The sequence below is a fragment of the Populus alba genome, chromosome 15, assembly GCF_005239225.2.
Source record: "Populus alba chromosome 15, ASM523922v2, whole genome shotgun sequence".
NCBI lineage: Eukaryota > Viridiplantae > Streptophyta > Magnoliopsida > Malpighiales > Salicaceae > Populus > Populus alba.
Genome location: NC_133298.1, coordinates 15,741,908 through 15,798,587, shown reverse-complemented (window position 1 = coordinate 15,798,587; position 56,680 = coordinate 15,741,908). Strand labels below are relative to the sequence as shown.

Here is a 56,680-nt window from a genome sequence, read left to right as displayed (position 1 = left end):
AAGTGTTAAGCTTTGTACTAAATTTTGGATTTTATGAATGTGTGGAATTTGAATTTTAAGTGTTGTTTGGTTGATTTTTTTCTGGATTTGATTACAAGGTTCTACTCCGGCTGTACTGGAGAAGCCAAGGAGTTCGTTTTCCACTTGGAGTTTATATCATAAGCAAAATTCAGGTTTCGAAACGCCTTGGTGTAAGCTGCTGTCACAGTCTGCTCAGGTAGTTCGATTTGCGATTATTTTTGACTAAATTGTATCAATCGTGTGTGTGTTTAACGTTGAAATTGAGAATTTATGAGCAAAACGTTTGATTTTGAACTTTGACTGGAAATGTTGATTGTGTTTGGATTGCAGAATCAGAACATAAAAATCTGCAAGTCGAGCTATTTGATTGGTTCAACCAAACAATGCGATTCTCTGTTGAAGGATCATGCAATGGGCACGATTCAATGCAAGATTAAACACACACAGGTATTGGTTACGTGTTGAGGTATTTTGTAGGATGTTTTGGCAAATGCAGTGTGCATGTTTGTTATCTGGAGGGTTTTGGATCAGTACATTAAAGTGGTGTTTTATTTATTTAATAGTTCTTGTGGAGGTGAACTCCTGAATATGTATATGCAGTTTGAGTACTCATTGTTTGTGGACATGACCAGCGCGAGGGAGGTGCTGTTGCTGTGCTAGAAACCTCAGGGAGCAAGGGTACAGTGCAAGTAAATGGGACAGCTGTCAAAAGGATCTGTGTGCTTAATTCAGGAGATGAGGTTGCCTTTGGTGTGCTGGGGAACCATGCCTTTGTATCCTTTACTTCATTTTAGTTGTTCAATCTTTCTTGCTTGTGGATTCTCTTAGCCCACTTACCTTCCGTCTTATCTCGTTCTTTTGTTTGCAATCGTTAGACAATAGACTTTGTTGTTTCATTGTCACCAGATAATTTCCTTAATATCTGTCGAAAATAGATTTTTCAGCAACTTTTGACTGAGGTTGCAGTTAAGAGCGCTGAGGTTCATAGTAGTATGGGAAAACTTTTGCAACTCGAAAGGAGGTCAGGAGACCCATCCGCTGTTGCTGGGGCATCAATATTAGCATCCCTTTCAAGCTTGAGGCCAGATTTATCACGCCAGAAGTCTCCAGGACAGACTACCAGTAAAATACACCATGGTATTGATGTGCCCGCTCAGTCTGTCATTCATGATGGTTCAGAGGTCGAGCTTGATGGCATGGAAGGCAATTCAACTCCAAATTTGGGGAGTGATAAAGCTGCTGAAGTTGGAGCAATCGACCATAATCTTCCTCATGATTGCGGCCAGGACTCTGGCACAGAGGCAGGCAATGTAAAAATCTCTGGGATGAATGATTTGATAGGGCCTTTCTTCAGGATGTTAGCTCGAACATCTAGTTATAAACACAAATTGAGCAAAAATATCTGTAAACAGGTATTGGAAGAAAGGAACGAGTGGACGAAGGATTCACAACTGGCATCGACCTCAGGGATGTCATTGCGATGTGCAGCATTCAAAGAAGACCTTCATGCTGGAATTCTTGATGGCAAAAACATAGAAGTTTCATTCGATAATTTCCCTTACTATTTAAGGTATAATTTTCTCTTGCTATCTTTAGTGTACAATTTCATGTTATTTCTGGCAGTATTCCAGCTGGCAATTTTTTCTCTCCATTTCTTAGATTCCTGTTATGACTTAATGTTAAAACTTCTATTGTCATACTTTCTACTTGCATAGCACAACATGTGAATAGGGTTGTTGTTGCTAGCTGCCAGAGAGAAATGATTGCATGGTATCTGGCTGTTTTATGTGCATTTAGACTGTCTATTCTCCCGATGTTAGAATGTGATTCTGATTTGAGTGTTGAAAACTGGAAAGCTGCGGTTTTAGCTCAGCTTGGTGCTGCATTTGTTTTAGGCATGACTCTTAATGCTCATATGCCATCGGCTTTTATTGATCACTATTGACTCTATTGCAAAAGTCTGCTAATGGAGTATTCCTTATTCATGTCCTTCTATTGGTTAATATAATTCCATACCAATGATTGTTTATTATGGAAATTCATGGTAGAACTGAAAGGGTGAAAAAACCAATTCCCGTATTGTTAGATGGCTTAGAAACCCAAGGTCTCACAAGTAAATTGCCAAGAAAATGATGGATCTATCCATGGAGCTGCGTAATTTGGGGGATAGATCATATAGGAAATCAGTATATATGTTAAGACTAGAATTTGAGATCTGGAATGTCTCATAGTGAAAGGAAGGGATGGTAGTCATGGGAAGGAGAAGAACCAAGTAAACATGAATAGATGCATGGGCTTTTTACAATTAGGATGTCTGGAACTGAGAGAAGCTAAGTATAATGTTAAACAGGGATGTTATTCCTTTTTGAGTGGGGACCCTACTTTTGAGCTTGATAAACCTGACGAAATAAAGTAACAAAGTAATGAAATAAACAAACATACCCTTCACTTGTATCCAGCTTGAATATGCATCCCTGTAAACCTGGGTATTGGGTTTGAAAAAGTTGAATATTTGAACAAGTACCTTGTTCAGACACTGTACTAAGGATACCTTGCACAAACAATCCCTTGGAGGAAAGGCCAATCGAAAGGGATGGTCTGATCGGACATGTACACCAATATGGTGGAATTATGTGAGAGTTGTGGAGGTGAATTTTGTTCCTGTTATACCACAAGGTGGGCATCCTTTGTGAAAGGAGCATTTGTTTGACTTACCATGCACAATTTGTTTTTTAGGGCTATATTATACAGCAACTTATTGCATGCATTGCACAGATCTCCCTGCCTGTGGTCATGGGTTATGTGATATGGATGGTTTAAATTGCACAAAGCAAAAGTTCCACATTTTCTCGTTATCCAGCGCTGTATGACCTTTATGATGGTGTGACTGATATGGCTGTATTTATCCTTCATTTCCTTCATTTCTGTTTTCTGCAAAATGTTTTGCTATGCGTTGTATAAAAATAAACAATGCAATACATGTGTTCATGCCATTCTGATTCAATGGCGATTACCTCCTTGCATTTAATTTTGATTCGATGGTTATTTTACCTTAGATATACCTGGTTCTGCTAATAAATTTTGTAATCTTAATCAAGTGGGAAGACACATTGTTCATTTGAGCACACAAATCTTTTAGCAGGAATTAGAAATGGTATATTTGTTTATTTATTTTCACATTGATGATCTTGCATTTGTCATCTTTCTTCTGCAGTGAGAATACAAAAAATGTGCTAATTGCAGCTTCATTTATACACCTGAAGCACAGAAAACATGCAAAATATACCTCAGAACTAACTACAATCAATCCACGGATTTTGCTTTCTGGTCCCGCAGGTGTGTGGCTATTTTACTTCCATTGTTATGTTTTAGAGTTTGTAAAGGTTAACTTTTGTAAGAGATGAAATGCTAACTTGATTTCTCTCTCTCTTGAATGCTATTTGTAGGTTCTGAGATATATCAAGAGATGTTGGCAAAAGCACTTGCCAATTACTTTGGTGCTAAATTGCTCGTATTTGATAGTCATTCATTTTTGGGTGTAAGCTAAAATTCATCTGCTTGACTATTATAGCTCTCTACCTGTAGTTTATGTAGACTAATCAGTGATTGAATCTTCAATTGTGAATATGTAGGGTTTGTCTTCTAAGGAAGCTAAGCTTATGAAGGATGGATTTAATGCAGAAAAATCCTGCACTTGTTCTAAACAAAGTCCTGTGACCACAGATGCATCGAAGAGTGTGATTTTATCAGCCAGTGAAGCAGACACACCTTGCTCTTTAAATGCACCTACTAATCTAGAATCTCAAACAAAGATGGAAGACACCCTGCCTTCTTCTTCAGGTGTAGGAGCGTCAAGGAATCTCTTGTTTAAAAAAGGTATTTAAGCTATCGCAAGAGAGGCCTTCGAGCTGGCCCTCCACCTTTCTTTCACATTCTAGATCTTTTGATTTTTGTTGAACTCTGATGTAGCAAGATGCTCCAAATATTAACATGTAGGTGATAGAGTGAAATTCACAAGCACATCTTCTAGTGGCTTAAATCAAACAGCATCATCATCAAGGTACAGTCAGTGTGAACAGTTCCTTCGTCCTTTTCTTCTCTGTTATTGCTTTGATCAATTGCTATGTGGTATCTTGAATGTGAACTGCCCTGATATTCAAACAGAACGTACTTCTCCTGATCAATTATAATGCTTCCCTAACCATTTATTTCTCGTATACCAAATTTGCAATTATTGGTCCTTGATGGCCATCTTCTCATTCAAATACTATTGAAACTGACATTTGGTCAAATGATAGAATTCATAGATAAAGAAAGGGGAGGGTTTGGGGATAAACATTTGTTATTTGTAGCGCCATTGATATTTTCGTGTTGGGTGGAGGTTTGTTATCGTGCACTTGATGTGGATGGAGATAAATTTTAGTGTTCCCAAGAATGGCTTTATATTTAAGCTGCTAATATGGCGTTGAATAGTTATTTGGTGTCCTGGCTTTGGAATTTTCAGATCTTTTCTTAGCTGTGATATTCTTCAGGGTTGGCAAACTCTTTATTTCAATTTTCTGCATTTTGCAGCAGACATTATTCTTTTTCTTTCTTTTTTTCTCTTTTCTTGTGATGTCTTCCATTTTGCAGTAGGTAGTATTCCTTTTCTTGTGGTTTGTGTTCTTTCTTGATAAAATTTTTGTCTTCCTAGAAGAAAGGACAATTTACCTTTGCATAACTATATAAACAGCCCCACGTACTTGTTGGATAAATGGAGCAGCCCCAGTAGCCGGCCTAATTAGGAGCTGTGTTTGAGATAAAATGGACAGATTAAGAAGCTTCGAGGATGGTTCTGTTCAGTTGTTTGAAGTTTATAATCCACTTAACAAGTTACTCTTACTTCATGGATGCCCAAAACACATGCATTGACAAAATTGATAAGAAATTGATCTTGAATTGAATTAACTTTTGACTGAGACTGGAGATGATATTGGATTTGGTTACAACATTAACATGAACCCTAATTGACTTGGAGTTGAATTGTTAAGAACTAAAAGAGAGTATATTTGAAGAACAAAAGAAGTGCATATTTGACAGAGCTTTAATACTTTTTTTGGAGTTGTATTATGTTAAGGCTCGGATTGGTTGTAAATATTCATGATCAAGAATGGCTATAGCAAGCTGTTATAAAAGCAAGGGTCATGTAAATGCAAACATGGCTAAGCGTATCCAGTTTTGGTAAATTGGAGCTATATTATATCTAGTATTTCAGATCAGCATTCCCTTTGGAATACAGGAACCAGCATGTAGAAAAAAGAAAAGAAAAGGAAAGAAAAGAAGAAAACTAAAAGAGAAAAGATGGAAAAGGGAGACACAACATTATCGTTTATGGGTGAGAGAGGCAAAAGGAAAGGTATAACCTGATCAACATGTTGGCAGTTTAACCCTCACTCACCCTTTGTGTGGTGTTGTCTCCTTGGTGATTGATCTTCACTTGTTTTGCTGAGATAGGAAACTCATCATATCCTTTTGTATTTATTATCTTTCCTGGTCATAGTTTTCCTCTGTCATCCTTGTATTTTCAACTTTTTTGTTGTTGATGCAGCATGATGTTTAACAATTGATCTCCTGTTAACTCTTGATATAGGGGCCCACCTTATGGGACTCGTGGAAAAGTTGTGTTACTTTTTGAGGACAATCCTTTGTCAAAAATTGGTGTGAGGTTTGACAAACCAATACATGATGGTGTTGATCTTGGAGATGTTTGTGAGGGAGGTCATGGATATTTCTGCAATGGTATGTTTAACTGGGTCATAAACATTGTCATGTGCATAGACTTGATAAATGGTTCTATCTTTTCTTCCCTTTTCAACTCTTAAGTAATTGAAAATGTCCTTTGCTTTCTCTCCAGTTACTGATCTTCGTTTGGAGAACACTGCTGTGGAAGATTTGGACAAGTTACTCATTAACACATTGTTTGAGGTAGCAATAATTTAGTTATTAAGTAATTGAACTCATTTTGTTCTGGCATGTTATATCCCATTTCATTGTCTTATAAACCTTATCGACTCTTTCTTCAGGCTGTTCACAGCGAGAGCAGAAATTCTCCTTTCATTTTGTTTATGAAAGATGCAGAGAAATCTATTGTAGGGAATTCTGATTCATATTCTACATTCAAAAGCAGACTTGAAAAGCTACCTGATAGTGTTGTAGTAATCGGTTCACACACGCAAAATGACAACCGGAAAGAAAAGGTAATGTTAATGCAAATATTTATTTACTTGTTTTATTTTTTGCATGCATGAAATTTCATCTGTATAAAGATTAAAGGTGCTGAGTCGAAATTCCTGTTTGAATTACTGGTGTTGTTTGTTGAAGTGCAAAGATGAAGTTGAGGCATCTCAGTCTTATGTTCCTCTGTTATTAAATAAAGTCAATAAACATGAGGTTGCTATAGAAATTAGAAAGTTTATACCACAGTATTTGTTTATATGCATGTTTTTTTTGTATTTTTGTATCATGTATGAGCTGAGGGCTTCCTTCTGATGTCATAACTTTTATGGGTTGACCACTGTTACCTGCAACATGGAGTGGTATGCAGTTTGCTAATCCCCATCCCCCTCCTGCCCCGTCGCATGGTGCAAGGGGGATAGGATTAGTAGGTCATGGTTCATTTCTATGTGGTCGTACATAGAAGTATTTATTAATATTCTTTTAATTATTAAACATTAGACTGTTTTATTAAGATAATCACGCCATGTGTTACTTTCAAATTCAATCAAAAGATAGAAGTATTGTATGGGTGCCTGTAGATTACAACTTCCAAACAAGATATTATCCACCCTTGGCTCCTTAAAATAGCATACAGATTATCTCCTCCACAAAAGCTTCTCCAGGCACAAGACCATTTTTTTTAGGGCAACAAATTGAAAAGTCCAAACTAAATATTCATCTTTTCAGATTCCCATCAATAATAGATTTTTTCAAATATGAATATTTCCTTTCTTGTATATGTTTTACACCTTTACTGCTATATTTAGACTCAAATACTTGTAAATCTACCATAAAGTCTAAAGAAAAAGCAGGTTGCCAGTTTTCGCAATCGGGGTTGGGGTTGACAACAACTTAGATAAAAACAAATTTCACTGTGTGAATAAAGTTTGTAAACATGGATCACTTGTTCATTTTAAAAGTCATGGATTCAAATGGGAATGATAGTGCTTTGATGGGTGCCCTTTTTAACTAAAATTGAGTCTGATACTAGCTTTTATGGGTGATGAAAGGCCTGTCATCAATAACAATGATGAGCCAATACTGGTTAATGGAGATTCATATGTTTGGCAAGTACATTGAGGGCATTATGCATCTCTAAAATATGTTTGGAAATTGTTAGTTGAGTCAATTCAACTCTACAAAGCCTTAGACCCACTTAGCTACACAGACTATTCGTCCAATTTAAGGTGCTATCTAGGCAATGCCTGTAATTCTATGAGCTTAGCTCCATATCATAACAGGTGGAGGAAGTGGCATGTTGCATCTGACATAGATTGACAAGTCTAGGTCCTAGGAGCTATAGGTATCACAGTCTAATCCTTAGCCAGGATCCCTTTATTTTTTAAAAAAGAACAAATAATTGGTAGCTCACTATATGTTTAGTCAATTTCGTGGTGTTAGTTATGGACTTTAGGGGAGCCTTGTAAAAGTTGAGCTTATATGTTGCACGGGAAAGGATTTTTCTTCCAATCTTGCATTGTATTATTTATGGTCCTGCTATACAAATCTTGTCATTTATTTATGCTACAGTGTTTTCTTCCCTTGCAGTCACATCCTGGTGGTCTTCTTTTCACAAAATTTGGCAGCAATCAGACCGCTCTGCTTGACTTGGCTTTTCCAGTGAGACTATCTTTCCCTCTCTCCCCCACTCTGTTTTTGATTTTTGTTTAAAGTCTCAACAAGTATTCCTTTTCTCTCTCAACTTTTCATTCTTTAATTGTATTCACAGTATGTGCGGTTCTTTTACTTATGTGGGAAAAGGGAAATTTTCATCTTCTATGCAAAGTAAATTAGTAATGCCTCTTGAAAGTTATTTTGGTGCTTTTCTATGCTCCCGAGTGGTATGCTGAAAAAAAAAGGTGCTTGCAGGTTTATTTTTTTCTGTGGATGATTGGCATTATCGTAAATTCATTCTTGTTGGCTTTGGTGTAGGTTTGTTCGAAATAGCAGTCTTAAGCATCATCAATATATTCCATTTATATCAAGCGAAAATAATTTTCATGTTTGCTAAAAAGAGGTTTAATGTCCAGCACATGCTCTAGTACTTCACTGATTTTTTTAATATGAAATATTTGTTGGTAAAAAAGGAAAATACAATTGGAGTGAATTTTTTATGCTTCTATAAGCCTTCCTGGGACATTTTTATATCGGGGAGAGGGCATTGAGTCAGTTTAGAGTCCTTTTCATTTTAGTACTGGTTTCCAGATGTCTAGTGGAAAGGGATGGAAATGTTAGACTTATTTTTCTAGGAAGTAAATGTATCATTTGCATAACATTTCCTGTATGAAGTTCTCTCTTTTCTTCCCCTTGTCTCTCTCTATATCTCTCACACAGACAAGCATATATGTGGCCAATTGATGGCAAGTAATTATATTATGACTGATGTATACTGTTGATTTTCTGATGATTGATTTAGGCGCCTTTGATATTTTCAGGATAGTTTTGGAAGACTTGGTGACAGGGGGAAAGAAGTGCCGAAGGCAACAAAACTTCTGACTAAGCTCTTTCCAAACAAAGTAGCTATTCATATGCCACAGGTCTGTGTGATGGTTGCATTTTTTCTTTATTTTATTAGATTAAAATTTTATGTGCAGTTTCTTAAGGAAGATTGTTAATTGATGCAGGATGAAGCGCTTCTAGCATCTTGGAAGCATCAGTTGGGTCAAGATTCTGAAACTCTTAAAATGAAGGGGAATCTAAATAACCTGTGCACTGTGAGATATCCATCCCCATACCATTGTTTGTAGCTGCTTTGTTTTGTTTATTGATCAACATTTTTATCTTCAGTTTCTGTGGCTGATTTTTACTTGACTCTGCCTTATTTGACAAGATAACTCAGGTGTTTGTATATAATAGACCAGTCAGTGATTCATGCATGCGAAAGTGTTATCCATCTGTGTTATTATATAATTCACTGTTGCATGAGATGCTTGCTTGAACCTTGTGGTGCACTAGTCCCTAAAATAACCACCAGCCTTCAGTAGATATATCAATCCTGTCTTTTGGGGAAAAAAGCTAGAGTGATAGTCTTGTCGTGCTTTCCATGTTGATTTTCAGGTCAAACAGTTGAACACTGAGTTTGTGAAGAGTGTTTTCAACTGTTCATTGTCTTCTAGTTTTCAAGTTCATATGTCTGAACACTATATCCTAGCTTTGGCTTTAAAGAATGTATGGGAGGGTGGAAAGTGGGATGGAAGAAATCAGGGGGCAGGAAATGAGGGATTGAAGTTACTTTAAGATCTTTTTGAGAAGAAGAGAAGGTTAAGGTGAAGAAAAGTTAACCTATAGCCTACCAAAAACCAAAATCTTGAAAGTGGAGAGCATGTGTGAGGGAAAATGAGTAAACATTTCCCTGCGCAATAAATTTTCCTTAACACAAAAGGAAGGATAACAAATTTATGTTTCTTTTCATTTCAATTTCCTTCAAACTCTGTTCCTCCAAACATAATTTTTCTCTCTCCACAACTTCCCTCCTCTTCTATCCTTGTCCTGAGAAGGTGGTATGATGTTTTGCCTGTCCCGTGAGAGATGTCTAGGTGGAATGAAGGCAAATTATTGATGCCAGGGTAGTAGTCAATAAACTTGGATATTTGTATAGGTGGGTGGTGGATTGTGTGATGAGGTTGATATGGAGAATTCTTAGGAGAATGGAGTTTGATGATAGTTGGAGGAAATGGATTATGAGGTTTTATTGTATACTACTCAAAGGTCAGACAAAGCGACGTGGTATTCTATATTAGTCACTGTAGATGGGTAATAATATCCTACTGGAGGCTACATTACATGTAGAACATTTTTCAAGGAAAATTATTAGGCAGCTAAATGCTTTGCTTGTTTCACTTGATTTCATTTATGATTTCTCTCCTCATTTCTAGTCTTTTTTTTCCTGTTCTTTATTCCATTGCTATCTAGAAAGGCAACACGTAGTATTTCTCTAAGAAAGTTCTTATGCATCCAATGCATGGCCTGAAGTCCTCTAGTTTTTGTGTTCTAAAAAGTTGTGATTTTAAAAGTTTTTTGTTTGTATGGGAAGTTTCTGCTTTCTCATATATTGAGAAAGGAGGACATGGAGCTGCCTTTTTTTTATTGTGATAAATGTTAACTCATATATGCTATTTTGCTCCCTTTCTTGTTTGTAATGTTCTATTTTTGTGTTCTTGAATGATATTTTTGAAGGGTAAACTAGTGCGTTCAATCTGGATGAGGATTAAACAGTAAATGTTCGATGAAATTAAACCTTTTCTTTCACAACCATTTAATTTCTGTGCTTGTTAAGCACTATGATGGATGTTGAAATGGCGGTGCATAGTTAAGAAGTAAGGCTTTTGGAGATGGAATCTCTCTAATTGCGTGCCATTTCATATATAGGTTTTGGGCCGGTGTGGAATGGAATGTGAAGGACTGGAGACATTATGCATCAAGGATCAAACACTCACAAATGAAAGTAAGTTTTATATTTACCACATTGCAATGTTAACAATTTCCAGTGATCTTCCAAAAACTCATGTTTTGGTGTGCATTGCAGGTGCAGAGAAGGTAGTTGGGTGGGGACTGAGTCATCATCTAATGCAGAATTCTGAAGCTAATGCTGATGCTGATGCGGATGCAAAGCTTGTTTTGTCTAGCGAGAGGTAATAGATAGTTTTCTTGTATCATTTGACTCCAAGTATTGGTTACTGTGTTGATTACATGTTTGTAATACTGTTTTGCAATTCTGGCAGCATACAGCATGGGATTGGAATCTTGCATGCTATCCAAAATGAATCTAAAAGCTTGAAGAAGTCACTGAAGGTGATATGTAGATTCACTTGCAGATACTACACCAAACAAGTTTATTCACATGCACCAATTTTTTGATGCCAGGGGCTACAAATAGCTACCTAATTTCCTATTTGGGAAGGTTTCATGAGCTGATCTCCATAGTGATTTTTTTTTGTCTCAATCAGGATGTCCTGACAGAAAATGAATTTGAGAAAAGGCTTTTAGTTGATGTCATTCCGCCTAATGACATTGGAGTTACATTTGATGATATTGGAGCTCTTGAGAATGTCAAGGACACTTTGAAAGAGTTGGTGATGCTTCCTTTACAAAGGCCAGAACTTTTCTGCAAGGGACAGTTAACCAAGGTCTCTTCATACTTCTGTATTCAGTGAAACTAGTTATTTCATTTAAAGGAACTTTGATACTTGTTTTTAAGTAATAGGATTAGGCTGTGATATGTATATGAAGAAAGGTATATATGCTCATGGTGATCTTCCGTGTGCAGCCTTGCAAGGGCATACTTTTATTTGGACCTCCTGGAACTGGAAAGACTATGCTAGCAAAGGCAGTGGCAACTGAAGCTGGGGCCAATTTCATTAACATCTCAATGTCCAGCATCACATCCAAGGTTAAGAGTATAGCATGCTTTATTCAATTTCTTTGTGGAGTTTATTTTCTGATCCTTTTCATTTTAATCTCATATGCTACAGTGGTTTGGTGAGGGTGAGAAGTATGTCAAAGCTGTATTCTCGCTAGCCAGTAAAATTGCCCCCAGTGTCATCTTTGTTGATGAGGCAAGCTTCATATAACTCTATCAGCATTTTGCATATGTATTTTTCCCTTTGAAATAAGAAATCAAATATTTTTGTGTGGTTTGGCTGTGTTGTATAGGTTGACAGCATGTTGGGCAGGAGGGAAAATCCGGGGGAGCACGAGGCCATGCGGAAGATGAAAAATGAATTTATGGTGAATTGGGATGGTCTACGAACAAAAGATACAGAACGAGTTCTTGTACTTGCAGCTACTAATAGGCCTTTTGACCTTGATGAGGCTGTCATTAGAAGGTTGCCACGAAGGTGATTTTTTATTTTTATTTTTATTTTTTTCACAACAAGCTTACTACAGATTTAGAGAACTTGCATCTTGTGTGTGAGTCCATTTGGCATATGATAAATTTTGTACCTACAAGCTTGTGCTTTTCTAATTCAATTCATTTTCATGTACTTAAACAGATTGATGGTAAATTTGCCCGATGCTGCAAATAGAGCAAAGATACTCCAAGTCATTTTAGCAAAAGAAGACTTGTCTCCCGATGTTGATTTTGATGCAGTTGCTAGTATGACCGATGGATATTCTGGAAGTGACCTCAAGGTCCTAGCTTTTGTTCTTTCCCTTAACAAGTTGATATGTGAAATGATTTTTGTCAAGCTTGGTGGTTGTCTTACATCTACATATGTTATATGGCAGAACCTATGTGTAGCTGCTGCTCACCGACCAATTAAAGAGATACTGGAAAAGGAAAAGGAGGTCTGTCTTTTTCTTCATCATCAAAGATCTGTTAGGTTAAATTCAATGCATTTACATTTACGTTCTTCCTGAAATTATTGTAGGAACGTCCTTTTCTCCTGTTCCATACACCTCCATTTAAGACTCTGGAATGTGTTCTTATAAAAAAAGAAAAGAAAAAAAAGGGTGTCCAGTATATTTATATAACCACATTTTCTCATAAAGTGCCCACGATTATATGGTCCTCAAATTAAGTTTCAACGAGGCAAGTACAATATGGATACCAGATAAAATGATCTGTTGTCAGTTAGGTTGAATGAAAATTTGCTTCGGTGGTTCCGAGTATTGGGTTGTACTGCTGCTGGCCAGATGCCCTTCTAGTTTTGTTAGCAGAATTATATTGTTCTAGGATTATTTCGTCCATGATCGAGCATGCACACTTGATTATAGGAACGGGCTGCAGCTCTAGCAGAAGGTAAACCTTCCCCAGCATTAAGTGGGAGTTCTGATGTCCGGCCCCTAAACATGGTTGACTTCAAAGACGCTCATGAACAGGTAAAAACAATGGCCAAATTTTATCGACTGATTTTTTATTTTTGTAAACCTGCTTGATTGTGTTATTATGATATTTTCCCTGTATTTAAATAGGTATGTGCGAGTGTTTCATCGGAGTCGGTAAACATGACAGAGCTCCTACAATGGAATGAACTGTATGGCGAGGGCGGCTCTAGAAGAAAGAAGGCTCTTAGCTATTTTATGTAAATTTTCCTTTGTACAAAAGCTTCCTATCTTCTTTTAATTTTTTCTCCCTCCTAAAGTGGGTTCTCAAGTAATTTTGCCGCTCTCAATGAGGACTGGTCGAGTAGCCATTTTTCCTGTAAGGTGAAGTATAGGTTTTGCTAAATCATGTTTTTTCTCTTACCTCAACTTTGGGGATGGTCGGTATGAAGGGCGTGAAGCTTCTGTCTTGTTGCCCTCCCCTCTCCCTGTATTGGAGTAAACATTTACTGTTAATTTCAAGTTATTAGCATCTGAAATAGAGAAGAGAGTAGAAAAATTGAAGACCTTGTCAATAGATTGTATCGTATATTAAAGTAACATGGCTTGATATTGATTTTAACAAAATACTCTGATTAAACGATAATTAGTTCAACATTTGGTGGTAGCTTTTGTTTCAACTGCAAAGCAGGGACCTCGGCGACTTGTCTCTCCTCGCTATCCCTGGGAGTGCTTTCCGATCAAAAAACACACTCCCGGCGATCATTCACAACTTTCTGCAGCATAATGGCCTTTTCAACCAACAAGAGGGAATCCCAAACTCAATTCTGCGACCGGCAAAACCATTTACTTCCCACCATCTTGAGACTTTAATATGCATGCAAGCGAGGGGGTGCCCTAATTAGGGCAGGGGATCTAATTAAACCAATCGAAAACAACGATAAAAATCAAAATGAACCAAACGATGGTTGAACCCAAGTGCGATCTCAATATTTGATCCACCCAATTTACTTACCAAGACCTCTTGTTATACAGTAACTCCTGTTCCTTTAGACAAACATCATAAAATGTCTTCCAAGCATCAAAATTCATTGCATTTATATACGACCACAAGGGTCTCCACCTCTTACTTGTTCCACACATGATTGCCTCTTCCTTGAGAGCCAAGCGAGACAGCATTTCAAGAAGAATATGATCAGGCTGCTGTTCTGTACATTCTTTTTCTTATATTTCCACAGCCCTGCCTCCTCTCTTGTTATGTTTTTTTGTCTAACCCTGCAAAACAAAATCGAGATATATGTGTATATTCTTGAAACAAAAATTGCATACGAGAAAGAGGGAGAAGAAATATGAGATATGAATTGTGTGTTTTTTCCCTTTATTCATAACTCATATGTCGATAAACTGAAGAAAAGTCAGATTTGAGTTCGGAGAAAACTAGATAATTTAATCCCACTTGGATTTGGAATGTCTTAATCCTTCCTTAAATCTAACATGTTTATACACGTGGATTTAATGCGCATTATTATTATTATTATTATTAAAACATTTAAAAATAACTTATTCATCAATAAAATATTGGTTTAGCGGTTAAAACACTGCTATATCTATGTAAAGATAAAAATACAAGTTTGATCCTTAAAAAATAAATTTATTGGAAGAGATAATCACGAATTCCAAACGAGACTAGTCTCACTTTTAAAAAAAATATAAAAATACTCAGGTTAAAAAAAAAAATAACCCATTCATTCTCATATGAGTTATGAATTGTGTGTTTTCCTTTTATTTAATGTGCATTATTATTATTAATAAAATATTAAGATATTTTGTTGTGTCATATAACACTTCAAAATATTCTTATTTAATTGTATAGTAATAAAATTATTTTTTTAAGAGCAATAACTATTTTAACTCTAGTGACTAAAGTTCTTTTTTTAAGTATAATTCCTTCCTTTTCCATTAATATTTTTTTTTCAGGCTCTTAATATAATCAAAATAGCGAGCAATTAGAATCAACAAAAGGTTTCCATTTAGTTATTAAAACCCTATTATCTAACTAATACGCTATCTTTTTTTTTTTTTTCTTTTTCATTTTACTTCACTAGAATACAACAGCTTATCTTAAGATAAATGAAACTTTCAATAAAAATATAAGAAAAAAAATATTTTTTTTTTTTGATGCAAGTGTATTAGAAAAGAAAAAAAAAATATTGACCACGTGTTCAATGGAAAACTTTTTTGGAATCTATTTTTTAATTAGTTATATGCTTACACACACACACACACAATATTTTCATGAAATACAATGAATAAAATAACAAAGGAAAATGTATTTTTTTTTCACAAAACCTTCTTTTAAGACTCATGTAATATTCCCATCAATTGAGTTCGTCAAATTTAACTAAAGCAATTTTTAAACGTGATTTTTGTACACTGTTGTCTCAACCTCACAAATGAGACGTGAGTTTTGCATGTTCATTAGAGTCAAGTTTGATATATTTTGCAATTCATTTTTCAATGTTTTATTTGCTAATAATCGAGTTTAAGATTTGTTTATTTTTATTTTATTTTATGATTTATTCTTATTTAATTTTTATTTTATTATTAAATAAAATCATTAAAAACATTTTTTTTTTAAAAATAGAATGTATCTTTTTATATTATTGACAAGCATTTACATTTTTTTATTAGTCTTTTCTTTTTAAAGTGCTATCATTCGAGTATTTTTTTTTATGTTAAAAAAAAATATTAATAAAACTTTGTGGTGCAGCGCTGACCACCTCTATAGTTAATATTTAATTAATAATATTTTAAAAGTTAAAATCATATTAAGCGGGGAATTTGCAATCATCTCATTTATCACAACAAGAAGAAAAAATATATTCTATTTAGGAACTACATTGATAATAAATACATAGTTGGAGGATTAAGTTTAGGTTTTCTGCAAAATAAACGAACGGCCACTTGTCTCTCTCTCTCTCTCTCTCACTCTCTAGCTATATAAATAACCAAAACAAACCAAATCACACGAAATTTCTCCCTCTACGTGCATCCAAAATGGCAGTGGATCCGATCCAAACACCACCACCGCCACCTCCAAGATCCAATACCTATCTCTTCTCGGACCCACTAGATTCCCACCCGTTATGGTTCAAACCGGACCTTTTCCTCTCTCCAAATTTTGACTCCGACTCTTACATTTCGGAGCTCCGAACTTTTGTCCCATTCGACACTCTTCGATCGGAACTCCAAGCACACTTAACTTCCCTAAACCACGAACTAATTGATTTAATCAACCGTGATTACGCGGATTTTGTTAATTTAAGTACCAAACTTGTTGATGTGGACTCTGCTGTCGTTCGGATGCGGGCTCCGTTATTGGAGCTCCGAGAGAAGATTGAAGGGTTTAGAGGGAGTGTGGAGTCGTCTCTTGTGGCTTTGAAGAACGGATTGGAGCAGAGATCGGAGGCGGCGGCCACTAGAGAGGTTTTGGAGTTGCTGTTGGATACGTTTCATGTTGTTTCTAAGGTATAAGGTCGTTTTGTTTGATTGGATTCCGTTGTTTTGGAAATACTGTCTAATGTCCTAGATCTAACTTCAATTTGTGTAGGATTGGAATGTCGTTTTGAGAATGAGTGTGTTTTGTAGAGTGGAAAGATGCTAGATCTTAGAAGCATGTAGAATTGGAATTGATAATTTAAGGGCCTGTTTTGCTTATTAGGTGTTTCAACATGCTGAATTGTTGTTTCATTTTTTTAGTAATTCCCAGTTGTATATTTTGACGAGTGCAGGTTGAGAAATTGATAAAGGAGCTACCTAGTGTTCCTGCTGATTGGTCGAATGGAGATGTGAATTTGGCGGAAAAGAATGTTGTGAGCAATGGCAGCATTGAGAATGGAACGAATGTGAGAGAGACTCAAAGCATGCTTTTGGAGAGAATTGCCAGCGAGATGAATCGACTTAAGTTCTACATTGCTCATGCACAGGTCTGTTTTGCTCATTCTTATGTGTTGTTTTTTTGCTTGTAGAAGCAAACGTTATACAATTTGTAAAATGTATTTAAGTCAGTAATATTTTCGTTGGAAGTTGTACAATTTTTGCTCATGTCTTTTCTCTGTTATGCCAGTACAGAACCTCCCTTTCATTCAGAACATGGAGAAGAGGATTCAAAGTGCGAGCCTATTGTTGGACGCCAGTTTGGGACATTGTTTTGTAGATGGGCTGGAGCACCGGGATGAAAGTGTAATCTATAATTGTTTACGTGCATATGCTGCTATTGATAACACCAGCAGCGCAGAAGAAATCTTCCGCACGACTGTTGTGGCTCCATTAGTACAGAAGATCATTCCACATGGACCATCAGGAGTGGCTGTTGGGACATCTGGAGATGGACTTGAAAATGATTATCAAGAAATCAAGACATGCATCAACAAGGACTGTAAATTCCTTTTGGAAATATCTTCTGCAGGTATTTTCTATATCTATTTTATCACTTTTACCCCTACAACCTGGTGAAGCCTCGTTTTAATTATCTGGCCTGTCATAAAAAACATTAATGTTTGTAGCTTTGTTTTGGGCCTGGAGTTGAGTTATCAATCCTTGTCAACATCTTTCTCTTGTGGTGCCTCTGGTCCAAGCTGCATTACTTCTTACCATAGTCACTGGTCTCAAGTGCATGGAAGGCCAAGTTGTCCGAGTTTGTGTCATTTTTTTGGTGTTAACTCTTCCCCTGCAGTCACCCTGTTTAACTTGCATGTTCTAGGTACATGCTTGTTCAATGAACAGTTATTTTTACATCAAGCATTGAAATTGCTGAGCCCCTGATGAATAATTTCTATTTACTTGTATACTTGCAATTCATCCTGCTCTTATTTTGGTGTATATACATTTTTCATAACTTTTACCCCCATCATCCTGAAGACATAACATAAATATACTCACTCTGAATGCATCTTATTGTTTTTTTTTTTTTTCTGTTCAGAAAATTCGGGGTTGCATGTTTTTGACTTCTTGGCTAATTCAATTCTGAAAGAGGTTCTCTCTGCAATTCAAAAGGGAAAACCGGGTGCTTTTTCCCCTGGAAGACCAACTGAATTCTTGATAAATTACAAATCAAGTCTAGACTTCTTGGCTCATCTTGAAGGTAGCACATGACACTTTTTTTCCCACTTAGTTCTGTTTTATATTACTCCCTTAGGATTAGAAAGTTGCAGGCTGATATGATTATAATGTTTGATTATTTGAAAATATATGATGTTCATTGTACTTATAACATCCAATTGTCATGAAGGCTATTGTCCATCCAGATCTTCTGTTACTAAATTTCGAGCTGAAGCCATCTACAATGAGTTCATGAAGCAATGGAATGTTGGGGTTTATTTCTCTTTGAGGTATGCAGCATGACTTTTTGAAGTTGTCTTACAAAGTTTATTTTGAGCCGACTTTGCTGTTGGTATAAATTCATTTGTGCACTAGTACATCCTGTCACGAGGCTGATCTTGCATCTGATTAAGACAGGTTCCAGGAAATAGCTGGTGCTCTGGAATCTGCACTTGCAGCAACCAGTCTTATTCCAGTTCACAATTCACATTCTGGCCACTGGAATTCCCAAGATTTAACATTAAAACAAAGTATCACTCTTTTGGAGAGCCTGAGATCTTGCTGGAGAGAAGATGTTCTCATTTTCTCATGTGCTGACAAGTTTCTTCGCTTAACATTGCAGCTTCTTTCAAGGTCAGTTTGATTGAGAATGGATGAGTCCATTCAGATGATGTATCAATGATTGACTGCTGTTATATGTTTGACTGAATACTTTTCTTTTTTAAATATTTTTAAAAGAATATCTATAATCATTTTGCTGAGTAACTACTCACAAATGTTTTGCAGATTCTCAAATTGGTTGTCATCTGGTCTGGATGCTCGTAAGACGGGTAATACCAGCTCCAACTCTGGATATGAATGGGCAGCTTCAGCTGTTCCCAGTGATTTTCTCTATGTAAGTGTCATGTCATGATTCTACTATTTGTCTTTTTTGTGACATGAATGTGAAACTTGAAATCATGATCAGAGGAATGTCGTATTCCAAAGGTCTTGATATCTCATAGATTTACACACCCTACTCCGATCCATTATGCAGTCTAGTGCGAACCTGGCTGAAGCAAACCATCCCTTGTACATGTACACATATAAAGCTTGGCCTTGCTCTTAAGTGAGACATATATTTTGCATTAAGTGAGACATGAAGTTAGACTTGCTCTATGTGAACCATCATCCCTCTACCAAAACTTTATTTTTCACATCACTCGAAGAACGATGCTAAAGCGAGCAACTTCTTTACCTAGTTTATTTTACCAGCTAATGAAGCAACCTGCACCATATTATGTTATATTATAACTATTTATTGTGATGATAGCTAGTGTGTATGAAATGTTTTAATTGTCTTGTTACTGTGATTTAGAAAACATTCCTCTATAATAGTTGCCACATTTATTAGCTGTATTAATGTCATATGCATGAATGATCATGCTTGTGCTTAACCAGTATTTTTATAGAGGTTCTTTGATTTGCAGATTATTCATGATATAAATTGTCTGGTCACAGAGGTTTGTGGAGGTTACCTTGATGATGTACTTCAGCTTCTATCTTCATGTTCCATTGACATACTTGATCTAGTAAAACAAAGCATTTTACAAGGTGGGAAGTCATTACATGGTTTAACACCTCTAGTTATCAATGCAATCACAGAGTCACTGGTTGATGAGGCTGTTAAGGTGAGCTGTAATTGGGATTGACTTTGCTTGAGAATGCTTGGCTTCTTTCTGCCTTGAATCTTTTCTGAATATTTTCTAGATGTAATATTTCCATAAAAGTTTTTCATTACTGGTAATTCAACATATTGAAACATTATTCCTGGCTCAGTTCAGTTAGTGTTTTGAATATTTAGTAACAAAGTTTTTTGCACAGGGCTTGAAAGACGTGAAGGCAATTGCTACGACTTTCAGGATGACTAATAAGCCTATTCCTACCAGACATTCACTCTACGTATCAGGATTGTTAACTCCATTAAAAAAGGTATATATAATCTTCTTTGCTTGTAACTGTTGTATTACCCTTTAAATAGCACTCCTTAGATGTGGCTGGTAAACTCATTAGTCTGTTTGACCTCCTTCCTTACTGTCTAAGTATATGTGCATGGTTGACCATGGACACAACACTCCCACTGAATTAATAATCATGCACATGCAAATGCTTGCTTGGCTCAGTTGCTCATCACAAATGATCATTACAAGGTAGTACCTGATCTTTCAAGGCTTGATAAACTCATTCACTTTTTTATTCAAAGAAAAAAATTCAATTACTTTCACTAATATTGACTGTTAGATCTAATGCCGTTAAAGTAGTTACTATTTTGATTTCTGCTCTTGTATAATTCTTCAGTCCTTACATATCCTGCCTTGACTCCAATTTTGTTTTTGGCTCTGGCTCCAGCCTTCCATAGATGTAGGCATGTAGCTTGTCCTATGTCAATATATTTTAACATGAGCTTAAAACATACTGATATCATCATGGATTAGTTTTATTATAAACTTTGCATTGACCCCTTGACTTTGCTTCTAGGATTTTCTGGATACAGAGAAACATAGCCCATATTTGACTAAGGAGACTATGAATGAGTTACGGCATGGTGCTGCTACTGCAATTACTGGTCGTTATTATGACATGGTTGCTGACATCGTCAGTGTGGTTAGTGTCTGAATTAAATTATTTTTTTCTGACTCAGCCTTTATTTTGAAATTCTCGACTTTAATATGTTGTTTGTCATGCTCAGGCTAGGAAGACAGAATCTTCACTCCAGAGATTAAAGAAGGGTGCCCAAAGACGAACTGGAGTAAGCTCAGATGTCTCAGACCCCACCGTATCTGATACTGACAAGCTATGTATGCAATATTTCCTTGATATTCAGGTGAGCATTGTCCATTGTCTTTTAACCCAAAGTCACACACCTGTAAGCACAAGCATGCATACAGCCAGGCACTTCCACACACATAGAGGAACAGTTGGTGTCTGTTTCGGAAATAAAATGGTCTTGCTCTATTGGACTTACGTGTATGTAATTTACCAGGAGTATGGACGCAACCTCTCCACCCTTGGGGTTGATGCAAAAGAAATTCCAGCTTATCAATCCTTGTGGCAATGTGTCGCTCCTCTAGATAGACAAAATGTGATTCATTTGTGAGAGTTGGCATTGCTTGCTAGCAGTTTCTCACCCCTACTTTCATTTATCAGTTCAATATACATATATATTCTGTAAATTGAGTTCAGAGTGACGTGCATTTTGGTTTTTGGTTTTACTCCATAAAAATATCCTAGGCTCTCGGACATTCATTGCTAGTTTTTTCCCCCCGTTCTTTTTTTGAGATAAGTTTGTACTAGCAACTTTGATTTCTCACGTAGTGTTTAATGAAGCAATTCTAATATTATGGTTAATTCTCTTCATCAACTCCCCTACCATCTTATATACAGTCAAAATTAGTGTGCTTTTACTAGATGGCGACGGCTGTTTCCATTCACAAATGCTATCAAAAAATGAGTAAATATGGCGCATTCAAAAAATGAGTTAAATGCTATCAAAAAATGAGTTATATACAGTCAAAATTATTGTGCTTTACTAGGTAAGAAACATAGGTTTTCCCATTTTGTGCGTGGCGCATTGAAACCAATTTACGTTTTACCCGACGTTTGGCTATCTTTGACTTCTAGGAGGGGTTTGCCTTTTCCTCTCCTCGGAGCCATGGCTTGGGCTCCAACATGGAAAGCAGCAGTTAGCCCTGGCTGCGTTTTCCTGCTTAAGATTGCCAGTAACATATGGCGCTCTACTGTTGAGAACTCGAGGGTATTCTCTAGGCACAGTTGAAGTTCCATCTTTAGGTTATAAATGGCAGGCTGCCATCTTTAGCTCAACTTGTTTCTCCCTTCCCTACGTTGGACAAGGATCCCACTTAATTCGTCACATCCCTTGCTGCACTTGATCTCAACTTTGGCAATTCTTTTGGGTGATTGATGTGTTTTCTGGCTATTATCTTTCCTGCCACATGATAGAGCTAACCGCATAGAACAGAGAGTATAAGATCAATCATTGAAATTCTTGAAGCATGCTTGAACTCATTTGCACTTGATATCGAGACAAGAAAGAGATTTGAAGAAATTAAGGAGGAACAGTATCTTACCATCTTTGACACTGAAAAAATCATCATCAGAGTCTGATCCTAGCGAGGCTTGACACTCATAAAAGTTATCTGCAACAAAATGGAAGTACGATTTATTTATATAAGCAGCTTGCAAACCCAAACCAAGAACTGCGAAATTGAGCATGAGATTGTAAAGATAATAGAAAACATGGACTAGTCAACATCTATTGATCTCCGTTTCCAGTATGCAGAGGTTCATATGATACAGACTTTTTACTCGGGACACATGCTCACAAAATCATGATCAGAACATTTTACTGAATAATTTTGACTAAGCTTTGAAAAATGTATATGAATCATTGATCAAGTTGCTGCAGAAGTTTAACCATTCATACCAATGTTCTGGGATTTTTTTCACTGGAGATGCTGCGGAAGACTAATCAGAATTCAAATTGTTTTTGGCAACTGGATTATCCTCAATGACAGGACTTTCCATGGAATAAGATGGATTAGAAACCTTGTCTGTTTCATTACTTATTGAGCTCAGTGTTTCACCGACTGAAACATCAATGCCACAGAAATTAAGCACGCTATGGAAGACTAGCATCAAGCTGTTTTCAACCAATTGATCATCTGCAATGACCAGACTTTCCTCAGAAGAAGATCGCATAGATACTTTGAATGTTCCATTACTCGTGTCTGATTTCAGTGTTTCATTGACCGAAACACTAATGCCTGCGAATTTGTTGAAGGTGGTGCTAACGAAGACCGAACAGACTCCAGACTGTTTTCGTCAGTAGAATTATTTGTATTGACTGGACTTCCATAGAAACTTTGTCCGTTTATGAATTCAGTATCCCATCGATTGAAACACCAGTGTCTGGAGAATCCATCACCAGCAGCTCCATGGTTGATAGATCAGAATCCAAGCTGTTTTTGGGAGGCTTATCTGCTTTAGCAGGACTTTCCCGGGAAACACCGAGTTTGGTGCTTCACCGGCTGAAACACCGCAATCCATTTTCATTGAGAAGGCTCTTTCTTCACGATGCTTCAATTTTCTTTCTTTAATTTTAAAATTCCACGAGAGGAGAAAGGCAAGAAGAGGAAATGAAAGGTTACTTTTAGTTTAAGCTGGAAAGAAGAATATACCTCAAGAAAACAAGAACAAGAAATTAAAGAACAGAATGAGAGATCGCAGACAACAAAGTTGATGTTGGAACAAGTGCATTGATAATGCCGATTGATGAACAACAGTTGGCTTCTTGGCTGGCATTTCTGGACTTTGTTGTCCTCGATCAAGAAAAAGACAAGGCTGCGTATTCATCAACTTTCACAAATACATCACAGCCCTGGAGAAGTTTACATGTACTTTTCTTTCACAGATTTTCTTCATCTGTAGCCGTTATAACATATGAAATATAAAAAGAAATTAAATTCATGAAAAATGTGAACTCCAAACAATAAAAGAAACTTTCATTATGTTTACAACTTACAAGATATGAAGAACCCAAGAATCCCATAAAAGAAAAAACTGGTTAAGAAGATGATATGTTATAATACAATACATAAGAACATCATTCCATCATAACCATAAATTCTTCAAAGCTAAGAACACCATCCCCGTTAAGGTCAAACTTGTTTATCATCACTTCGCATTCATCAATTGATCTTGACTCTCCAAGTCTACCAAGCATTGTTTTCAAGTCCTTGGCTCTGATAAACCCACAATTATCTATATCATACAAGCGAAAAGCCTCTCTCAAATCATGCAACTTCTCTTCTTCACCTCCAGCTTCCATTAGTCTAACAAGATCCTCCAATCCCAACAAGCCATCTCCGTCTGAGTCCAACGACTCCACAGCAAGTTCTGCCTCCTTCACGAGAAACTCTCCTGCAATCAAACCTAGACGACGACTTAACTCAGATGGTGAAACCTTCCCATCACCATTCTCATCAAGGTGGCGAAAAACAACTTCAAATTCTCTAGCGTTAACCATGTTAGAATATCGACCTAAGATGACAGCGAACAGGTTAACTTGTTTTGCATGCAAATGACAGATATCTTACTTCTTGATACAAAATGGAGGATTAAACGTTCCTATTTATAAATTAGGAGGCCGTGTTCCGCTTACAAGGTCTTTGGACCTACGATCTCCATCACCCGAGGAAGAAGAGTTCAAACTAGAGAAAGTGATGAAAAGAGAATAAGAATGCCGTGGCTGCAATAATTTAGTATTTTACAGGCGAGGAGGAGGAACCTGACCGCACTCGGAGAATTCACTGTGTAAAAGAATAATGGGTCGTGGTCAACGCCAAGACAATTTATGTCTTACTGCGTAGGCACTTCGGTCTAATTTCTTAACACTAGAGTTTTAAGTACATGCCGTGTTCGATTCATGAGGCCATAACCAGAATAATTATTAACATTGAGGTGGAAATGCATGTCCACAGTCACCATGTCCCAATTCTTAAGCTTTCTGGATGATTTATTTATTAATATTCCACATGCTTTTATTTTTATTTTTATTTTTAATTAACATGATATTCGGATCAATTTATATTCACCTTAATTAATTTAAAATTATAAGTGGCATAGTTAATTTTTTTTCATATGCTTATCTTTTTTAAACTGTTACGTTTCTATATATAAAGGAAAGGAAGTAGTTTTATATTTGCAAATAATATTGAATGGGTGTTAGACTTGATTGAAGGTTTTTGAGAATGCGATCAATTAATTGTTTTTATTAAAATGATAGTGTTTTATTTTTATTTTTTTAAAAAATGATATTACCTTGATTAAGTTTAGCCCGATCAACTAAATAATTAAAAATTAATCAATATCAAATCGATATTTATGAGATTAGGTTGATTTTAATAATTATATAATATTATTGGTATTTCATTTAGGAGGATTATTGGTTTTACTTAGAAGAATACCCTATTACCATTGGTTTTTGTATTCAAATTGATATGGGCATAATTATTAAATCCGAACCGACTTGGCAGGTGAATCCAGGGATTCTTGTGGCTGGACCGGTTCCGGGTTTGTTAAAAAACCGGTCGGTGCAACGACCTGGCCAAACCCTGTCTACCCATGATCCAGGAGACCCGAGAAAGATTCAATGTTTTTTTTTCTTTCTTTTCAAACATAATCAAATGTAGTTTTTTTTTCTTTTTATATTTTTTAGTTGGTTATTAACACTTTTTAAAGCTCACTATATAAATATTAGAAAATTGTTTTATTTTTTTAATGTCAGATTTGAAATCTTTTAGTATATATACTCTATATTTTAAAAAAAAAGTTATTTTTTTAATATGGAATTTGAAGCTTTTATGTATATATACTCTATATTTCCAAGAAAAAAATTATGTGTTTTCAATGTGGAATAAAAAAAAATTTTAGGTTTAAATACTTTAACTTAAAAAGATAATATAATATTTTTTTTTCAATGTGGGATTTAAGTTTTTTAGTATATATATACTATGTTTAGAAGAAAAAAGTTATGTTTTTTTAATATGTGAGATAAAAAAATTTTGGGTTTAAATATTTTAACTTAAAAAGATAGCATAATATCTTTTCAACGTGGGATTTGAAGCCCTATAATATATATACTTTATATTCACAAGAAAATTTATGTTTTTTTAATATGAGATAAAAAAACTTTTTAAAATACTCTTTTAAACTTTATTTTTTACAACATGTATAACCTATATTCATATGGATTTTTTTCTAAATTTTTTCATATGAAATATGAAAACTTTAAATATATATTTTTTAAAATTTTTCTAAGTTGATCCGAATTGATCCGAGTTGACCCATGAAACCCGTGACCCGATCACCTAGGTCGGGTCAACCCCGGACCGGGTTTGATAACTATAGATACGGGTTGATCGGTAACTGCATTAAAAATTAATTTTTTGTGCTTTTTTTTTAGAATTTTACAGTGTTTAGGGTGAAAATTAGCATTTATATATATAAAAAAGTTTGTGCGCAACAATTTAATATTGCCGTTAATTGATTGTTTGTATCAAAGAGCATGAACAAGTCTTTGAAGTTGTTCCAAAATCCATAGAAGAGATCAAGAAAGGATCAATTCTGGGAATTAATATTTAACTACGTCAAACCCCTTGAAAGGATTATAAAGAACGGCCATCCAAGACTCTCAAGAACTTGGAAAAAGAAAAAAAAAATTGTAAAAAGAGCTAGAGGAGAACAATATTACCGTTGAACTTTGTGGAAGAGCAGAGTGTTCCTCTCTTTTCGATCCAACATTACAAGGAATTTTCTTAATTAAGTTCTTTTCGATACAAACCCTACAAGGAAGTTTCTCAAGTGCCCTTTAGAGAAATCCAAAAACATTCATCTTGAAATGCTTTTCGTACAATGAGATCAAGAAATGCTCGTATTTTGAAAATTGTATAAAATAATCCATTATCGGATAATTGGAGTTTTCGAAAATCCAGTTCTTAGCAAATGATATAGCTTTGGCTTTTAACGCAGGACACTCCAGAAGCCATAGACTCCGATGGTTGTTCGCCATGCTAGGAAGATTATCAATGATCAATATATATATATATATATATATATATATATATATATATATGCTCCAAATTCAACAGCAAGCTTTGCTGTTTTTGAAAATTTTTAATTTTTGTGTTAAATTAATTATTTTTTTATGTTCTTAAATGGTTTTGATGTATTGATATTAAAAATAAATTTTAAAAAAATAAAAAATATATTTTTAAATAAAAAATAAAATATTTTAAAAAACAATATTTATTATACTTTTTAAATAGGATTGATGTCAAATTAAATAACTCCTAATGATTTAATGAGATGGACATGAAACACTCTTTCTTCCCCGGCATATCCAAAGAACTTATATTTAGCCACAACAAATTACTCTTGCTAGTAACACTTTATTCAAACAAAAAAATATGTAGGCGTGGAATGCCCATAAAAACCATGAGATATGTAGCTGTAATTCAATAAACAAAACTACTCGAACAATCAAATATGTGCCCTCGAAATAGGACAGATCAAGATTGGATGAGGAATTTTATAGATTTATAGTTAGCTAGCCTAGAAGAAGAAGAAGCAGCCAGCAGCAGCTGCAACTCCAGCAACGGCAGAGAACTTGAGGGTGGCGGCACCATCCTTTTCAGAAGGACCCTCAGCTACTGCAGTGCTCCCCATTGGTCCTGGAACAACTGTGGTACCATCAGCAGAAGGTGCACTAGCCGCACCACCGTCATCAGTACCGATAAGATCATTGCTTAAAGGTGCCTCAGCTGCGGTAAAGTCAGTTGTGGAAGGAGCGGGGGCTGCAGCTGGAGGAAAGTCAGTTGTGGAAGGAGCAGGTGATGCAGCTGCAGCCAGCCCAACAATGGTGACAAAGACAAGAGCGAGAACAATGAGTTTGCGTGCCATTTTTGCTTATACGGAGAATATAGCAGATTTTCTCTCTAGGACAGATCAATAGAGAAACTCTGCAGGACAAAACAAAGATGAAGTGGTTGAAGGATTTGGAAGGGAGCTTGTTATATAAACCTGAAATGGGGTAGGGCTTCGATGAAAATGAGGAAACCACACAAGTCGGAGGCTATTTTAGGTGGATAAACTCCTAAAAATTACCATGGAAAGTTTGCAATTAGTCTAATTAAGTTAAAACCATTAGTCGATCCATATCGGTTTACTACTAATTACTCGTAACTTTGCATACTAATTGATGGTTTACAACCATGCTTCTCGTTTGTCTCTTGCCTGTAAAAGGGTTGAATTAGTCAGGATTTTTTGCAGTTCCTGAGGCCAATGAATTAATAGTGCTTACCCCGCAAAAAAAAAAAAAAAATCTATATTTAAACTTGCATGGTCAAAGAATAACTTCTGAACTCGAACCATTCATCTGCGAGTTGCGCGGGCCATGTTTTTTCTTAAGAAAATCTTGGTATGGAAGCAGACATCACCCTTAGCTCTCAACCTTTTAGCCACTTGTGAATCTATAAATTATTGCTTTCTTGCACCAGAACTTTCAAGAGTAAAGAAATAAAAAGGAAGAAGAAGAGTGAACAGGAGCTAAATTCTTTCGAATAAAAGAAACTGGCAAAAAGACACCCAGAAGCTGAGAAAAACTTCTGGGAATTTAAACCTGCGTGAGTTTGGCTAATAAGCAGTTTAACTGTTGAGTTGCATCAAATCTTACAAATGCTAAACGTCCTCCAAAGTAAAAAATATCACAGTCCCTATTCTTTAGTATATCTGCTAACCAATTTTTGGAGGAGCTTGTGGCTACAAAACCATTTCATTTCTTGTTTGTCATTGCTGGCTGCTCTGATCAGATAGTTTGCATATCGGTCATGAGGCTTCAGAACAGCTCGGTTTCCTGCTTGTATTATAACTGCAAATCCCTGACAGTGATTATTCTAGTCGACCGGCTGCGGTCTTCATCACCTAGCTTTGCTTGAACAAGAGGCTGTTGAAAGCTCTTCCAGAAAACTCAATGCACTGTTTCCCCCCCTCTTCCGATCATTTTGTTGCCATTGTCTCTGAATCAGATAAAATATTATCCATGTCTTCAAAATAGGGCCAACTTTTTTGGCTTTTCTTGTCATTCTTGCTTTCCTGTTCATTTTAGCAATGGTTGTTACTAAGCAACATGATAAAGGAAGGATGAACAGATGATTTCACTTAGTGAAATTCAGAGAGCACCCCTACAATGATCTGGATTTCCATTTTTGTGTGCCATTGGTCCGGGAAAACAGATTACTAGTGGCAAAAATCTATACTAACACATAGGTATTCACATGCAGATACGAGCTTCAATCCACAATAATAAACAGAAATCAAAACGCAATACCAAAATTTTAAATGCACGGAATGGAGGAACAAACCTCGTATTTTTTAGCAAGAGATGTCCATAAATATTTGCACTGTCCTGGACTATGATTGATCCCATCAGCCATCAAGTTAGTAGATATCTCTTCCCACAGAGCCATTCTACCTCTTACAACTTGAAATCTACTATGCAATTCCCCACGCATTTTAATAAGACTCTTAACCTCCTCAGGTTTCCATTTGTTCCGTTTTACAGGTCTGGAACCCTTCGATCTAGAATTTTGATTTTCCGACGAGTCATCATCACTGCTTATGGTACCATCTTCCTTGATCTCATTTACATGCTCCCATGGTGGAACCAAGTCTTCATCACTTTTTACCAATTTATTGACTGGGGATGGTGGAATGAATGATTTCCTGAAATCATCTTGATTTTCAGAGTCGGAGGAATGTCCTTCAGCTAAGCTAGGACTTGAAGAAGTCTCCTCTTCCTTAGATAGCTCTCTTTCAAATTCAAAACCATCAACTGCAAGATTACAATGTGGGGAAAAAAGAACACCACTAAGTATACTGGTTTTAAAATCCGAAGTTTTAGAAAATACTTCTGCTTGCAAGAACATAGAAATTAAGCAAAGGAAAGCACAATATATATGCATGCTGAGCTGCTGGCACTATGCCTTTCCAAAGAAAAACTCACTTGCATAACATAACCGGAGAAGGATAGAAAGATGCCCCACCCAATCAAGAGGAAATGATCTTATAGTTTATAATGAGAGAAATTGAGTTTGAATCAATGCCTCACCCAATCAAGAGGAAATGATATTATAGTTTATAATGAGAGAAATTGAGTTTGAATCACAACACCAAGAAGCTATTGAGATCATATGCAAATAAACTAGTGGTCCTAAACTATGACAACAGAGAATGTGAAGTTGCTTTTAAATCACCAAACCGTTCATGTCAGTCATGAACAGTTCTAAGTTTAGTTCAGTAAAATCTAGTCTTGTGATAAGCTAGATGATGTTGAGGCTCATCAAGAACAGATACTGAAAGCATGTTAAGTTTAGCTCAGATATGTAAACTAGCAGAGCTCATGAACACACAATATAGAATCCTGGATCAGAGACCAAGACAAAGGGGAAGAGGGAATAATTTGTTCCCGGACTTCCTCCTCCCACTTAGATGTGATATTATAACAACATAGATACAAGCAGGGGGCTCTCACCCTGGAGAAACCTGCCCTTGTCAACTGAAACTTGGAAGTCAGATGTATCCAAAATTATATTAAGATTGAGAAAATGATCGCCAATTTTGTCTGTTGTTTTTTAACATTGAAGTTCTGCAGCTTTGTGAGTTGTGACTCCAACATCTCAAGCCAAGCTCAAGCTCTGTTTTTTTTTTTTTTTTTTTCAGCACAAGCAAGCTTGAGCACCCAAAACAATCAGCTTGCCCTGTTTCCAAATGCAGCCTTAACTTTATTGTTGTTTGTTTTTTGTATACCAGTCATTTACTGGCTTATTGGCATGAGATGGAAAAAAAATCCCCAAGCCTTAAGATGTGAGTCATGCACCCACGCTAGTTTTCTCACATGCGCTCATGTACGGCTAGTCATAAAATGGCCACCCATCCACAACCTGACCCCACACACACACACACTCAACGAAAACACAGAGATGCAGAGATATGAGGACCTTCTGAATTTTGTGTTGATGTTTTCTCTAAATGTGCATAGCCGTTTCCATCAGGTTGCTTCCTGTCTGCCCAAATTTTTTTTTTTATGCCCATCAGCCATTTTTCTCAATGCTGATATGCCAAGGCCAACATGTGAATTGCCAGATAACTTTGCATTGAGTTCATCAGAAAGAACAGCCGCTGGGTTCTCCATGGCAATGGCAATGACTTCTGGCCTTTTACCACTATACTTCCTTACCATCTTTCTCAACAATTCAGATACTGTTCTTTCCATGTGAGCTAAAGGACAATTCACTGGACAGCTTGAAAGTGCAGCATGGGCAGCTTTGTGGAGTGCATCCAAAAGCTTCCCTTTGTCCAGCCAGAGGCAGCGTGTTGTGATTTTAATTTTTCCCTTTAAGCTATTTTCTACTAGCCCGTCTGCATTTTGAGGGCGTAAAATTTCCATGCTGCAACATAGAAATGTCAAGAAATCATTACGGTAATAACAAAGATTAGTGCCACATGGAAATGTCAAGATGTCATTTCAGAATATGCAAAATCTACCTGACCACTACAATACCATCTGTTGCAATTCTCATTCTCTCATCAACACAAAGCTCAGTTGATGTGCCAAATGCCTTATCCCCATCATTGTACATCAACTGCAATACCAGACGAGATTTCTTGGAATGTATCTCAATTAAATTCCAATAATTGATTAAATAAAACCATTAGCACAACCAACCTGCAAATTTTCCTTCCCAAGGGAGACAAAACCATTGGATAGAACTCTTCTGTTCCTCAAGTGAGAAACCCCAAGCATCTCTCCGTTCTTGATAACCTGACAGAATAATAGAGTGCTTGTAACTTTTACCAGGCCAATACATAGTCTGCAACTTGAAGCATTTGCAGAATAACAACAAAACAAGATTGCATATAATATCATGTGTACAATAAATCCATCATATGTGTTTTATTAGCCAATGCAGTTAGCCATTAACAGATTTTCAAGTTAAACCATGCAACACCCACCTACAAAACACTTTCAGTGAGGTTATGTGTTGTGGGCAGAACATCCCAAGAGTTGACCCATTCTCATTTACATGGAAATTGGCTGGATTCATATAATTAACACGATACAATAGAGTAAGAAATAAAGAGTATCAGTTGTCCATATTGAATGATCTAACATTTTGTTTATAGCGAGGAAAATTTATTAAGAAAGGATACATAAGTATATAAGGAGAATGATCTCTGACAGAATACAAGAGAAAAGCAACACGATTAGAACAATAATGCTCTCCTGCCTCTCTACATGTATACTATTGATCTTCTAAAACACCTATAGGAATAACAACTATTTTATCCTGTATCAGTAGAAAGAATGATTCCTTATCCAGAAAGATTCTACGCTCTCACTAAATGCATCAGATTGTGGCAAACATAGTGAACTTCAAGATCATCTTATGCATACTAATTACCAAAAGAATGCAAAGACTAAACTCACACTAGTATTACCAAACGAATGTAAAGACTAAACTCACAGCAGTGTGATGAATGCCAGTTGATTTCCCAAGCAGTTCATGTTCTTTCAAAAACAAAAGTTCTCCATGTATGGGAAGAAAATGTTGTGGCTTCACAATTTTAAGCACTTCCTCCTGAAGAAATGAAATCAATGTTTAGATCAACTTTCCAGAAATTTGACAAAAATAACAATAAATATAGAATTGAACAGGTAATTAATATTCACAGCACTTACTTCTACATGGTTCTCCATATAACAATGACAAAACAAAAAGGTAACACGAATAACAGGAAGAAATAACCTTCATCCAATGAGTCAGTATGCAAAGGTTCTTTTTTTTTCCACTCTTGACACAGAACCATCACATGGAGTACAAGGTATAAAAAGATAATAACTAAATAACAACAAATAAGTGAGACTCTGAGGAGAGGCATATGAGATCTCACCAGTTCTCCACGATACCCATGACCAGACGTGTGAAGCAGCTCATTCTTACCAATTACTATAGTTGAGCCAATCTCTGATATGCGATTCATCATTTTCATTACCCTAGATTCATTGCCAGGGATTACCTGAAAAATAAAATATAAACTGAAAACATATCTACTAATTGGAAGTAGTTTCAGCAAGAAACTACAAAAATGATTAGCATTATGACCATATACCTAAGCATTAAACTTTAGAACCTTACAAAAAAAGGAAAACAGAGGTTGAAAATTATGAAATACTCCTGTGGCAGAAATATCATGAGATAGAGGAAAATCATGAATAGTTGAGTGTAAAATCAAAAGTCCGCTTAATTCGAGTAGTTCAAATTCAAGGTACAAACATGACCAACCAAATGCAATCATCAATTCTGAAGAAAAAAAGAAAGAAATGAGAACAAAATGGAGCACCATTGCTGGCCATCTTCCATAATTTAAAAACCTCTTATAAAATTTCCATCAGGTTATGCAACATTTTTGGTACTTCTAACACATAAATATCATGGACATTACTAGATAATGAGAGAATCCTAAGTTCTGTGAGATTCAATCATTAACAGCACATCTTGGTTTATTCTAAACCCTGTAAAAAACCATAAATCACCTCCAACTACATAATCTTAGCATACAGGGATTACTGAAGGGAAGTTTGAAATAAAGAAAAGATTAAAAGGAATAATGCCGGAGTTATTAAGTGATAAAGTGACTTATAAATTCAACAAAACACATCTAGTTAAACAAATTAGAAATCGACTTGTGAGTAAATTTTGGTTAAAAGATGAATCCAGGCATATTATATATCATAATACCTTAGCTGAATATAGAATAACATCTTCCTTGTTCAGTTTTAAGGCATGACTGCTTCCATATGACGCAAGATTGAGTGCTGCACGCGGCTCTGCCTGACACAACAGCAACATACCAGCTAAATGATACAACAGAAATGGAATCAGGCAGCTGGATTAACTTACTTGTGATCCAGTTGTGACAATTAGCAGATCCTTTGGGGCATAAGCATCAATATCTTCCACTTTAACCTATATAATTTCGGAAGTGTTCAGCAGAAGTTATCACAAGGTCTACAGGAGTGAGGTGGAAGATATCTCTGGAAATGTAGAACTCTTAGAGAAACACATCAGATATTTATGCAAAGAAATTACCAGAGTGGATGGATCAATCGGTGCCTTTCCATCCTTCCACGCCGCATCCAAATATGTCCTCAATGACATGCCAACGAAGACCTGATAAAATGATTAAAGTATCAAAACTGCGACTCAAATTCCACTTGAAGACCAAGGTGATAATATTAGTTCTAAGAATAGAAAAGCATACCATCTTTCTACCGGTCAAATCAGCAGCTGCTTTCACACTTCCAAGACGGTGTATATTTGATGCAAATTGAGTAGTGATAATCCTTCCTTTAGCAGCTGAAATACGTCTCAATAATGCATCAGCTACCACACTTTCACTCATTGTCCTTCCAGGTGACAGTACATTTGTTGAGTCACTCATCATCTGAGCAGAGGAGTGCATTATTAAAACCTTAAGTTGCATTCATGATGAAGCCGTGGGTAAAATCAGCATCATAGATAATTCAGATTAAACATTATTGAAAAAGAGAAAATAACATGAGAAACTCAAATGAATACCAAAACAAAAAATATAAGGCGTCAGATACAAATGTTCAACCTCAGAACTGTAATTAAAAAATATTCTGCCCAAAAAAAATCATACAATGCCTAAGCTTAAACAAGATGGCTAGAGCAACTACCCTACCAATACTGTCACTGTGGTTTCGTTCCTTTAAATTTTTGTCCAGAATAAAATGCATGCTCATCATCAAAATGTTGAAAGTGCTAACTTTTTCCAGATTAAACTCTTTTTTCTCAATTCTACCTAATGGAATCATTTATCCACGCTGCAGGGAACCACGTCTTTGGACATAAAATATCAAACATGTAGGTGTCATGCACACCATCTCCATGAAGACTCGAACGTTGACCTTTTTTTTTTTTGAAAGAGCCACTCTTCATGAGACTAAAGCATTCCAAAACAAAGTCCGAACTGCCATAGCATTATATCATGAAAGAAATGACACAATTTACAACTCAGCTTCCCTCCATTCCCACACAAACCACTATTTGTTCCATAAAATGAAACCAATTAAGTTCCCATGTACAACCACGTCAATATGGTAACAAACTACATAATCTTGGAGACTTACCAATGTAACTCCTTCTTTTGAGAGTTCCTCTAAAGTTTCACGATCAAAAAATTTTCCATCCAATGGTGACTCATCAATCTGTAGAATATAAACCTCTTCTAAAGCTTACAAACTCATTGAGAGATGGAAAACGAAAATGCATCTATAAGCAAACTTACCTTCCAGTCCCCAGTGTGAAGAATTGTACCATCAGCACAGCGAAGGACCAGTCCACAACAATCTGGAATAGAATGGGTCACCCTGATAGGCTCTATTTCAAAAGGCCCAGCTGCAAATTTCCTCTTCGTTTTAAACACCTTAAGTCTTGATGGAACAAAGATCCCATTCTCCTTTAAACGTTTCTTGATGAGCTGTCATAAAATCATTTTGGAAGCACTTGGAGACTCAGAACTACAAAATGTGACTTGCCATCACATAAAACACAGATAAGATAGTCTAGAGAGCTGCCATGCAAGTGCGCAAAATTTTAAAACGCCACTTGAAATTGACAAAGAGTATGACTGTGGTTAATACCAATCTACTGAAAAATAAATGGTCACCACTTTATACTATGAGCTATTTTGTTAGTCCCCGTAAGCAATATTGGGATACTTCAGTTCACGAAGGTGCATTTCAATGCATGTTTGTGTACATATTTATTTATACATGCATACTTAAGCCAACCAAATTAAGTTTTATTTTCAGCACATGTATAAGTAAGAACCACAACAAAATACCTCCATTGTAAAGGATGATGCATAAATTGGAGTGTGATGATCCAAAGCTGGAATAACCTGCTTTGACAGTAAGAGAATTATCAAGAGTGAAAACACCACAGCAAAATACCTATATCAAAACATGACTAACAATTTACAACAATAACCAAATGATACAGCTCAGATAGCTGCACCTTTCCAATAAATATTAAATCAGCAAACACCACTTACTATTAAAGCCTTAAACTAAGTTTAGATTCATGTTTCCAAAGTGCATCCCTCACACTTTTAGCAAAATTGATCGTCCAAATATGGTTTCCAAAGTTGCTAAGGTTCAGCATTTTAACTAAGCTTGCTTAGCTAAAGTTCCTGGCAAAAAATAATCTCACATTTCTTTTTTATATTGACATCTAAAAAAGTATAGGCACACATGCTAAATACTATTTCAAGAGAAACAAAATGTTGCTTCTTTTCCTTCTAAACATGTGACGTAGACACCATCTATCTGGGTCATAATGTACCCTCTTTACATATCCCTTAAATGATTTCAGATTTTATTTTTGCTTATCCACGTATCAAATCAATTCTCTTCTGGTAATTCTTTTTAACCTCCTGTAGTTAAAATCCAGTCAAACTGTGGATCCAAACAATTCATTGCCACCACCTCCACCATCACAATTCATGGCATCGTCATCAATAACACATTTGATCGATGAAGTGCCAGCTATACTAGCTCAGTGAACATCACTTATCCCATGGCACACCATCTGATACCATCATATCAATATATAAAGCTCAAAATATACAACACAGTGGTCATAGGGAATGTACTCAGCTAATAAACACATTCATCTAATTGCACACTAATGTCAACATATACTATAGATGTACTGCAACTAGCATTGGAACAGTACCGAGACAATCCCTCGATCCTTAGGCAGGCTACAGGCAAGGTCCATTATGTAAAATACTGCATCAAATGCTAATTATCAAAGATCCTAGACTCAGCCTATCCGAAGCATTAACCGAGATGCCAAGAGTTACCATTCATTTTGCAGCCAAGCTTTGCAGCCATATGCAATCTACATTAACTAAGCAGCAATTAGTGTATTGGCTCACCCTTAATTGAATCTAACTATCTATTCAACTATGCCCTAATAAGAACTACAACTCAAATGTCAATAGCACAAACTTTGATATAGTTAAAAAGGTCATATAAACAGTAATTTAATCTGGAAGGGCAAGGTCAACATGACACTTGTGAGAGGTCGAAGGAAACTTTACCCAAGGCAATGCGCCAATGTGATCTTCATGACCATGTGTTATAATAACTGCTTCAATTTTGTGTCTCCATCTTCTGATAAATGTGGTATCAGGTATAATCTTTTGCACTCCAAGCTCATCATAACTGAGCATAGTACCACACAAACAATATAGAGTCATCAAATCAGAAAGAAGCATTTTTCAGTCGCATGTTTAACAAAATGCATTCAATCCCCTTGTCAATTAAGCATTAAAAAATGAGCATATATTGTTTAAAGCATCCTCCGAAATGCGGCGGAATACTTACTCAGGAAACATAACACCGGCATCAATTAAAATATATCGATCGAAATTCCCAACAAGCATACAATTCATCCCAATCTCACCCAAGCCACCAATTGGAACAATTCGCAACGGCGGACCATCAGACCCTTCATAAAACTGCTCCATTTTTCTTTTCACAGAATCTTCCATACTTTTCCCTGCCCCTTCCATTCTTCCACTCCTCTTATGCCGCGGCGGCGCTTTCGTTCCTCTACTGCCTAAATAAATAACCACAAAAAGGAATTAAAAAGAAGAGATAACTGTTAATTATTTCAAAAAAGAAAGAGAAAAGGAAAGAAATCAGACCTATAGTAGTGGTAGTAGGAGAGGCAGTAGAGCAGGAAATGGAATGTTTGGTAGAGTTATGGCGGCATACGAGAGTGTACGGAGAGAGGGAGAGAGCACTGAAAGCAGCGGCCATGTTTTTGAGAAGTTTATGAGAAGTGCAGTGGAGAGAAAAACCTTCGAGAAGCCCTAACTGCAAGAAGTGAAAGCCTAGATTTTATGGAGAGGGCGATTGAGTTGAGGCTAGGCTAGGCTCTTCTTCTTGTAGCGGGAAATTTGAGCTAGCTAGTGAGGCAGCAGTACAGGAGATAGTTTCATTTATTTGTAAGGTTGAGAAATAATAAATATCTTCTTCTCTTATCATTTATTTTGTTTTTGTTTTTTTCTATAAACAAAAAAACTGGATTGCGAGATAAACACTCGCACGTGCCTTCCTATATAATCCACACGCTTCTACAAAATACCGTTGAGTCCTTGGGTTCTCAATAATATGTTTTTTTGTTGTTTTGAAAACCTCTAATTTATGGTTGACCCGTTGTATTTTGAAAACATACTCTGAACTCTCGTTAATGTTGGGTTTTTCTTTAAGAATTTAATTTGTATAGTGTAGATAGATAATTTTATTGATTTGAGCTAACTTTTTAAATCTGTAACCTGAATTATAAGATAATAATAAATTTATATAAAACAAATCAAAATAAATTATAAAATATAATTTGTAATTAATTCACTGTTGAATAATAATATTAAAAAACCAAACAAAAAAATCAATTTGAACTAATTTATTAAACCCGTGACATGAGTCCATGAGATTGGGATAATATCATATAAAATAAACATAAAAAAACGACATGAGTCAACTCGAATTAACATGTCAAACTCGTGATTAAGATCATGAGACTGTAATAACTTTATAAAAAGCAAATAAAAACAAATTATAAATTCTAGTATTCAATAAATTTATTGTTGAATAATGAAATTTTTAAAAAAAAAAATAAAACACAATAAAACGACCCAAGTTTACCCGAGTTATCTGTAAAACACATGATCTGAGTTATAAAACTAAAAGAATCTCATAGAAAGCAAATCTAAATAAATCATGAAGTCTAATTTATAATCAACTCAATGTTAAAAATAAAATTAAAAAAAAAAAAAAAAAAAAAACTCAAGTCAATTGATTAACAGTCATGCCCACAATCTGAATCATAAGACTTAAGATAATCTTATAAAAAACAAATTATAATAAATTATCAAGTTTAATTTCTGAATTAACCTAATTTTAAAAATAAAATTAAAAAAACAAATGTTAATTAAAAAAAAAACTATTTAACCCGTGTAAAGTTTTTGGATATTTTTTGAACCTCTAGATATTTTTTGTTTTGTTAAAAAAAAAATTATTCCGCCGTAACATATCGTCAGCCTTTAAACTAGTTTCAAATCTCTTACCCTTTTTTTTTTTTTTTTTTTTAGAGAAGCTCCTCTTCTTTTTTTTTCTTTTTTGAAGTCAACCAATTCTCTTTTTTTTTTCTTTTAATTTTTTTTTAATTTCATCCTTAATTTTTTTTTAATAATCATTCAAGTTGATTTTGTCGAAACAACTCCTATTTAATTTAATTTTAAACAGGGAACTATGCAAAAAATCAAGTTGAAAGGTTTTTTTATCAATTTTTTTTTAATTTAATCCCTGGATTTTTTTTTATCAATTATCATATTATCTTTGAACTAACCAAGCTGACATAGTTATACCAGGATAATTTTTATATAGTTTAATTAAAAACTCGAGCCAGACAAGAAATTGAATAAGAAAGTCTTTTTCTATTAATTTCATCTTAAGACTTTTTTTTTTTTTTTGTATTGGTCAATCACGTTGCATTTGAACTGCTTAAGTCAACTAAATCAAGTCAAGCTTAACTCTCCACGCAATTTAATTTTAAATCTAATTTAAATAAAGTATTAAATTAAGAGGTTTGAAAGTTGACTTGCTAGAAAAAATTTAATAACAGTGTCAAATAATTTTCTATAAACTAAATATTTTTTGTAAGCTAATTTTATTTATTTATTTAACCTGCACTTTAACTAGTCATATACTAAATTATACACATTCGATTTGAATTCACTAATTAAGATTCAATGAGTATAGAATTCATATTTCTAAATCATGCAATTCAATAAAATTCTCATACACAGATATGTGATGGCTAAATCTGCTTTTCTCTCAGAATTAGGAAGCAAAATAGCAGAACTTTCAATGCCTCACTATCACGTAGATATGTACATAGCGCAGCTCAGTAAAGCACAGGTTTGCACATCTGGCACTCCGACCATTAATAACTAACTGCACTTGTTATACAACTGTTTTTGTGTTTGCTGTGTAACAAATAGAGTAAAATATTTGATAACAAATAAAATTATGTTTTGTTTTATACTACAAGACCACTAAAAAATTGATGTTAAAATATAGTTTTTGTAAAACAGTTTTTACATATTTTTTTAACTGAATTTTATAAAATTATGTTTGCTTTTTGAAAAAATTTAATTTTTTTTTTACTTTAATTTAATATTTTATGTGTTTTCATATCATTTTAATACGATGATATCAAAAATTATTTTTAAAAAATAAAAAAAATTATTTTAATATATTTATAAGTAAAAAACACTTTAAAAAACAACTACAATCATACTTCCAAGCACAACTACCAAACATTTTTTATATATTTTTTACTATAAATAAACTTCAACTATTATTTTTATTAACTACATATCTAAATCCAACTAGCTATTCCTATCTAACTTGTTTTAAACTTATTTTTTTAAAATCACAACCATAAAAACCACCTCAAAAACAAACACACTCAAACCTTTTTAAATCAACAGCAACCTTTTTAAATCAACAGAAGCAAACATTGAAACAACTAGACAGTAAAGGATGACAGACAGCACCACGATGTTTTTCAAGGACTGCACTCGTGTGTTTAACACAACACACTCGATCCCACAAAAATTACGGGCTGCAGAACATTTCCTATTTTGACGACAGGGGAACAGCTAGTGTCTGATGATACCTACAAACATAATCGAATATAGTTCAGCCATTTTCGTGTTTATTTCTTACCATAAGCCAATTCCTTCTCACAATCAAAGATCATAAAGAACGAAACCCCAAAAAGAAGGGGCGCAGAGATTTTCGCAAAACAGAAGAACTCTTTCTTTGTCAGGACCTAACAAACAAGTTGCCACCCAGGGTCACAGGCGATATCATGAATTACAAAATGTACCCTTTCAATCTTTAGTTTTATGCTTCGGATTAGATGTCCATAAAATGGAAACGAAACATTGGCATGATATAAAGTACAGCTAATGTTACAACATCAAGTACAAGAAATTCCATGTTTAGGAGTTGCCTCTGTGGCTACCGTCGCCGGGTTTCCATGTAGTTTGTTATGTCTGAGTGGCATGTCCAGGAAACCAGGGGAGTCCCTGTTGAAGGCATTGTTTTGTTTCTGGAAGTGGAACAATAGGCCCCAAAAAGATTCGCCACAAGTCAAGTATTATTGTAACCAACATTGCAGCACCCAGGGAATCAACAGCCACTCTTGGTAACTCCCATAGATCACCAGGTTTCTCATCAATCCTGTAAGATTATTCAATTCCCCACACAAGAGTTAAAGATCTTCAGCATGGGAGAAAACTAGAAGCCGTAATGATTCTTTTGATCCAACCACATTTATAAAATCACTTCATTTATCTCATATTCTATGATTCTTCTAATCTGATGTTCTTTAATCATCTTGTTTTTCAGATAAGATGAGTGTTTGAAAGAAACAATGCATTGCAATTTTCTAAAACAATAAATACATCACAAATGAGTCACGAGAACATGCTAGTGCTTACATACAAGCACAATGTAAGAGTAGTTTACAAAATGCACTGTGAGCTGAAGCATATCAATATGTGAAATATCACTCAACAGAAAACAATTACTACACGATTAGCATGTTTGCATTACCCATTATCAAGCATATACCAAAGCAGAAATATAGTTTGTAGACCAACACAAATAACCAAAACTAACTGAAGGCTGGCTGCTTACCTCAGAAACATTGGGAAGCTTACAAAGAAGTAGATGGCATAAAACAAGGAACCTACTGTGTACATTGAAGCCCGGTCCACAAACTCATAGTAAGGGAACTGCACATTTCCAAAAACACATCATTATCACCACTTTAATTCACAAATTAGTAACCAGTTGCTACGCCACGACTGCAACACTAGCAATCAATTGACAGTAACATAAAAAAATGTCATGACTTCTGCAGCACAAAAGGGATCGTGAGACAGAATTGCACAAATGTGAATTACAAATTACAACCTTGTAGATTAAGCTAAGGTATGAGTATGACAGTTGAAATCATCAGCTTTTCCAGTAAATTATACCATTAGCTTTTTATAGGGCCAGTTCACACATCATGGAGTCTGATAATTTAATGATACAGCATCTAAAGTTCTGAAATGTCACAAAACCATTCAGAACCAAAACATCTGCTTATGAACAGATAGCAGACTTGACTTAATACCATTCAAATTGGAGTCAGCTTCCAAAGACAGCTAGAAAGGGCCTCAGTGGAGCAGGCATCTAAGTTATGAACTGCCACAAACTCATCAGAACCAGAATTTTCACTTGGGAACATAATGGCTTCTTAAAGCTGAACCAGAGGCTACCTAATGTTGAACTAGCTTCTGAATAGCATTGAAGAAGGCTCCATAGAAAGTACCATAATATGATTAAGAAAGACAATCCTGAATATTCAACAATTTAAAACAGAGTGCCACTTTATCTTGCCTTAAATGTTCATTAGCCAGCATTGTAAGTTATTTATGCATGGTTAAACAAACATATTGAAAATAACAATAGACACAGAATCGTTTTACCACCCACATTAGAAACAGCTAAAGTCTCCAGGTATGCTATGAAGTATGAAAGAGCCAAAATCCATGCACCCTCAGCAGCCCATCGAAGAGAATCTGGCAAGTCAGCAACAGCATGCCGTAGTCTGCGAATTGTTATGTTTGAGGTAACGTGATAAAACAGGAAGCAAACATGTGTCAGAAGGAAGGTTGTATGTGGTACCTACAGAGAATAATGGATGAAAGTCAGCAGATTGTACAGTAAGTGGATCAATAAAAACTTTTTGCTTTGTGGCTTACATTATTCATCTTCCAAGATGGAAATGTATAAGAAGCTCCCAAAACTGTGAAAAAATAGTGGGTCCAGAAGTAATTTCCAACATAGCTAAAAATGATTATCCATAGACTGGCCTGTCAAAACATCAAGTTTAGAGTTTAGGCTAAGAACCTTGAACCTCCTTTCAAGTCAAGCTTTATAAAAACCAGATACAAATACAACTGGATTTCTGCGATAGCCAGCATTTAAAATGTAATGTGAACATAAGGGTGGAGTCCAAGTTCACATCCATCAACAGATTTCCACACATGTTGTAAAGCTGGTGAAAATTTCACCAGAATATTCAAAAGCAAAGAGAATGGAGGAAAATGTTACAACAAAACAGTAGATACGCACCATCAATTGTCAACGGATACCTCCCCATGAAATGTTATACAGCATATTAGCAGCTCAAACAATCTCTGGTCAGTATTCATGTTTTAGAATCTGCCCTCAAACCATATTATTAACCAAACATAGAATCACATTAAAAAATTCATCCTCAAGGTTGCAAGGGACTTCAAATCCCATTCAGCTTTATGGGGCAAACTTATGAAGTTTGAATTCACAATGCCCTACAATCTAGGAAGGTGAAACCTCATAGTGTTTTATTCACCAGCTACAACAGGCTATCTCACCAAAAGACAGGTGAAGGTTAACACTAGAATGCCATTCTACAAGTTCAGAGAGAGTGATTTGAGTATACATAGCCTAATTAACAGGAAGAAGCTAAACAAAATCTGCATAAACATATGAAATTCAACAGAAAGTAGCGGAGGGGTTAGAAATATCCACAGAATGGGGATGCAGAAAAAAAATGAAAAAGAGGACTTTTCTGAAATAGTTACAAAATGGAAGAAGTAGAGGGGGGTGTTAGGAATATCCAAAGAAATTGGATAAAAGTACGTGTAACATACTTTTTCAGAACAATTATAAATGAAGAAAAAAACAGCGAGAAAGAAGCATTATAAAATAAATTAAGAACCAAGATATCAGGTTTCATATTTGATAATCATAATTGAAACGTTATAGTGAGCACTTACCTTGACCCAATAACAGTCCTTCCAACACAATTTGCTATCAGCCTGCAAAAGCGCTCTAAATCTATATTATTTTTTGAAAAGGAAAAACCAATGGTATAGAATGGAGATGCAAAAAGAAAAAAGAAAAAAGAGATGAATAAAATACATGAAACCTTCAGACAGGATTATAAAAACATTTGAAGGAAGAAAAAGATACAAAAATGGAAGTAATATACTTAAGAAATTTACCTTACCGACAAACATCATTGGTATCAAGAAAGAAGGAACAGCTGAGATCAAACCCAGGAGCAAGTATTCCAATTCTGTAAAGCTCTGCCAGCAACAACAATTATACTTTTACAATAATGTTACTTCAACTGGGTTGTGGATCATAAGCTTATTTGTGCATCAAAGTGAGAATGATCAAAAGGAGAAAAAAAATGAAAAATCCATCACCAAACTAGTCAAGCTTATGCAAAATCTGATTAAGCTCAGCTCAGCTCAGCTCAGCTCAATTAAGCTTTAAAGCAGACAAATTGGCTTCACCTACGCAGATTCAATTAAATTATATATGCAAAATTTGATTGAGATCAATAAAAAAAACCCTCAAAATGTATCAGAAGTTGTACTGACTACTCAGCTATAATCAAAATCTTATCTTGTAAAACCTTTCAAAAACTAGTACAGATCCTATTCTGGAGCCTACACAATTGTGTCCAAAGTAGCTTATTTTTCTCATTTCATGAAAAATTAACATAAACCCAACTACTAACACTCATCTCCGATCAATTCAAAACTTTTTACTTCAGTTTTCTCATCACCAACAACTCAGTTAAGAGCCCATCACTTAAACAGCAGTAGCCTTGCTTAAAACTGTCTGAAACCGCAATTTCCTATAATTCTCTCAAGATCCAAGAGCAGAACAAGAGGAGCTAAATTGATTACCTCGTACAGCTTGCAAGGAATCACAATTCCCAAACAAAGAGTGAGCCAAAAAGGAGTATAACAAAGAAAGAAAATCTCTCCCCATCTTTTACTAGGGTCTGGAGCCAACCATAAACTGGGGCTGGGACTAGAACTAGAACTATCTGATGATTCTTTACCTGTGTATAGACAAATAACAATTTCAATCAGTGACAACACAATTACCATCGTTACAAAAGAAATGAAGCTTGAAGAGGATTCTTCGGACTTACCACCCATTTTCTGAACCTGGGTCTAAAACGATGGGCGATTTTCGTGCTCTGCGATCTGGGTTCTTGAGAGTGGACTCTGAGAGTGAAGGAGCTGCAATTTATTCACTGTTACTGCCAGAATGGATTTTGCTTCCTTCGGCCATGATCACACTATTTTTTAAGTGACGTAATACGAAATATAGTATAAAATATATATATATATATATATATATATATATATTTGATGGTGTTATAATTATGAATAAATATTAAAAAAATAAAATTAATAAAAATAATTTTAGAAAAAATTATAATAAAAAATAAAATATAAAAAAAAATGTAAGGAAATATTATAACAATCCATAGTATTTTGTGATAAAAGCTATAATATTTACCCCTACATAATTTAACTTTATTTGTAATTACTTGAATTATAATTTTTAATTAATTTAATATTAAAAAAATCAAATCGACAAAGATAATTTAAAAAAATATATAAAAAATAAAAATAAAAATAAAAAAACAATGCAAGGAAAACATTGTAGCAATTCACAATAATTTATGAAAAAAGCTACAATATTTTTCCTATATATTGTAATTGTAATTCTCAACCAACTTAATATTAAAAAATAAAATTAGCAAGGATAATTTTGAAAAAAAATATAAAAAAACAAAAATAACAAAAACAAAATCATGTGTAGGAATATTGTAGTAATCCACAATGTTTTAAATAAAAAAAATTACAAAACTAAATTCTCAACCACCTCCATATTAAAAAAAAAATTGACAAATATAATTTTGAACAAGATCATAAAAAAACAGGAAAAAAGCCATGTGGAGAAACACTACAGCAATATACAATGTTTTATGAGAAAAGTTACCATTTTAATTCTTAACTAACTCAATATTAAAAAAAAATACAAATAATTTTGAAAAAAAATCATAACAAAACTATGCGAAGAAACACTATAGCAATTCACAGTGTTTTAAAAAAAATTACAAATCTAAATTCTTGACCAACTCAATATTAAAAAATAAAATCAACAAAGATAATTTTATACAAAAAAAAATAAAAACAAGATTAGGGAAAAAAAATCAAAAAATAAATTTGACAAGCAATTTTAAAAAAAAAAATCATAACAAAAAAATTATATGGAGAAACACTGTAGTAATTCACAGTATTTTAAAGAAAAAAATTACAAAGTTAAATTCTTAACCAGCTTAATATTAAAAAATAAAATCAACAAAAATAATTTTGTAAAAAATAAAAATGAAAAATAAAACAAAAAAATTGAAAATTTTTTTTGAAAAAAAGAATAAAAACTAGAAAAAAAAAAACAGAAAAAAAAGTACAATGCTTTCTTATATATTTTAAAATATTACTTAACTAGTCTCGTATATACTGTACAAGCTTGTAAATTATATTTTAATATTTTAACTAATTTAAAAGATTTAGTTGAATAAAATTTGGTAATTTAATTTTTATATTGTAATATTTAATATCATGCATATTTTTATTTCTGAGTTTAAATATATTGGATAAATATGTTTAATTTTGATAAATAAAAAATGTAAACATGAAATCAATTATTTATATCACCTAAAAATAAAATAAAATAATTGAAAAAAAAGGTAAAGATCGACCATGAAAAGACGTCCGGACAATCTATATTGGAACTGTGCTTAATCTTAATAAATGAGTCCAGAGCTATTGATTAAAAAAAACTTTATTATTCTTTATTTGATAGTTTTTTTTTAATTCTTCATCAACGTAATTCTAAATGTTAATCATTAATGAGTTGTCTTGGGTATAATGTTTGATATTATAATAATTATTATTTTTAAAAGTGATTTTTGTTTGAAAATAATATTTTTATTATTTTTTAAAATTGTTTTTATATCAATATGTTAAAAGGATCCAAAAACATTAAAAAAATCAATTTAAAGAAAAAAAAATCAAAATTAGATCAAACAAGGTTTATACCATAAAAACAAACACACCCTAATACTAATGGCCACGAACTGCAGGATGTAAGTCATGTTTCCCAACCCTTGCTCGGGGTGTAGGGATCTAATTTGGTGCATGTAAACTAACTCAAAATAAATTGTATATTTTTAAAAAGTAATTCTAAATATTAATTTTCATTATTAAAAATCTAATATAAATTAATATAGGAAAATAAAAGATTAAGTGATGAATTATTTGATGTGTCAATGTTACTTTGAAAGATTAAAAAAAAAAAACTACATGAAAAGAAATAAAAATCACATTTTTTGTATGTGTTGATTTGTTGAAGAACCATGATCGATTTTGAAGTAAGGAATAATTAATCAAAAGTAATATATATTTAAAGATGATAAATTATTAACCATAAAATCTTTGTTATTATGCAGAATTTTTTTTATTCTTAATGTTAGTATATATTCAGTGTTGACTTTTTAAAAGAAAAAATTGATGTTATATCAACTATGTTTCTGTGTTATTGTCCTTAAATCCTTAAAAACTATGTTTCTTATATTAATTAATCATCGACTATCAAACCTCTATTATTCTATAAAAAAATGGTAATCAATATTATTTTTTGTGAGGTTGCATGAATAATTATTATGATTGTTTTCTATATTAATTTCTAATAAATAAATAAGAAAATAAAAACTAAAACAATAATTATCTTTTTTATGCTATATGAAAAATAAAAAAAAATATAAAGAAAAATTGATATAAAAATAATATATTAAAAAAAATAATTAGAAAAAACTAGAACAATGCCCTGGGCTGGCAAAGCGCAGCCCAATGACATAAAAGAGGTTGAAGGAAAGGTAATGACGTGGCATCCAATCGCCTTTCCCCCCAATTCATGCAATCAAAAAGTTGTTAAAATTTGAAAATTAATAGCTAAATACCAGATAAATAGTTTTAAAGCCCGGATTAGTTTAAAGTTCAGATTTTAGATTTTAACCGGATTAATGGATCATTTAAATTAAATTTTTTTTTAAAAAATAAAATAATGATAGTTTAGTAAAAAAAATCAATAAGTTACAACTAAGTTTTTAATTAGATTTTACTGGGTCAGCTAGGTCATCTTAATTTTTTTTTTCTATTTATTATTAAACCTGGTCTAATTTTAGCTACTAGTGGTTCAAATCTCAAATCAACCCATCATACCAAACCAAATTTTAAAATTATGCTTGGGACATTGTTTTAGCCCTTACGTCCATTTTCTCGTTGAATTGATTCAAAAACATCCTAGAGTCATCAAAAACTTTAGAAATCATGTTAAACGTTGAAAACATACCCAAATCAATCTAATAATATGAGAATATTGAATCAAATTCAAAAATCCAATTTTCTTTTTAGATTTTCTTTTTAATAAAAATGACTTATTGAATGCATGAGAGATTCATCCAGTTATTGATATTTTTTTTTTATAAAAAAAAAGACTATTATTCATAGCAATATATAAAAGCAAAAACTTCATAAAATTTTTGATTGATTATTATATCCTTAATATATTGGGTATGGAGACAAGGAAGAGACCCATTCTCTATAAGAGAATAGGAACACAGAAGGGAGCAAATACAATTGTGATAGATTCCTTGTCTTCACTTTGGAGTGAGAAATGCAGCTGGATCACGACTTTTTAGTTTTTTAAAAATAAAAAATATATTATTTTTATATATTTTTAAATAAAAATTATTTTTTAAAAATTATTACACTAACTTTTTCACTGATGGAAAGGACCTGTCACTCCGAATAAAGCGGTCAGCTATAGGCTACTTAACTTTCTTAATACTGTTCATTCAATGGTATTTTCTTTGAACACGTGTTTTTTTAACATATTTTTATTAGAATATATAAATTAATGGGATGACTCTTGAAAATGAATATCCGTTTATTTTTATATTTAAAAAATATTTTTTTTATATTTTTTTATATTTTTTTATCATTTTAATGTGCTGATATTTAAAATATTTTTTTAAAATATTTAAAAAAAAACAATTAATACCATACTTTCAATCAACTTTTTTTAATTTTTTTTTAAAACTATTTTGGGTATTTTATTAAAATTTACTGGTCATAAAACCTTAAAAAACATAAAATAAGTGTTTTAATCACCCCTAACATATATGTATTATATTATTAGCACCTTATATTGTTTACAAAAAATTTAAAATGCTCGATAAGAACCTAATAATACTAAAATGTGAAAATAATAAAACTACATTAAAAGTCATCAAATTATTAATTTGGATTCTTGTTTTGTATAATTTTTTTTAGAAGACAAGAAAAAAACAAAGAAGAAAAGAGAGGAATTATTGAGTTATAATTCATTTAAATTTGTTGGCAAAATGTATATCGGGAATTTAATCGAAAAATACTAATATGTCAAATTTTTTTATCAAATTATTAATAAATTTATTTTTTATTTTCTCTATTCTATGGGGAAATCCATAAAAAAATGACTAACAAAATATATTCCACTCCTATTTACATTAGAAATTATCCATGAAAATTACTGTCTATTAATTTTCTAGTAGTGGATATATACAGTGAATCCAACATCTCTTTTAGATTTTTTTTAATGCGACTATAACTTGAATTGTAACGTAATAATAATGTCATCGTGATGTTACCAGTTAAATTTATGGAAGTGTACAGTTTTTGAAATTTACGTGATCCAGCGCTTTGTCGTAGAACAATCAATATATATATATATATATATATATATATATATATATATATATATGTTATGATCTGGAAGCAGGGCAGTGCTGAGCAATGCTGCAGTGATTCCCCACTGTCTTCGCTGCATCCTGCACCAAGCCATGGAAGAGTTTAGAATCCGCTCCATGTTTCCTTGCTCGACATGGGATGCATGAGATATGCGTATCTCTGATGGGACAAGAAAAAAATGACCAGAAGCACTGAAAAGTGTTGCGGAATAAAATAGAGATAGTATTTAATTATAGATTTTAAATAATAACCTTTTTTTATTTGCTCTCTCTCTTCCTCGCAAAAACTCTTATCTTACACCTCAATTTGAGCGGACGTTAGCTATTTTTTTATTATTAATATGACTACGTGTATCAGTGTATTTTGATTAATTTTATGAATTATAAAATTAATAATTATATAAATTTTTAATAATTATAAAAAAAACTTGAATTCATAATTATTAAAAAAAAATACAAGATTTGATCCGTTAAGTTATTTTTTAAAAAAATATTAGTTATTAATATTTTTGTTTCTATGGATGGGATTTTTCTTGTTCATTTGTATATTTTCTACTATAATAGTTTAAATCTAATTTCTAAATACAATTCTCTCTCTGGGTTTTATGTCACTATATTTGGGAAATATGGTCATAAAAATAAGAATTTTGAGATTTTATCTTGTTTTTTTTTAAAGGAATTTATATTCGTTGACATTATTAGTAGACCACGAATTTTCATCAATGAGGTATGATATCTATGATAGCAAGAGATTTGTTTGGTTATGTGTTTTTTTTGGAAGAAAATTAGTCCTAATTTAGTAAATCCTTGTTTGTTAGTGAATTTTCTTTTTTGCATCTTTTTTTTAATAGAGTATTTTTTTTTGTATGATTTGATATTAATAAAATTATTGTCTGTTTTTTTTAATGAGGTATATAGAAGTGTTCTGCTGATGGAATCTTTTCTTTTAAGGAGGTGTGTGTTTTTTTTTTTTTTTTTAGTTTAACGTGGGTGTCTGGGTCAGCTTGCGCGCACCTCGACTAATCTCACGGACCCTGAAGTTAACGACCATGTAAGCCTCTAGTGGTCATCATATGAGCAACCTAGGGCTCGAACCTGAAATCACAGAGGGAGCAAACCTCTTGGTCTCAAGCTTTTACCACTAGATCACCACCTAGATGGTCAAGGAGGTGTGTGTTTTTATAGAGTGGGCAACGATGCAAGGGGCAAGTGATGGAGCTTTGAGTTTTCCTATATATTCGCCGCTCAACAGTAGAGCAAAATTTGAGGAATAACTTAACCAAATTTATTTGAATTTATTTTTTTAATGATTATAAATATAAATGTTTTTAGAGTTATTAAAGGTTTATATAATCATTGAATTTTAAAATTTGTAAAAAATTAATCAAGATATATATAAATTAACTAAATACTCATTAATTAAAAAATAAAAATGTAGGGTCTGCTGCCTGAATAGCCACGAAAAGTGAAAAGGATAAGATTTTGCAAAGAGGAAAGTGGGACAATGAAAGGAAGGAGAAAAATGATATAAAAAAAATACATGTTTTTTTTTTTATGAATTATGCAAGTCAAAGACTCAAAAATCCGGTGAGCAACGCATTAGATATTTACTAAGCGTAGGTTCTTGCCCCAAGACGTTGGTCTCTATGGTAAAAGTTGAGCTTGAGAAGCTCTGTCATCACTAGGATCTATTATTGAACCACAAAGCAACAAGCAATGTTTCAAATCTCGTTTCTTGTTGATTTTTCTCGTTTTATATTGTTTTATGAAGATTGTTTTTAAAATATTTCTTTATTTTAAAATTATATTTTATTTTAAAAAATTATATTCATTTGGCATTACTAGAAAACCGAGAATTTTCACACACACACACACACACACCACACACACACACACACACATATATATACATCATCTAATCATATATGATGGCATAAAATTATTGCAGTGGATGACACCTTATTTATCTAGGCAAACTAAGTGTCGTCCACTGTATGTGTTTTTTTAAAATATTCAGGAGAACCTAACATCCTAAGCCATGCACATTTGCATGTTTTAATTGTGAATCTTTTATGCATTCTCTCAAATTAATTATTCCTTTATTTTCATATACAATCACATAAAAATCATGAATACTTATTTTTTTTTATTGAAACTTATTTATTAAAATTATAATAATTTTTTATTCCCAAAATTATGAATAAGAAAATGTGTTTTTGTAAAAAAAAAACATAAATACATAAAAAGAGAGTTTTAATTGAAGACAATTTTTGCAAAAAAATCACAAGGAAAAACTATTTGCCTAAGACAATGGTATTTCGACAGTTTCTTGAAAGAAAAAAAATGTTTTTCATGCCAAAGACATGATGTTCTCTATTCTTATCATAAAAACAATTTATCCTTCATGTATTTGATTGAACTTTCTATGTAAATAAAGTAAAATAGATTATGCAGACACACTACATTTTCATTTTTAGATAATTTTTTTTAAAAAAACACTATCATTTTCATTTTTAGATTAAAAAAATTAAAGAAATACAATCATTTTTTTTTCCATATGCTCCTTCAATGTGTTGATAGATTAAAATAGAAACCCGTAATATGTCACCAACAATGACAATAGTTAAATCACTAAAATGAAATACTAACTAGTTAATAAGACAAGTGAGGAGGAGAAATTATTGTTCCTCCTCACATTTTGATCATTGAAAAAATGTTATTTTTTTTTATGTTTCAGGGTTATTTATTTTTGTAATTGAAATCATGTTTTTTCATTAAAAAAATAATTTATTTAAAATATTTTTTTAGTATTTTTTAATTATTTTATAGGCTGATATCCAAAATAATTTTTTTTAAAAAATATTAATTTTCATGCATTTATTAGAAAAAAAACATTTTAAAAAGCAAACATTATCACACTTTCAAACACTACATTCAATATTAGGTTTTTTCTTTAACTAAAAAATATCTTTTAGTAACCAATTTTTTTAATAGTAAATAAATACATAAAAGTTTATAAAGTGATTTTCATAAAACTATTTTTTCTATGCCTATATATTCATGACATTATAATAAATAATCTTTCATAAATTTCTAATTTTCTAAAGAAAGAACAAAAAGAAGAGGGAAAAAAGGCATTACTTTTATTTCCTTTTATTTGGCCACTCAAAAGTTAGAATTGTCGAGACCTATTTACTAGTTCCAAATTAAGGTTAAGTCATCTTGCTTTCTTTTTCTGAGATCAAACCAAGATTTCACCTACTCTTTGATGACTAGAGGTGGAAATCAATAAAGGCACGGGTGCTTTGTGTACCTGCCTCTTGCTTTTTTATACAGCTATATATATTGAAGGAAGTGCAGCTTCCTGCATCACCAAAAGTATTTTCTTCACCAACAAACAATGACTACCAAAGCGACTAGAGATGAGCCCCTCCCCGACTATGATAGCAGCTCCTCCTCCACCACTGTACCTGACTCTAGCCGGAGCTGGATGAGCAACCTCAGCTTCGGTAGCCGTCGAAGTTCTATCTCTATTTCTTCATCTGTAGCTGATAGTGCTTCAATCTGCAGCACTGCCCGGGTGAAGCCACACAAGGCTAACCAAGCCGCATGGCAGGCCATAAAGCGGGTACAAAGAGCAACAGGCCGGGTTGGTCTCGACCACTTTCGTCTCCTTCGCCGTTTAGGCAGTGGAGATATAGGCAATGTCTATCTTTGCCAGATAAGGAACCCTGTGGTGGGTTTGCCACAGTGCTTTTATGCCATGAAAGTGGTGGATAAGGAGGCACTCGCTATAAGGAACAAGCTGCAGAGAGCTGAGATGGAGAAAGAAATTCTGGGTATGCTTGATCATCCTTTTTTGCCTACACTTTACGCAGAGTTTGAGGCTTCTCATTACTCTTGCTTGGTTACTGAGTACTGTCCTGGTGGAGATTTGTATGCTGCAAGACAACGCCAGCCATGGAAGCGCTTTAGCATCTCATCTGCTAAGTAAGTAGTAATTTTTCTGGTTTTTCTTTCTCATTTTTCCTTAATGTAGCCTGTTGTCCTGATTATGATTATGATTATGATCATCGTCTACAGGTTTTATGCTGCCGAGACTCTCCTGGCCCTGGAATATCTACACATGATGGGAATTGTTTACAGAGATCTTAAACCGGAGAATGTTCTTGTCAGAGAAGACGGTCACATTATGCTCTCAGATTTTGATCTTTCTTTCAAATGTGATGTTGTCCCAAAGCTTTTAAGGTCTAAACCCAGCTTGGAAGCCATTGTTCGTCACAAGAATGAAAGCACTAGTTTCGCACCCTTAACCTTCTGCGCTACACCTATACACCCTGTCCTATCTTGTTTCTCATCTTCCAACAAGAAAAGGAAACCCAGAATCACAACTACAATCAGAGAACGAATTGATGGCCAGGGTTATGACGAAGATGTAGTTGACACAGAATTGGTAGCCGAGCCCATCAGCGCTAGATCAAAGTCCTTCGTTGGGACCCACGAGTATTTAGCACCAGAGGTGATATCAGGGCAGGGCCATGGAAGCGCGGTGGATTGGTGGACTCTTGGGGTGTTCTTGTACGAGATGTTATATGGAAGAACACCCTTCAAAGGTGAAAACAACGAAAAAACCTTGATCAACATACTTAAACAGCCCTTAACCTTTCCAAGAATAGGTGTAAACAGCAGCAAAGAATTCGAAGAGATGGTGAAACTTCAAGACCTTGTAGGCAAGCTTCTAGTGAAGAATCCCAAAAGGAGAATCGGGAGCTTAAAGGGGTCTGTTGAGATCAAGAGGCATGATTTCTTCAAAGGTGTGAACTGGGCTTTGATCAGGTCAATCAAGCCACCGGAGTCTCCTAGTGATCTTTGCAGGTTCAGGAGTAGAGCTCACATACCAATGTTGAGCAAGAAAGAGAGACAAGAACCATATCAGATCCCTAGTCATTTTGAATACTTCTAAGTTCTTCAAATTGTAGATTAAAACCAAAATTATCAATGTATAACAGCAAGCCAAGGAAATTATTTCCTGCGTATTTGTTAGGAACGAGACACTTTATTAGCAGTAGCCCTTCTAAATATAATTAATGCAGTAAAACCTTTGAATTTATGAATTTGTTCTGCTAACACTTGCTTTTGTGTCGATCACTTTCTCTCTTCGTAAATGCCACTAAATAATGTCTTTGCTTGCGTGTAAAAGAAGAGGATCTCATAATTGTTCCAGTGTGATTCTCATGACAAGTCCAGAAACCCATATGGCGATAATAATTGCACTTCTTCCTCACAATGATGGTAAATATAATTTAATTAAATAAAGTAAGGATAAAAACATGGCCATTTTTCTCATCAGCTTTTTGACTGCCATTTCTACGCATGTTTCTGTACAATATCGATGCCATTGATTGACTGCCTTTACTATCAATTTGATGCTTTGAGTATCTCTCTCTCTTCCATTGCTCCTTTCACGGTCTTATCATAACCTTCCATCTATTATGTTGCCATGGTGGAGGCTTTAAGGTGTGTTTGGCAATGATGTTTTATTTTTCACCCGATCATCATAGAGAGAGAGAGAATGTTTGGTTAGTTTATAGCTCTTATTTTTTGCATTTCATTCTCCAATAAATTGTATTAAGATGTTGATTTTGTAAAAGTTAAAATAATTTATTTTTTATTTATGAAAACTTGCTTTTTATTTATTTTACAAGCAAAAAATTATCTCAAAATAATTTTAATCAAGCATGTAATTTTTTAAAACCACAATTAAAAATGTTTTTTTAACCTATTTTTTAAAAATTATAACAGCAAAGCTACCATAATATTAAACATGCACTTGGTGACCAAACTAGATTTGTGGGCCCGCGCTACGCTATTAGCCGGAATATTTTTTTTATTGGTTAGAAAAAGATGCCTAGTTGATGCAAGCGTATTTCAAAGGAATTAAAAAAAATACAGCTAGGGGCATAGACCCAGACTAAGCAAAAAATTGGTATAATTTAGTTAGATAAAAAAAATAATGACAGACCGCTGACAAACCGAATGGATGTTGGTCGCACGGAACCGCCCAAAGGTCACTGTGAAGATTCACATGTCCACTGCGAAAGCTGGCACTTGTCTACCGAAAAGACATTGTACGTGTTGTATAAAGAGCGCACATGAACGTACACGCGTGTTCGCGTGAACACATGCATCATCAATTTTTAATATTAAATAATATTTTTATATATGCTAAATTATCAAATTACCCTGATTCAACTTGATAACAAAAAGAAAAAAAAAAAAGAAAAAACAATGCTAAGACAAAGATCCCCGGATGCAAGCTTTAGATAATTTGAATTCAAGTGCAATATAGATGTCATTTCACTTGGTTAATTAAAAAAAAAAAAATTCTAAACAACCCTAGTAAGTCAGTTTAATATTTTTACTTTGAATGATATTTTAGTCATTTTATCGTGGAAAAAACAAAATTACCTTACTACCCTCACCACCAAGGCTATTTTTTTTTGGTTGAGAAGGACAAATAATAATGTCATTATTCCAATTCACGATATCAATGAATCTAGGGTTATAATAAAACCTTCCCCCTTTTAGTATTTTTTTTTAATAATGACTCACATTAAATGATTGGCATTTTCAAAATTGACCCAAATTGATATTTTTTTTGGATGAAAAGTTCATAGTGAAAACGGGATTAAGAAGTTAAATACTGGCAATTAAAAGCAATGACATTTTTAAAAAGAAAAAGGAGGGATCTCCGACTCCCATCTTGGGATGAGGTGATATTAAAAATACTATGTATTGTGTGGGAGTGTGCATGGAATGAGTGTTTTAAGTCAAAACTCAAGGCCATAGAGTCTATAAAAGTGGTAAAGGAATTTGCTTTCAAGAGCTCGCCATCTTCCCTGTGCCAGTGGTCAGCTTGAGCTAGCACGCGAGCTTCCCTTTTTAGCCCACTTGGGAGGGTAAAGCATGCATGGTGAAAGCGACCGACC

The 56,680-nt window shown here is 34.0% G+C and overlaps 5 protein-coding genes across 7 annotated transcripts in view; 3 read left to right on the top strand and 2 right to left on the bottom strand.

Annotated features, from left to right (window-relative positions):
• The window catches only part of LOC118057570 (uncharacterized), a 14,256-nt gene extending 560 nt beyond the window's left edge, over nt 1–13,696 (top strand). The window contains exons 3-28 of one of the 2 annotated variants that reach the window (XM_035070187.2): nt 99–217; nt 352–468; nt 654–794; nt 957–1,331; nt 1,434–1,591; nt 3,236–3,357; nt 3,468–3,559; nt 3,654–3,897; nt 4,018–4,081; nt 5,651–5,799; nt 5,915–5,985; nt 6,084–6,257; nt 7,825–7,896; nt 8,712–8,813; nt 8,901–8,990; nt 10,645–10,720; nt 10,802–10,907; nt 10,998–11,067; nt 11,223–11,402; nt 11,543–11,665; nt 11,748–11,831; nt 11,929–12,113; nt 12,270–12,408; nt 12,505–12,564; nt 12,994–13,098; nt 13,192–13,696. In XM_035070187.2, the coding sequence (XP_034926078.1) occupies nt 99–217; nt 352–468; nt 654–794; nt 957–1,331; nt 1,434–1,591; nt 3,236–3,357; nt 3,468–3,559; nt 3,654–3,897; nt 4,018–4,081; nt 5,651–5,799; nt 5,915–5,985; nt 6,084–6,257; nt 7,825–7,896; nt 8,712–8,813; nt 8,901–8,990; nt 10,645–10,720; nt 10,802–10,907; nt 10,998–11,067; nt 11,223–11,402; nt 11,543–11,665; nt 11,748–11,831; nt 11,929–12,113; nt 12,270–12,408; nt 12,505–12,564; nt 12,994–13,098; nt 13,192–13,305 (3,332 nt within the window). In that variant the 3' untranslated portion in view covers nt 13,306–13,696. Of the gene's footprint in view, nt 1–98; nt 218–351; nt 469–653; nt 795–956; nt 1,592–3,235; nt 3,358–3,467; nt 3,560–3,653; nt 3,898–4,017; nt 4,082–5,650; nt 5,800–5,914; nt 5,986–6,083; nt 6,258–7,824; nt 7,897–8,711; nt 8,814–8,900; nt 8,991–10,644; nt 10,721–10,801; nt 10,908–10,997; nt 11,068–11,222; nt 11,403–11,542; nt 11,666–11,747; nt 11,832–11,928; nt 12,114–12,269; nt 12,409–12,504; nt 12,565–12,993; nt 13,099–13,191 lie in introns of both variants that reach the window. The other variant, XM_035070186.2, reaches the window with a different exon arrangement.
• A 2,351-nt stretch (nt 13,697–16,047) lies between these two features.
• On the top strand, nt 16,048–21,537 carry LOC118057571 (conserved oligomeric Golgi complex subunit 2). Its single transcript, XM_035070190.2, has 12 exons — nt 16,048–16,569; nt 16,833–17,027; nt 17,173–17,509; nt 18,023–18,184; nt 18,332–18,431; nt 18,559–18,774; nt 18,928–19,036; nt 19,611–19,811; nt 20,005–20,112; nt 20,659–20,784; nt 20,870–21,004; nt 21,164–21,537. The coding sequence occupies exons 1-12, from the start codon at nt 16,099–16,101 to the stop codon at nt 21,275–21,277; spliced, it is 2,274 nt and encodes a 757-aa protein (XP_034926081.1). The 5' UTR covers nt 16,048–16,098; the 3' UTR covers nt 21,278–21,537.
• Nucleotides 21,538–28,301: 6,764 nt separating this feature from the next.
• LOC118057573 (ribonuclease J-like) lies at nt 28,302–37,877 on the bottom strand. Its single transcript, XM_035070193.2, is given in 17 exon segments — nt 28,302–28,851; nt 29,121–29,568; nt 30,756–31,205; nt 31,303–31,400; nt 31,484–31,579; nt 32,283–32,396; nt 32,710–32,835; nt 33,558–33,650; nt 33,720–33,785; nt 33,909–33,989; nt 34,081–34,263; nt 34,973–35,050; nt 35,131–35,322; nt 35,689–35,745; nt 36,952–37,075; nt 37,238–37,472; nt 37,561–37,877. Coding segments are annotated over 17 exon segments (2,652 nt in total). The 5' UTR covers nt 37,676–37,877; the 3' UTR covers nt 28,302–28,755.
• Nucleotides 37,878–40,720: 2,843 nt separating this feature from the next.
• On the bottom strand, nt 40,721–45,135 carry LOC118057574 (cycloeucalenol cycloisomerase). 2 transcript variants are annotated; one of them, XM_035070194.2, is made up of 8 exons: nt 44,979–45,135; nt 44,728–44,885; nt 44,032–44,115; nt 43,804–43,845; nt 42,745–42,855; nt 42,476–42,667; nt 41,630–41,727; nt 40,721–41,170 (listed from the first exon to the last, which is right to left on the bottom strand). In XM_035070194.2, the coding sequence occupies exons 1-8, from the start codon at nt 44,983–44,985 to the stop codon at nt 40,978–40,980; spliced, it is 885 nt and encodes a 294-aa protein (XP_034926085.1). In that variant the 5' UTR covers nt 44,986–45,135; the 3' UTR covers nt 40,721–40,977. The 2 variants fall into 2 exon arrangements, with proteins under 2 accessions (XP_034926085.1, XP_034926086.1); XM_035070195.2 differs by having other exon boundaries at nt 43,804–43,858; nt 44,037–44,115.
• A 7,835-nt stretch (nt 45,136–52,970) lies between these two features.
• On the top strand, nt 52,971–55,012 carry LOC118057590 (protein kinase PINOID 2). The gene is made up of 2 exons (XM_035070218.2): nt 52,971–53,681; nt 53,775–55,012. Exons 1-2 carry the CDS (start codon nt 53,092–53,094, stop codon nt 54,652–54,654), a joined length of 1,470 nt encoding a protein of 489 aa, XP_034926109.1. The 5' UTR covers nt 52,971–53,091; the 3' UTR covers nt 54,655–55,012.
• Nucleotides 55,013–56,680: the final 1,668 nt, after the last annotated feature.

Bases quoted from the DNA above. Each gene is read 5' to 3' on its own strand.
- LOC118057571 (XM_035070190.2), top strand. From the start codon at position 16,099: ATGGCAGTGGATCCGATCCAAACACCACCACCGCCACCTCCAAGATCC. The intron at 17,028-17,172 runs GTCTGTTTTGCT...ATGCCAGTACAG, and splicing joins TCTACATTGCTCATGCACAG to AACCTCCCTTTCATTCAGAA. The intron at 19,037-19,610 runs GTAAGTGTCATG...TTTGATTTGCAG, and splicing joins TTCCCAGTGATTTTCTCTAT to ATTATTCATGATATAAATTG.
- LOC118057574 (XM_035070194.2), bottom strand. The intron at 44,116-44,727 runs GTAATCAATTTA...TGTTGCTGGCAG, and splicing joins TTCCTTGCAAGCTGTACGAG to AGCTTTACAGAATTGGAATA. The intron at 41,171-41,629 runs GTAAGCAGCCAG...ATAATCTTACAG, and splicing joins AGCTTCCCAATGTTTCTGAG to GATTGATGAGAAACCTGGTG.
- LOC118057590 (XM_035070218.2), top strand. From the start codon at position 53,092: ATGACTACCAAAGCGACTAGAGATGAGCCCCTCCCCGACTATGATAGC. The intron at 53,682-53,774 runs GTAAGTAGTAAT...CATCGTCTACAG, and splicing joins TTTAGCATCTCATCTGCTAA to GTTTTATGCTGCCGAGACTC.